Here is a 65,178-nt window from a genome sequence, read left to right on the forward strand (position 1 = left end):
CTTCTCTAATTTTTTTGTCCTTTGATAGAGTCTATGAATCCTAGGCTAAGTGTATACTCGTGACATTGTTCTTCATCTTTAATAATATTTTAGCTCTTGTTCTGTTCAATTGGTTATTTATTTAAGGGAAAAGTACAAAAATAAACCTTGTGGTTACACCTGTTTTCGAAAACACCCACGTGGTTTAAAAGTTTACAAAATGGTACCTTGAGGTTCATTCCGTTAGCAAACACATACCAAATTGACTAATGGTGTTAAAAGTCAAAGGGAAAAGAGTAAACTTGGTCCTTATATTTATTTATTTTATAAATTAAACCCCCTTATTATCTAATTATCACAAACAAACTCTAATCTAAAAACTAAACATCAATTATACCATCTTCTACCTTTCTTTTAATTTTTTTTTCTTTGTCTAATGGGTGGAGAAGATAGTTGCGGCGGCGGAGCAACGCCAATTGTAATATGATAGAAAGGATAAAATTCCCATCTAAACCAATAGCTTGGTTTCTGAACATAACCTCCTGCCTTCCCGTCGAACTTACTTCGGTAGTAACTCACCACTTGCCGGAGGCAATAGCTACAATTACTCGCCGACAAATCAAGCAAACACTGCATCAGTACATATATTTTCCGATCATCTGAATCTGAACTTGAATAATTCGCTTCCCTTGTCGCAAACTTAATCACCGTTTTCCTCGAAGCTTTTTCTGCAACTTCTTCTATCAAACCATTCCAAATTTTGTAAAACTGCGTCCTATTATCCAAATCGAGGTCCTGCAAATCCGCTGAATCTCTCGTCGGTTCTAGCTCCACAATTCCGTTAATCGGCCGATTTGCATACCGGATACCATAGATTCCGACTGCAATTGCTTCTTTCTGGTTTGGACAGCGACTATTGTAATCGCACCAATTAAATCATTCATCACCTCGTTACAACGTTGTCCTGCGAAATCAGCTTGGCAAAACGAATGACCGTATACTTGATCGGGACCTTGGCCGACGGAGGTGCTGAAGGATAAACCGGTAGCGTTTCCGGTGTTTCTAAGGATACGATAGAGGAGGCGAAATAGGTTATCAGAGTAAGTGCTATCGAAAGTGAAGTTTGCTGTGTTGTTGCATTCGTAAACTGACTGGGCACTAGCAAGCCTAATCAACAAATGGGTAGATAAGATGATTTGGGAAATTGAATTCATGTTAGCCATTTCTAATTCATGGATATAGAGGAAGAAGATGTGGTATAATTGATTTTTATTTTTTATTTTGGGTTTAGTTTGTGATAGTTAGATAATAAAGGGGGTTTAATTTATAAAATAAATAAATATAAGGACCAAATTAACTATTTTTCCTTTGACTTTTAACACCGTTAGTCAATTTGGTATGTGTTTGCTAACGGAATGAACCTCAAGGTACCATTTTGCAAACTTTTAAACCACATGGGTGTTGTTCGAAAACAGGTGTAACCACAAGGTTTATTTTTGTACTTTTCCCTTTATTTAATCTTTGTCTTACACTTTATTCGATTGGTTTAACTCATTCATAAGTCCAGAAATTAACTTGGCACATATTGCGAGCCGAATCTGACCTAGTCAGAGCCTAGGAGATTGACAACCTCTTAGTTGATGAGGCCTAAATTGCTGAGCCTTAGAGCTAGTATCGGTCTTACAAAAGAATCACGTACTATGGACGTTAGAAGGATAAGTCAGGTTAATCGCCTCGAGTATAAGTGACTAGGGTTAGGTTTTTAATCAATTGCCTTAACAATCTATCTTCATTATTATCGTATCACCCCATGCTCCTTCGGGTAAATTCATTAGTGAAAGATCAATTAGGAGTAGAGTAATGTAATTAGGAGTAGAATAACTTAGCTAGGAGTAGCGTAATTCAACTAAGAGTATATTAACTTAACAAAACAAATCAAAACCTCCCAAAGCCTAGATAACATCACCTGACCGAGTAGATTGATACTTGCAGCAGTAAATCCTGTGGATTCGATACCTAGACTTGTCCAAATTTTATTACTTGATAACGACAGGGTACCCTTATCCCTTAGTGAGCCTTCTACTGGAGGCGTATCAGCCACCCATAAAGACCACTTCCCTTTACCGTTTATTTATCAAATGTTGGAACGTCTAGTAAGACATGAGTTTTTCTACACTCTAGATGGGTTGACCGGTTATATGAAAATTCCTGTGGACCCTTTGGACCAAGAGAAAACCATATTCACTTGTCCCTATAGAACTTTTGCATATAGACAGATGCCCTTCGGACTTTGCAATAGTCCTACTACGTTCCAACATTGTATGATGGCTATTTTTTCTGACATGGTCGAAGAGTTTATGGAAATTTTCATGGACGATTTTAATGTTGTAGGACCCATATTTGACCATTGTTTTAAAAATCTGGACCGTGTCTTAGAACAGTATGAAAAAACAAATCTGGCACTTAATTGGGAAAAGTGTCAGTTTATGGTCCAAAATTGTATAGTGTTAGGACACAAGGTGTCAGGAAAAGGGATTGAGGTTGATCTGGCAAAAATTGAGGTGATAGAAAAATTGCCTCCACCCACCAATGTGAAATTGGTTAGGAGCTTTTTAGGACATGCGGGGTTTTATAGACGTTTCATAAAAGATTTTTCAAAAATCACCAAACCCCTCACCCAATTATTACTTAAGGATGCTGATTTTAATTTCAATGACAAATGTATGTATGCTTTTAAATTGTTGAAAAAGAAATTGATTGAAGCACCTATCATGGTAAGCCCGGATTGGTCCATTCCCTTTGAATTAATGTGTGATGCCAGCGACCTGGCTGTAGGAGCCTGTCTTGGGCAGAGGGTGGGTAAACTTTTCCACCCAGTCTTTTATGCTAGAAAAACCTTGACTGAAGCACAACAGAATTATTCAATAACTGAAAAGGAATTGTTAGCTGTAGTTTTCGCCTTTGACAAGTTTAGATCATATTTGGTGCTATCTAAAGTAATTGTTTTTACTGACCATGCATCCTTGAGATACTTAATGAGTAAACAAGATGCAAAACCTAGGCTGATCCGCTGGATTATGCTACTCCAGGAATTTGACATTGAGATCAGAGATAAAAAGGGAGTAGAGAACGTGATAACAGACCATCTATCCCAGTTAGAGTCAGATCAGCAATCTTTGGAACATGAGGAGATCAAGGAGGTATTTCCGGATGAAACGTTATATTCGGTAAAAACTCTCCCCTAGTTTGTAGACATCACGAACTACAAAGTCGGTAACATTCTTCCTTTTGATTTAGATGCAAACAAAAGATGTACGTTTTTGTTTGAGAGCAAACAATATTTTTGGAAAGAACCGTATTTATTTAGATCCCGCACAGATGGCATGATTAGGAGATGTATACCTGAAGAAGAGGTAGAGTCAGTGATTAATATGTGTCATTCTAGAGAACCAAGTGGCCGTTTAGGATCGCATAGGACAGTAGCAAAAATCCTTGAGAGTGGGTTTTGGTGGCCATAAATGCATGGTGATGTCAATAGCTATATTAAATATTGTGATGCATGTCAGAGAGTAGGAAATATCTCTAGGAGAAATGAGATGCTTCAACAAGGCATACTCGTCTATGAGCTATTTGATGTTTGGGGCATCGACTTTATGGGACCTTTCCCTATGTCACACAACAACCAATACATTCTTGTAGCGGTTGATTATGTCTCCAAATGGGTAGAAGTTGTAGCTCTACCCACAAATGATGCTCGGGTAGTGATGAACTTCCTGAAAAATAATATCTTTACTAGATTTGGCACCCCCTGAGCTATTATCAGTGATGGGGGGGATCCCATTTCTGCAATAGACAATTTGACACATTGCTCCAAAAGTATGGTGTAGCTCATAGGGTCGCAACACCTTACCACCCTCAAACGAGTGGACAGGTAGAAGTGTGAAATAGAGAGTTGAAACGTATTCTTAAGAAAACAATAGGGAATACTAGAAAATATTGGAGTCTTAAGCTGGATGATGCTTTTGGGCATACATGACAACTTTCAAAGCTCCCATAAGAATGTCCCCTTATCGTTTAGTTTTCGGGAAGTATTGTCACTTTCCTGTTGAATTAGAACATAAAGCCTATTGGGCACTGAAATATCTAAACTTTGATCCTAATCTTTCAGGTGATCTTCGGCTAACACAACTGCATGAACTGGATGAGCTCAGATACAACTCTTATGAGAATGCCAAGCTATACAAGGAACGAACCAAAAGGGTTCATGCCAAGAAAGTGCAAAGGAAAACCTTCTAAAAAGGCGACCAAGTGCTGCTATACAACTTTCGATTGAGATTTTTCCTCGGCAAACTCAAAAGTAGATGGTATGGGCCATTTTCAGTCACTGATGCACATCCCTCCGGTATGATTGAGATCGAAGGAAAAGATAGGATCACCCAAAAAGTAAACGGACATCGCCTTAAGCTTTATCTTGGCAAAGATAATTCGGATGTGCAAGTCCTGTGCCTGTAGGACGATTAAAAAGGGAACCCCATCAGTAAGTTATCTTCTCCACCCTAACTCCTTTCACATGTGTTTTATTGTTTTTATATGCAGTGTTGGAACTTATTGCATGATTTAAGTGTGAGGAGGGTAGACAAACTTACAAATATTGTATAAATTTTTAATTTTTGTTGCGTCGTATCTAGTTTAGTTTTGATATTTTTGGGTTTTATTTCTGTTTTTGCATGTTTTAGGGCCTAAGAACCGAAACTTCCTTCGAAGCTAAACTATAGTATTTGTTTCTAGGGACTGAGAACCGAATCTAAAATTGCATGACAACTAGTTTAGGTGTGGGACACAACCCTTGTATCTGTAAACAATGAGATAAAAATTGCATTTAGACCCTACTTTTGAAGAAATGCTAAAATCAGTACTTAGGTAGATAACTTAAGAATTGAAGGCATGTGATATTGAATTTGAGCTTGGGGAGAACTAATAAGTACACAATTGAAACCCAAAGAATTGTGAGTTGAATTTGAGCCTAATAGCGAACATCAAAAAGCTCTTTTTCGTGACATTTTTTGTGTGAATGCTTTGACTTATGAAAGATTACAGATTTTGCACCTAATACTGAGTTGAATCTGCATGCACTGATTTGAGATGGTAAACGATTAATCAGCCTCATTAGAATTAACCTTTTCTTTACCTTATTTTTTATCTTTTTCATCCACTATAGGGAGCCCCATTTGAGCCTTAATTTTTGTAGTTTGTAGTTTTTCTTTCTCTCTAACCCTTATTTTTGCAAACTATCACTTAGTTAGTTACCTAACCCAAGTTTTTTTCAAAGCTCACCTTGAGTCTTTGTTTTATTCTAGCGCTTTTTCCTTGTTTATGGCACTATAAGAGCAAGCCAAAAGGCTAAAAGGTGAACAAGCATTACTGTTAAAAGAAAAAGAAAAGAGACAAACAAAAGGGGAGAACTTCATTCCCCAGTTCTTAAAATCAAAACATCTCAAAAAGAAAAAAATAATGAATAAAAAGCTCAATCACTTCATATTGGCTTAAAGCACTATTTGGCCCCTGGCCTATCCAAAATTTATGTATTTGGCCTCTGACCTATTATTTGGTCATATTTGGCCCCTAACCTATCAAATTAGATAAAATCCAACACATATTGAATGAAAAATTAACTCTGTTGGAAAATTAACGGCAGTAACCAATACAAAAATGACACATGACACATAAATAAAATTAATTTTCACTCTATCCGAACACTAGAAAAAGTTTTTAGGATTTTTTTACTGTGTAAAATAGTTACTGTTGTCATCTCCAGTTGAAAATTAAGTTTATTTATGTGTCATGTGTCGTTTTTGTATTGGTGACTGCTGTTAATTTTCCAACAAAGTTAATTTTCCATTCAATATGGATTGAATTTTATCTAATTTGATAGGTCAGAGGCCAAACATGACCACATAATAGGTAAGGGACCAAATGCATAAATTTTGGATAGATCACGAGCCAAAAAGTGCTTTAAGCCCTTCATATTTGCTAAAGCCATTTCAACTTTGTTTTTTCTAGCGCTAGAACTTCTAACCTTTGTTGTACCTATAACCCTTTCTAACCACATTACAATCCCAATTCGAGGTTGTTTTTTATATTGTCGGAGTCATGTAGAGAACTAGATGAACTCAGATGAACGTGCAAAGTCAACGTAATCCTAAGCAAGAACATAAGCCGAGAGTAAACACTTTAGCCACTAAATATTGTGTGAATTGAGTGAACTACCTATCGTGAGGTGTTTTACTTAGCTATCCCTTTAAGCTCATTTAATTGAACATGTATCATTTTCTTAAGAATATGACCTGTGATAATTGAAATGCGGCTTTTGGATATCGTGTCTCTACTTTGTACTTCTGAATACATGTAATTACAGATGCTCGAAATTGTGTCAGGCACCTAGTAAAACCAGGAGGTTTGTCTAACTTGGTTAGTGAGTGCGGGTTTAGTTTTTAGTTTACTTGGGGACAAGTGAAGTTTTAAGTGTGAGGAGGTTTGATAGGGGCCAAAAAACTCTATCTTTAGGTACGGTTTTAGGACAGTTTAGTTTAGTTTTTCGTCAATAAGCGAGCAATTCTCGCATTTATATGCATGTGTGTGCGTTAATTAGATTTTGAATATGTTTTGTTTACTTTTGTAGTTTAAGTTCATTTTCTGATCGTTTTTGGGCAAATATTGCCAAACTAGCACGTATGTTAGCTTTCAATTATTTATCATGGCTAAATGATCCACCAAAAGCCGCATCAAATGGAGTTTTTACTCAAATCAAGCGATTGGTGGGTCAATTTAGCCTCGGAACTAATGTCATTTGGAGATTATATGCGTGTGCAGGTCAAAATAGGAACAAGTTCGGGCGAAAATCGCGTTTCGGGAACACCTGACAGTCACGCAGGGTGTTTAGACACTTACTGCTCGCCAAACTGGCCTTTTTAGGCCAACTCGGCAAGCTGGCACTGCTACGAAGCCACATTTGTTGCCCACTTCTCCCACCTGCAATAGGAAATGAATTCGGTCAGATTTGGGACTCAAACAGCAACTATAAATAGGATTTTTCACATGTAAATTAGATATCTTTCTTTTATTGTAAAAACCCTAGCTTTCCCCCCATGAATCATCCTCTCCAACTCCTTCATCCTCCATTGAAGAACATTCGAAGCTCCATTCTCCGAGGATTATTCAAAGTTCCTCCTTAAGTCCTAGGAAGACACATACAGTGGTAGACAGGTTCCCTGAAAGGGATTTTCTTACTTTTTTACAACTTGTTTATCTCTTGATACAGTCTATGAATCCTAGGCTCATTGTATCTCCGTGACAATTTTCTTCATATTTAATGTTAATATAATTCTTGTTTTGTTCAATTGATTCATCTATTTAATCTTTGTCTTACGCTTTGTTTGATTGGTTTAACTCATTCATAAATCCAAATACTTTGTTGGCACATATTGCGAGCTGAATCAGATCTAGTCAGAGCCTATAAGATTGACGACTTTATAGAAGATTAAGCCCAAATTTCTAAGCCTTAGAGCTAGTTTCGACCTTACAAGGAAGTCACGAACTAGGAACCACAGAAGGATAAGTAGGGTTAATCGCCTCGAACACAAGTGACTTAGATTAGGTTATTAATTGGTTATCTAAACAACTTATATTCATCATTATCATATCATTCCATATCCCTATGGGTAATTACATTATTGAAAGATCACTTAGGAGTAGAATAACTTAGTTAGGAGTAGTTTAACTTAATCAAAACCAAGCTTAAACCCCCCAAAGCCTAGATAACACTAGAAACTGAGTAGCTCGATACTTGCAGGAGTAAATCCTATGGATTCAATACCTGGACTTGTCCAGATTATTACTTGATAACGACGAGGTACACTTATCCCGTAGTGAGTCTTAATCGAGCAACCGCTCGGAGGCGCATAAGAAATGAATACTTCCATTTGAGCTTCATTAGTAATTTTATGGAGAACTGTACTGGTCAGTCCACTACAATATGTCTTCGCCTATTGTTTTCTTCCTAGACCTCCATCCCCATATTTTCATCTTGACCCAGGCCCTTGCATGACCCGCCCACCACTTCATTAGAGCTATCATTTAGTGTTTTGGATAAAGAATGAGACTTACTTTTGTGCACTTTGTTATGATTCTCCCTTATCCATCACTGATTAGCTTGTTTAGTGGAATTCAAATTTGACTCACTCTAATTTTGAGGAGATTGTAAATTGTCAAACTCTTCGCCATTGCTTTTACCCGACTCCCATAACCATTTTCCACCGGGCTGCTCCTTGCTCCTACGAATAGATGCCTTCAACCAATCCCCTCATTCCTCTTCAAGTTTGGTGGTCGGAAGCTGGAAAAGAAGTTCACAGAAGCGGCCAGTGTGACCAAAAACTCCATAAAATTACCCAATCTTTCATATTTGAATGACATGAAGAACCGATCGCTTTATGATCTTTTAATCTTTTTAAAACGCTTCAACGATTTGCGAGCATCAATCAAATACTCGGATGTGCATGTATAAACATTGGAAACTTGAGTTATTTAATACGTCATACTCATATACTCATATAATTATTAACATTCAACATTATATAATAGGGTTTTGCATAAATTTATGGTGGAATCTATAGTTACTTTCTTTTTGACAAAATAATCATTACTTTGTTTTTTTCACCATTGGGTGATGAGATAGAAAATTAATTCAAGGATGGAAAAAAATAAAGTCATCATCCAATGGTGAGAAGAGTAACTGTTACTTTGTTAAAGATAAGGGCTAATTACAAATCTACCCAACTAAAAGACCCCCCATTTACATATTTAACCCACCTTGCTTTCATTTTACCAAATTAGACACTCCCATTTTGGACAAAATTACCCTTAGTTGTATATAACAAAATTACCATTCTGGACGACCAGCAACCTTACATTGCAAACAAATAGATTCAGTTGGTAAACAAATACAAATAAAGCACATACACAAATCTCATTGCGCTTACGGCAAACGTTTCTCTAACTGTTTGGTGTAGGGGGGTTACTTTCTATGTCCATGCATAGGTCACATTCCACAACTCAAGAATCCAACCCTGCAAGGAAGAGGTATGCCTTGATAAGCACTAAATACATATATAGAGATAACACCTCTTTGTCGCATTTGAGTACTGAATGCGCTCAAATGTGACTCAGAGATACAAGTTTGGGGAAAGCTCACTACGCCAAAACCCTCTTCAGACGACGATTAAAAACCGTCGTCCCGCGAGATATAAATCTGTCACGGGGCTCGCTGTAGTCTATTGGTACTTCAGATGACGGTCGTGTTTTGTCATCCGTAACAGCCTCACATGACAGCGACCAAATAGCGACCTGTCATCTGACCACTAATTATATGGGTTTATCTAATAACAACTATCACCGAATATATGTTCTCATGACACCATTTTTAAATAATCTGTCAAACTATTAAGTTAAAATGAAGTTGTTGTGTTAATCTTACGACAGTTTTTGTTTTCCCGACTTTCATCGTAACGTAACTCACATGACATAATTTGTATTAAATTTTGTCGTTGGAACATAATTAGTATGACAGTTAGTTACCAGTTCTATGTCGTTAGATAGAAAGTAAAATGACATTTTCTTATAAGAATTTTGTCATTGTTTTTTTACCTCTTTCATAAACCTGTATATATAATCAAAGAAGATTGCAAATAATGTGCAAATAACCTTTATATATAACAATAAACATATACATATGTGAAGATCACAATCCTAACCAAAGGTTTCTCATTACAAAGCTAACATTTAACTATATAAAAAGCCTAAACACCTAAACCTTGAATCTGTTATGCCCATTCTTTTCAGGTTTTCTTCCATCCCTTTGCTCCCTGCAACATAAAACACACAAGTTAATTGAGTGTTTTTCTAAGGTCCTACCTGTTACTTTGCACAAAATATTTGCAAAAGAGGTCAAGATTTATGCCTTGTAAAATCTAGCTAAAAATTGAAAAATAAGATGCTAATCCATGTCCTTATCTATGATGTGGTTAATTAAGTTAAATAAACAAACTTTTATCAAAAGCAGATATTTTGAGCCTAATAAAAGTTGCTTCTCGACAACTGCAAAATACAATATAATTAGCTTTAAATATGAAAATGAAGTAGCAGAAATTCTGACCAACCTCACCAACCTAAATTTAAAAAAAATGAACAAAAATATCCCCAAATTCGGCAACAAGCGTATGGTCTATAGTGGGCAGCAAATCAAGATATCCCATCACTTATCAACATTCACATGCAGCCCCTCATTACAATCACTCTTTCATTATGTAAACTTAATAGCATCCATCATTAGTAGCATAACTGATATGTAATAGTCCAATCCTATAGCATGATTAACATATTATATATTATGATCAAAACCAAACTTAATCCTAGAGGGCATGATTAACATGTTATATATATGGTCAATTTCATCATTTCATCCATAGGACATGACAATACCAAATCAAAGGCCACTCAAAGATCATGTGAAATGATACATAAAGCAATTGGGACGCAACTAACATAAAAAAAGGTACCACAATTATCAATTAGATTAGTATGATATCCTCACACCCTGAAAAGGTGTAAGAAATGAAGTCCCCCATTGTGAATAGAAAAGCCATCATTTCCAATCTGTTAAATACAGTTAAATCTCTGCATACCCTTTGTTAAAGCTTAAGTTCCGCTTATATGAATGATACCAAAAAGGCAAATAGCATATACTGAATAAAAAGAAAGAAACATACCAAGAGACCGGTAGGGCATAGGAGCTGGTCTTCCAATTAATTGAGTATACTGATCAACAACAGCCAAAGGAGTAGACCAGAGAAGAAATACAAGTCAAAAATGTTGAAACACCTTTCCATATAATTTTGATTTGACAAAATTGTTTAAGTATAAATTAGAATACATATTCTAAACACACTAAGTTTAAATGCGTTGATTTATTCTACTAATGTGTTTGTTCAATGTTGAGTATAAATGTTATAAGTCATAAGGATTGGAAGGCCCAAGCCCAATACGGAAACCAAGGCCCAAGTTAAACAACTCAGTACACTCGGCCCGCGTATGTCAAGACGCTGCCGTTTTTGTTCAAAATGCAACTCAGCAATCAGAAGGATCTAGAAGACCTTCGGGAACAACTTCAAGATGAAGCTGCTGAGTAGTCTCGACAAAGCGTACAAGACAGCAGCTGGCAAAGGAAAACTTCCAGACAAAGTGTTTCCTCTTTTGGCAAAGTTCAGACGACACAGTATGCTGTCCAGTTGACTTTACCATAAAAGGAGAGACCATCTGCTGTGCTGGCCGAGGACAGAAGATACACGATTGTGATTGGCCAAGAGCTCTGTGCAAGTCAGGATGACAACGACACATAGCCGTTTCCCTCCAACGGTTATTTCGAAATTCGAAATGACCGAATGGCCAAACGTCTCTATAAATAGTGCCATCACAAGCTTCACTAAACACAGAACTTGATCAAGCCATTACGCTGTCCAAATCTCTACAAGTTCTGCAAGCAAGAAGCAAAGCAAAATTCTTACACTACATTTTCATATCTGTGTAAAAGTCTAGAGTGGTTGTTTTTCAATCATCTAAGGTGTTCTAGCAATTGTTGTTTAGGACAAAAATCTTTATCATTTCTAGAAGTAGAAAGGAGAGGCTGAGTACTCGGTTTTAAGTACTCAGCGGAGAGATTAGGATTGAGTAGAAGTATAGAGGAAGGTACTCTTATCATACTCAATTGCTGACATTGTAAAAGGTTTGAGGCTCTACCTTTAAAGAGCTCAGTAGAGGATTTGAAATCTCGGAGGTGTTCCGGGGACAGGACGTAGGCTTAGAAGAAGCCGAACCTGGATAAATCTGCTGAGTGAAGTATTTCTAAACCTTAACTCCTTATTCATATTGCTTGCTTAAAACAAACTAAAACTGACCAAGTAAAAGAGGTCAAGCTGAGTTGTGCGCTACAAACGAGCAGGTTCAGGAATAGACTCTAAGTGCTATTTCCTGACCTAAGCAACGAAGCTGTCCTAGTCACTAGTTGACTAAGCCAGTGTCTTGCTGAGTGTTAAGTGCCGCTGTTTTATAAACTTTTCTTAAAGAAAAGAAATCTGCCCAAATTATTTTAAAAAGGTAAAATAGTTCCTAACCCCCCCTTGGAACTATATTTGCAACCTTACAAGGGACCAACAAGTGGTATCAGAGCCTAAAAGCTCATTACTAAAGGTCTAACAACCTTGAGTTGATCCATACCATGGGCGAAAACAGCACTCGGTTTCTCCCTGGAAACCAGACAACTCAGATATTACCTGAGGGGCTGTCCATTACCAGGCCTCCCCTATTCTTCGGGTCAAACTATACCTTTTGGAAGAATAGGATGAAAAACTTCATTCAACCTACAAACATGAGTGCCTGGCTATCTATAGTCCAAGGCCCGTTTGTACCTGTGAAAGTTGTTGATGACCAGTCAGTTGTTAAAGCTGAGGTTGAATGGACAGAGGATGATCTTAAGAAGCTTCAAAACCATGCTTCGGCTATCAATATGCTTCACTGTGCGCTCGATGCTGCAGAATATAACAAAATCTCAGGTTGTGAGTCGGCACAAGAGATCTGGAAAAAGCTGGAAGTCACCTACGAGGGAACAAACAAAGTAAAAGAATCCAAGGTGAATCAGCAGATGAGACTGTACGAGCTGTTCGAGATAAACAATGATGAGGGCATTTCAGACATGAACGCAAGGTTCACCAACATCATTAATGAGCTCAAGAGACTTGGGAAAATCTTCACTGAGGAAGAACAAGTCAAAAAGATACTCAGGAGTCTTCCAAAAGACTGGCAAGCAAAGAAGACAGCAGTTGAGGAAGCTCAGGATTTAACCACCTACAAATATGACGAACTCATCGGTTCATTGCTGACCCATGAGATATCAATAAAGAACTTTGAGGTGAAGGAAAAATCTGATGACAAGAAGCAGAAGTCACTTGTCATGAAGGCTGACTCCACTGACGGGAGTTCAACTGATGATGAGGAGATGGCTATGTTCACAAGAAAGATGAAGAGGTTGTTCAGGAAGAACGACAAATATTCCAAAAAGCCTTACAAAAAGTTTGATAAGTATAAGGCTGACTCAAGCGACAGCAAATACAGAAAGGACAGCTCAAAGCCCATTACATGCTTTGAGTGCCACCAAGATGGCCATATTAAGTCAAACTGCCCCACGCTGAGGAAAGACAAGAAAAGTGGGAAGAAGGCAATGGTGGCCACTTGGAGTAACAGTGATGAATCTTCATCAACAGAAACTGAGGCCACCGAGTCAGCGAAGATATGCTTCATGGCTGACGAACTTGCTGAGCCATGCATTTCTGAGCATGCTGACCAATCTGATAAGTCAGACAATGAAGAGCAATCCAATGAGGTAATCTCACTCTCTCAACTCAGAAATGAAATGGGTAATGCCCTGAGTGATCTTTACACACTTGTCAAAAAGTGTAACAAAAAGATTAAAACACTCAGCCGGCGCTGTGATAAGGTGGAAGAGGTCAAACTGAGTGACCTCGGATACCTTCTTCAAGACAACTCAATTTTGCATGAAAATATGAAAACCATTCATCAGTCTGTAGTTGAAGTCCAGTCAGTTTCCAAGAAACTGAGGAAGGATGTCACAACCATTCAGAACCAACTAAAGGTTCCAAACAAAAATAATTTTCCTCTGAGAACTAAGTATCAAGGTACTCAGTACCAAGGTACTCAGCAGAGACGAAATCCCCAGCGAAGAGTTCAGTGTGACTTTTGTGGGAAGTTAGGACACACCACTAAGGTGTGCTGGCACGCTCAGCACTGGGGTGCTGACAAGTCAGTAAAGAGTCCTAAACAGAAAGTCAGTTGTGACTTCTGTGGAAAAAGTGGCCACACTATTAATGTATGTCGCCACAAAATAAAATATGATGCTTTACCTGTTGAACCTAACAAGTCAGGACCCAAAAAGAATTGGGTACCTAAAGGAAACTGATTACAATGAAGGTAAGCCTGAGATGTGCCGAGAAGTCAAAAATGTGGTATATTGACAACGCATGCTCAAGGCATATGACGGGTGATGAAACTCAATTCATCACGTTCGAACGTAAACGAGGAGGAAGCGTAAGTTTTGGAGACAACAAAAAGGGTAAAATAGTAGGATCAGGCACCGTTGGAGGTAATCCCACTATTGAATCTGTCTCCCTAGTCAGCGGACTCAAATATAACTTACTCAGCGTAGCTCAGCTATGTGATAATGGAAGAAAATTTATATTTGACGAAACTGGATGTAAAATATATGAGGGAAAATCAAATGAGTTGATTTTAACTGCCCCTCGGATAGACAATGTCTTTATGCTAAACCTCGAAAAGAAGTTTTCAAAAACTGTATGCTTAGTCACAAAGGAAGAAAATTCCTGGCTATGGCACAGGAGACTTGGTCATGTAAGCATGGACCTCCTGGCCAAATTAGCAAGAAAGCAATTGGTTGAGGGACTGCCTAAACTTAAATTTCAAAAAGATCAATTATGTCATGCCTGCCAAGCTGGAAAACAAACCAAGCAATCTTTTCAAAGTAAAAACATTGTCTCAACTAAGCGTCCGTTAGAAATGCTACACTTGGATCTCTTTGGTCCAGTCCAGCCGCTGAGTCTGGGTGGAAGAAGGTTTTCCTTGGTTATTGTAGATGATTTCTCTCGGTACACATGGGTTATCTTGCTGACCAGCAAGGATGAGACCTTTGAGACATTTTCAAATTTGGTTAGAAAAATTGAAAATGAAAAAGACCTAAAATTAGCTCATACCCGTAGTGATAACGGTGGAGAATTCAAAAACCAAAAGTTTGTTGAATTCTGTGAAGCCAGCGGCATTGACCACAATTTTTCTGCTCCTAGAACACCTCAGCAAAATGGGGTTGTAGAAAGGAAGAACAGAACTCTGGTTGAAATAGCCAGGACAATGCTGGATGAGCATAAGCTTCCAAAGTATTTTTGGGGTGAGGCTGTTAACACAGCATGCTACATTTTTAATAGGGCTCTAGTTAGACCTATACTCAAGAAAACCCCCTATGAACTTTGGAAAGGACGAAAGCCCAATATTGGATACTTTCGTGCCTTTGGCTGTAGATGTTTTATTTTAAATACCAAAGATAGCTTAGCAAAGTTTGATTCAAAAGCTGATGAAGCTATCTTTCTGGGCTACTCAACAAACAGCAAAGCATACAGAGTTTTTAATAAGCGAACTCAAGTTTTAGAAGAGTCAATACATGTAGAGTTCGATGAAACTGACCCTGCAGGTAGATACCAGCCGCTGACCGAAGATGATCCAAACTCAGTAACCATCGCTGACTCAGAACCAGCTACTGAGTCATTCACGAAAAGGTTGACCAAGAGTAAGAGTGAACCTAAGATTACTTTTACTGACCCATCTACTTCTGCAGAGATTGTTGAAACAGGAACAGCACAAGACATGAATCTACCCAAAGAAATAAGGATTCCTAAAGGGCACTCCGAAAGTGCAATCCTTGATTCTGCTGGGAATACCCTGATGACGAGGAATCAACTCAGGAAATACCTCAGCAATGTTGCTTTCGTCTCAATATAAGAACCGAAGAATTTCGCTGAAGCTGAGTACGATGAATTCTGGATGAACGCAATGCAAGAGGAGCTCGATCAATTTCGAAAAAATGATGTATGGGAGTTAGTGCCTCATCCAAAGAGTCAAAAGACCATCGGAACAAGATGGGTCTTCAGGAACAAGATGGACGAACAAGGAAACGTAGTCAGGAACAAAGCAAGGCTTGTAGCTCAGGGCTACAGTCAGCAAAAAGGTCTGTGGTATCCAAATACTCATGACTTTACGCTCATCGGATACACTGACGCTGACTATGGACGAGACAAGATGGAAAGAAAAAGCACCTCTGGAGGATGCCAATTCCTAGGAAGCTGTCTTGTATCTTGGTTCAGCAAGAAGCAGGCGTCAGTAGCCCTGTCCACAACTGAAGCTGAGTACATTGCTGCTGGAAGCTGAGACTGAGCAACAGCTTGAAGATTATGGTGTTCAAACAAAGACAATTGAAGTCAAATGCGACAACAAAAGTGCAATTGACCTCTCAAAGAACCCAATCCAGCACAGCAGGATGAAGCATGTCAGCATAAGACATCATTTCATCAGAGATCATGTACTTAAGAAAGAAATTAAGCTGACTTATGTCCCAACGGACGAACAGCTGGCGGATATCTTCACGAAGCCACTGGCTCGTGAGCAGTTCAGCATACTAAGAGAAGCAATTGGTATGTTTAATCCTCTTCAGTAAATTCCTGTGCTAAATGAATGTTGAATGCTGAGTGAATTACATGCTGAATGATTTATTGTTTGCTGAGTATCTCTTGAAACTGACTGAATATACAATACTGAGTAAACTTGCACACTGAGTAAATTAGTTTAGAACTTGAACTTAAAATCATCCTTAAATAATGCACTGACCTCTCAGAATATCAAACGCTTGACATTCTAAATACTGAGTGATTAATCCGTTAGCATAAATTCCAAGCACGCGTATAACCTAGGATGACGTATTCGCCGTAATGTGTCATAAATGCCAGGATCCCTGTCGGTACATGATCCCAAGGCAACTGACACATGGATTTGGTTAAGATCCACACCGTTCAACTCGTCTATAAATCATGGGCAATTCCCCATCTTTTACTCCTTACGCTCAACAAATCTTTAAGGCTACGAAATCACCCAAATTTCTTTCTCTCAAATACCTCTATTCTCTCCATCTTAGAAGCATGACTAAGCTATCCTTCAACGTCTCCGGTGCCGGCCAAAATAAGTCCAGCTCCGATGAACCTTCACGAAACCCTTCCACCTCTAGCAAGGATAAAACTGATCAAAACTCTGAAAAAGAGAAAGCTGTGAAAATACGAACCTACTCCAAAGTCTTCGAAAGTGTTCTCGAATGGAAAGTTGAGCCCTCCAGATGGGTTTCTGAGCACTTCGTCCAACATGAACAACCGTTTGCCGAATGGATTGCAAAGAACGAATGGACTGGGCTGTTCTCCGTCAGAGATGAAACGTATCCTGACTTGGTAAGGGAGTTTTACCACAATCTTATGGTTGCCAATGACTCCCCTGACTATCTAAGCACTAAAGTAAAAGGAAAGACGATCTTCATCAACCCTCTGTACTTGGGAAATCTCCTCCAACTTAAAACTGGGGGAGTGAGGCTGAGGAAGTCTGGAGATCAGGACAAGACCGACTACGTCCATACTTTCTGCAAACCTGAGGGTCACTCAGGCAAGATCTCAGCATCTTCAATGGGACAGCACCAAAAGATGGCTCACTACCTGCTGAGCTACTTCATTTACCCTAAGATAAACTGCACGACCTCAGCAACGAACTTTGAACAGTGCTTCATATGGCACATGCTGACGTACACCCCCATCAACATGCCCGTCTTCCTAGTTGCTGGGTTCCTACACAGCACGGGTACAATGAGGTTGGGATCAATCATTACCAGGATCCTCATCGACCATAAGATTGACCTTGAAGGCGAGGAATCTTTCAGAGGAACCGAAATCACAGCGGCCTCGCTGAGGGCACTGAAATATGGGCAGCCTTTGAAGAAAGTAAAAGCTGCTGCTGCTACTGGCCAAGCTGATCAGACTGAGGAGACTATAGCTGAGCCTAAGAAAGGGCAAAGAACTAAGGCCCCAGCTTCTCGCAAGAGAAAATCTGCTGAGACACCTAATGTTGTGTCTCCAGCAAAGAGGCAGAGGTCAGCTGGAAAGTCAGCTGAGAAGAGAAGCAGGCAAGATGAGCCTAACACTGAGATAGCTGCTGAGCTCCCTCAGAAGAAGCAGAAGTCTTCAACACTGGCCCCTCTGGACATCATACCGATGGATTTTATTGTACCGGGTGATTCTCACTTCACTCAATGTCAAGGCATTGATGCTGAGGGAACTGAGGTCCAGTTAGATGAACACTTCATCTCCCAAGTTGAGGAAGAACTTGATGGAGATAATACTGAGGAAGAAGAAGAAGATGATGAAACCAGCGGTCAGAATGAGGCTGAGGAGTCTGAAGAATATGCCAGCGAAATTGAAGCTGAGGACGCTGACGCTGGGTTAGCAGGTGGTGCTGTGCAGGCTGACACTGAGTTGGCTGCGGGAGTTGAACAAGTTGAAGAGCAAGCTGACCAGATTCAGACTGAGCAAAAGGAACCTTCTCCTACTCACTCAATAGAACCTGCTCATCATACCACTCCACCACGTAAAAGGCGAAAACTGGTTAAGGCCAGTGAGGTAATAGTCAGTGACCCTCCTGTGCAACCACCATCCATTCCTCAACTTGTCCTCTCCAAGACAACAAAGGATCCTTCTACCGTCCAATTAAAATTTTTCAAACGGCCCTCAACTTCCTCTACTACAACGCCGTTGGAAAAACAAGCCTATGTTTCTTCTCAACAGGAACATGCCGAGCATAACACTTCAACCACTTCTACAAGTCAGGTTGAACCAAGCACTGCCCATGCTGTTTCCTCAAGCATAATGCTGACTCCTCATCCCTCTGCCGTCAGCACAGACAGTGTTCGGGTTATGACCTCCATCATCAACAACCTCTCTGCTGATCAATCAAACTTACCTCCAACTCAAGTGCAGATTGAGCCAAGTCATCCAGTCACTGACCAGGGTATTCCTTTCACCCCACTTTCTTCTGGTCATACTGATGTACATCGGGATACCACTGAGTCCGGCAAAAAGCTCCTTGACTTAGTGCAAGCACTCATCCACGATCTTCAACATTCTGCTTCGCCTGCTGCTGGATCTTCAATTCCTGCCGCAACTCAGCTCTCTCAAGTCACTCTACTTCTCAACGAAGTCAAGGGACTCAAGGATTTGCTGAATGTCGTCCTGTCATTACAAGCCCAGCAAGCTAAGCAGGATTCCATTGCTAAGTTGGCAGAGATACAGCTGTCAACAATTCAATATCTGAACTCCCTCCATCAGCAAGTTCAGAAATTATCTGCTGTGAACACTGACTATGCCACTTCCTCAGAACTCAAGATGCTCTTTGCTCAGCTTCATACTGAGCAACTTAAGACAAATGAGCAAATGGTATCCTATAGTCAGTGCTCAGTCGAGCAAATTGGTGAGGCCATTCGGCTCCTTAATCTCAACAAGCAAGAGATGGATACTGACGCGTTGAAGCAGAATGAATTGCTATCCCTCGCACAACAATCCTTCACCCATATCCGTCATAATAATATTCAACGTCATCATTATGACTCAACACTCTTAAAAACCTTCCACCAAGTCTTTGTTGGTCTCACTGAAGCTCTCATTTGGCAAGCCAAAGTACAAGCCTTCAGTGTGAATATGCTCAGTGCTGCTGATCTTCATATACCAGTCGAAGTATCCGCTGATGGCGTTGGCATTTTTGATGGGGTAAATGAAAGTGTTGACAAACTCAAAGAGCTTTCACAAGAACTGACTCGCGCTGTCTTAACCGATGCGTTTAAGCTCCCTGAAGTTGACAAAACGGGGGAGAAAGCGCAAGCTGCTAGAGCTGAGCATGAGCAACGTCAGTACAAGAGAAGTCAGTCACAGGGCAAGAAAAAGAAATAGTTAGGCTAATTTTTGCTAATTTATTTCTTTTGCTGTGCAACTGCTGACTTCTATCAATATATCATACTTCCTTCTCTTATTCAAATACTGAGTTATGATATATGCTATTAAGTACTGAGTTATTATGTATCTTCGTTATATCAGCTATGCTTAACACTTATAATATTTATTGACTAAATGATATGCTGATAACATGTTTGACATCATACTATGATCTTATGATACATTCTGATAAAAAAACTCATTGAACAATAATTTGCTCAGCACGCTCTGTCACTATACATTACTTCCGCTGAATTCTGAGTAAAATAGAATATGACCCATAAGCTGACCTATACCTGAAATCTGATCTTAGACTTATTCAGTTAAACCTTAGAATGTTTAGAATAAAACTAAGTCAGTAGTTCAGTCCTTACGGGGGAGTTCACTTAATTAAAAAGGTCAACTATCATGGGGGAGCTCATACTGAGTTCCTTGCTGAACAGTTTTGCCAACATCAAAATGGGGGAGTTTGTTGAAACACCTTTCCACATAATTTTGATTTGACAAAATTGTTTAAGTATAAATTAGAATACATATTCTAAACACACTAAGTTTAAATGCGTTGATTTATTCTACTAATGTGTTTGTTCAATGTTGAGTATAAATGTTATAAGTCATAAGGATTGGAAGGCCCAAGCCCAATACGGAAACCAATGCCCAAGTTAAACAACTCAGTACACTCAGCCCGCGTATGTCAAGACGCTGCCGTTTTTGTTCAAAACGCAACTCAGCAATCTGAAGGATCTAGAAGACCTTCGGGAACAACTTCAAGATGAAGCTGCTGAGTAGTCTCGACAAAGCGTACAAGACAGCAGCTGGCAAAGGAAAACTTCCAGACAAAGTGTTTCCTCTTTTGGCAAAGTTCAGACGACACAGTATGCTGTCCAGTTGACTTTACCATAAAAGGAGAGACCATCTGCTGTGCTGACTGATAGGGGTCAAAAACCCCTATCTTTGGGTACGGTTTTAGGACGGTTTTTAGGTTTATTTGGCTAATAAGCGAGCAATTCTCGCATTTAAATGCTTTTGTGTGAGTTAGTTAGAAATTGGAAGCATTCTATTTACTTTTCGTCGTTTAGGCTCGTATTGTGATCAATTTAGGCAAATACGGCCGAAATAACACGCATAATAGAATTCCGTTATCTTTTGAAGCTAATTGGTCCATCAAAAGTCGCACCAAACGAAGCGTTTGCTCAAAATAAGCGATTGACGGATCAATTCGGCTTTTGGACTAATGTTTTCTGGAGTTTTTATGCGTGTGCAGGTGTAAGTTCGGACGAAAAAGGGTTTGGAAGTCATCCGGTACGGATCGAGCGCGCTTCGGGCGAAAACGCTCGGCGAGCAGGGCCCCCCGGGCCATTTCTGCTCGCCGAGCAGGGCGCCAGGCGCCTGCTCGGCGAGCAAGGGCTGCTCGTCGCAATCCTGCTCGGCGAGCAGCCTTTCCTGCTCGGCGAGCAGACTTGCGGGAATTGGTCAAAAAGACCAATTCCGCCCCCACGAAGCCACGTTCGGCCCCACGTCTTCCTACACCAACAAGGACACGAAATTAGGTCAAAACGAGACCCGAGACGCGGCTATAAATAGGAATTTCCAATTGTAAATTAGATATCTTTTGTTTTTGTAATTTTCTTATCTTCCACCTCGAGAAATCCTCTCCACCTCCTCCAAAAACCTTCAAACCTCCATTGAAGACGCCTCCGAAGCTCCATTCACCGAGGATTGCTCGAGCTCCATCCTTAAGTCCTAGGAAGACGCCTGCATTGGTTGACAGGTTCCCTGAAAGGGATTTTTCTTCTTTTATAACTTGTTTATCCTATGATACATGCTATGAATCTTAGGCTTATTGTAACTTCGTGACAATGTTCTCCATCTTTGATTAATATAATAGTTTTGTTTCTTCAATTGTTTTAATGTTTTGAATCTTTGTCTTACGCTTTGTTTGATTGGTTTAACTCATTCGATAATCCCAAAATCAAGTTGGCATATATTGCGAGCTGAATCTGACCTAGTCAGTGCCTATAGGATTGACGACCCTATAGAAGATTAAGCCCAAATTACTGAGCCTTAGAGCTAGTTTCGGCCTTACAAGGGAATCACGAACTAGGAACTTTAGGAGGATAGGTCGGGTTAATCGCCTCGAACACAAGTGACTTAGATTTTAATTCAATTGTTTAAACAATCTATTTCCATTATCATCGTATCCCTCCATGATCCTTTAGATGATTGCATTGACAAAAGATCACTTAGGAGTAGTTTAACTTAATTAGGGGTAGAGTAATTTAGTTAGGGTTAGAATAACTTAGTCAGAATTAGATAATCTAGTTAGGATTAGTGCAAACCAACCTAGGAGTAGATTAATTAAACAAAACCAACTCAAACCCCTTAAGCCTAGATAACATCCGAGACTTAGTAATTCGGTACTTGCAGAAATAAATCCTGTGGACGATAACCTGGACTTAAACCCAGAAATTTATTACTTGATAACGACGGGGTACACTTATCCCTCAGATCGGGTTCTTCACAGAATCCGCATCAAGTTTTTGGCGCCGTTGCCAGGGAATAGTAGATTAATTCTATAAATACCCGACAACCGCCAATAATCAAGTTTTTGGCGCCGTTGCCGGGCATTGTAGATTAATTCTATAAATACCCGACAACCGCCAATAATCAAGTTTTTGGCGCCGTTGCCGGGGAATAGTAGATTAATTCTATAAATACCCGACAACCGCCAATAATCAAGTTTTTGGCGCCGTTGCCGGGGATTTATTTCTTCTGCAATATCGAACCAAAGGTTGATTTGTTAGTTTAGGCATTCATTGTGAATATCTTTGTTTATATCGTTTATACTTGTTGATATATGATTTCTTTATACGTTTCTATACTTGTTCATATCTGTATACTGTTACTTATCAACTTTTGTGCTAGAACTTCACTTTTTCTCAGCATTCTCTGATCAATGAATTGGCAAGAAAAAGTCGAGTGGCAAGCTCAAAAGTTTACTATCCCATCAAGACAATACATTCATACCCTGGAGAATGAGGCTCCCAATCCCTCCATGGCCGACTTAAATGAGAAAATGGATATCTTGATGGCAAATCTGAGCCTCAACACCAATGAAAGTGTAAGTTTTGTGGGTAATCACCAAAGGTTTGTTAATGAGCACAGGGAAAACGAATTGGGAATGTTCCCTTACGAACAAGCAAGCCAAGTTCCTCCACAACCCTCTAGCTCACGAGATGAGGTGCTGTCCCTTTTGAAAGGAATATCAGCCCGACTTACAATCAACGAGGAGGTTTGCAAGGACTTGAGCAACCAATTGGCTCAAATAAACCATGAGATGCAAGAGCAATCCCGAGATGCTCTCCCATGCATAAAGGAAAACATAGAAATCCCACAAAGGGAATCAGCTCAAGCCATCTCCTTGAGGAATGACAAAAAGGTAGAACCAAGTCCACTATCACATGCATCACTCGAGGTAAGTGAGGAACCGGAAGCGGTAAGCAACCCCGGTTCAAAATCTGAATTTCTAAATCATGTGATAGAGATAAAAGATCAAATCAAAACTTGTGTATCTCAACTACCTCTTCCTCAAAAATTAGAAAAGTTTAGGTTTGCTTCATGCTCAGAAGTTTTCATTCTCTTCGACCTACCAAGAGAATCCAAAAGGGAGCAAACCAAACTTTTTCATAATATGTTTAAATTCGGCCTCCTGCTTTCATTAAACTTATTAGAGGCTCTTAATCCATTTTGTAGGTACGGATTATTTATTCAGGAATTTGAATTCCTAACACGAGTAGAAGCATACACCTAGGCGGGAATTCTATGTCGAGCTCACCGACTATAACGTAGCGCTTCTTGGGAGGCAACCCAAGTTTTAATAAAACTTTTCAGGTTTGTTTTATTTAGATTATACATTGATCTCTTAGTTTAGTTTTTTTAGTTTTCTTTTACGTTTTTTTTAAGTGTTCGTTTAAAATAATAATAATAATAATAAATAAATAAATATTTTTTTTAGTTGTTTAGTTTTCTTTTATTTTCTTTTATTTTTATTTTTATTTTTATTTTTTTTAAGTTTTCAGGTTTAAAAAAAAAAAAAAAAAAATTGGCCCCAGGAGGCCCAGCTCGCCGAGCTGGGCACTGCCGCCCAGCTCGGCGAGCAGGGCCCTGCTCGCCGCGCGCTGGGGGCTGGCGCCCAGCACGCCGCTGGGCACTGTGCCCAGCCTGCCGCTGGGCGCTGGCGCCCAGCACGCCGCTGGGCACTGCGCCCAGCCCGCCGCTGGGCACTGCTGCCCAGCGGCGGTGCTCGGCCGCGATAAGGAATTTTTTTTTTCGAGATTTTTTTTTTAAAATCCCGAACGAAGCTGAAATAAATAAATAAATAAATAAATAAATTGCCACCGCAAATCGTCAAACTTTTGCGATTGCGATAAAATCCGTAAGTTTTCTTCTCCACCCTAACTTTTTACACTCGTACTTCATGATTTATGATGCAATGTTGGAACTTATTGCATAATTTTAGTGTGAGGAGGAGGGGTAGACAAACTTACAAAAATTGTATAAATTTTTAAATTTTTGTTGCGTCGTGTCTAGTTTAGGTTTGCGTTTTGGTGTTTTATTTCTGCTTTACTTATGTTTTTGCATGTTTAGGACCTAAAACCGTGAACCTCCTTCGAATCTAAACTTCGTTATTTGTCTTTGAGGGCTGAAAACCGAATCTAAAATTGCATGACAACTAGTTTAGGCGTAGGACACAACTCTTGTATCTGTAAAAGCATGAGCTACAGTTTGCATTTAGACCCTACTTTTGAAGAAATGCTAAAATCATTACTTAGGTAGATAACTTAAGAATTGAAGGCATGTGATATTAAACTTGAGTTTGGGGAAAACTAGTAAACACAAAATTGAAACCCAAAGAATTGTGAGTTGAATTTGAGCCTAAGAGCGAACATCAAAAAGCTCTTTTTCTTGACATTTTTGTGTGAATGCTTTGACTTGTGGAAGATTACAGATTTTGCACCTAATACTGTGTTGAACCTACATACAATGATTTGAGAGGATAAACGATGAATCAGCCTCATTAGAATTAACCCTTTTCTTTACCTTGTTTTTCTTTTTCATCCACTCTAGGAAGCCCCTCTGAGCCGACATTTTTGTAGTTTATAGATTTTTCTTTCGTTCTAACCCGTTTTTGCGAACCACAATTTGGTTCGCTACTTAACCTTTGTTTTTGCAAAGCTCGAACTGAGCCTTTGTTTTCTTCTAGCGTTTTATCGTTGTTTATGGCATTATAGTAGCAAGCCAAAAGGCTAAGGAGTGAATGAGCATCACTATCCCAAAAGAAAAAAAAAAGAAAGGAAAAACAGAAAAAGAAAAAAAAAAGGGAGAAAAGAAAAGAAAAGAGACGAACAAAAGGGAAGAACTTCATTCCCCAGTTCCTGAAAATAAAAACATCTCAAAAAGAAATCCAAAATAAGGGATGAATAAAAAGCTCAGTCACTTCATATTTGCTAAAGCCATTTAAACTCTGTTTTTATAACGCTAGAACGTTTTAACCATTATTGTACCTTTAACCCTCTAACCACATTACAACCCCAATTAGAGGCTGTTTTTGATATCATCAGAGTCATATAGCATAGTAGAGGAACTCGGATGAACGTGCAAAATCAACGTAGTCCTAAGCAAGAATACAAGCCGAGAGTAAACACCTTAGCCACCAAAAATTGTGTGAATGAGTGAACTACCTATGGTGAGGTGTTTTACTTAGCGATCCCCTCAAGCTCGTTTAATTGAACATGTGTCCCTTTACTTAAAACTATGACCTATTATAATTGAAATGCGGCTTTTGGATATCGTGTCTCTACTTTGTATTTCCGAATGCATGTAATTACAGATGCTCGAAATTGTGTCAAGCACCTAGTCAAACTGGGAAGTTTTCTAGCTTGCTTGTGATGGCGGGTTTAGTTTTTTTAGTTTACTTGGGGACAAGTAAAGTTTTAAGTGCGAGGAGGTTTGATAGGGGTCAAAAACCCCTATCTTTGGGTACGGTTTTAGGACGGTTTTTAGGTTTATTTGGCTAATAAGCGAGCAATTCTCGCATTTAAATGCTTTTGTGTGAGTTAGTTAGAAATTGGAAGCATTCTATTTACTTTTCGTCGTTTAGGCTCGTTTTGTGATCAATTTAGGCAAATACGGCCGAAATAACACGCATAATAGAATTCCGTTATCTTTTGAAGCTAATTGGTCCGTCAAAAGTCGCACCAAACGAAGCGTTTGCTCAAAATAAGCGATTGACGGATCAATTCGGCTTTTGGACTAATGTTTTCTGGAGTTTTTATGCGTGTGCAGGTGTAAGTTCGGACGAAAAAGGGTTTGGAAGTCATCCGGTACGGATCGAGCGCGCTTCGGGCGAAAACGCTCGGCGAGCAGGGCCCCCCGGGCCATTTCTGCTCGCCGAGCAGGGCGCCAGGCGCCTGCTCGGCGAGCAGGGGCTGCTCGCCGAGCAGGGCGCCAGGCGCCTGCTCGGCGAGCAGGGGCTGCTCGTCGCAATCCTGCTCGGCGAGCAGCCTTTCCTGCTCAGCGAGCAGACTTGCGGGAATTGGTCAAAAAGACCAATTCCGCCCCCACGAAGCCACGTTCGGCCCCACGTCTTCCTACACCAACAAGGACACGAAATTAGGTCAAAACGAGACCCGAGACGCGGCTATAAATAGGAATTTCCAATTGTAAATTAGATATCTTTTGTTTTTGTAATTTTCTTATCTTCCACCTCGAGAAATCCTCTCCACCTCCTCCAAAAACCTTCAAACCTCCATTGAAGACGCCTCCGAAGCTCCATTCACCGAGGATTGCTCGAGCTCCATCCTTAAGTCCTAGGAAGACGCCTGCATTGGTTGACAGGTTCCCTGAAAGGGATTTTTCTTCTTTTATAACTTGTTTATCCTATGATACATGCTATGAATCTTAGGCTTATTGTAACTTCGTGACAATGTTCTCCATCTTTGATTAATATAATAGTTTTGTTTCTTCAATTGTTTTAATGCTTTGAATCTTTGTCTTACGCTTTGTTTGATTGGTTTAACTCATTCGATAATCCCAAAATCAAGTTGGCACATATTGCGAGCTGAATCTGACCTAGTCAGTGCCTATAGGATTGACGACCCTATAGAAGATTAAGCCCAAATTACTGAGCCTTAGAGCTAGTTTCGGCCTTACAAGGGAATCACGAACTAGGAACTTTAGGAGGATAGGTCGGGTTAATCGCCTCGAACACAAGTGACTTAGATTTTAATTCAATTGTTTAAACAATCTATTTCCATTATCATCGTATCCCTCCATGATCCTTTAGATGATTGCATTGACAAAAGATCACTTAGGAGTAGTTTAACTTAATTAGGGGTAGAGTAATTTAGTTAGGGTTAGAATAACTTAGTCAGAATTAGATAATCTAGTTAGGATTAGTGCAAACCAACCTAGGAGTAGATTAATTAAACAAAACCAACTCAAACCCCTTAAGCCTAGATAACATCCGAGACTTAGTAATTCGGTACTTGCAGAAATAAATCCTGTGGACGATAACCTGGACTTAAACCCAGAAATTTATTACTTGATAACGACGGGGTACACTTATCCCTCAGATCGGGTTCTTCACGGAATCCGCATCACTGACCGAGGACAGAAGATACACGATTGTGATTGGCCAAGAGCTCTGTGCAAGTCAGGATGACAACGACACATAGCCGTTTCCCTCCAACGATTATTTCGAAATTCGAAATGACCGAATGGCCAGACGTCTCTATAAATAGTGTCATCACAAGCTTCACTAAACACAGAACTTGATCAAGCCATTACGCTGTCCAAATCTCTACAAGTTCTGCAAGCAAGAAGCAAAGCAAAATTCTTACACTACATTTTCATATCTGTGTAAAAGTCTAGAGTGGTTGTTTTTCAATCATCTAAGGTGTTCTAGCAATTGTTGTTTAGGACAAAAATCTTTATCATTTCTAGAAGTAGAAAGGAGAGGCTGAGTACTCGGTTTTAAGTACTCAGCGGAGAGATTAGGATTGAGTAGAAGTATAGAGGAAGGTACTCTTGTCATACTCAATTGCTGACATTGTAAAAGGTTTGAGGCTCTACCTTTAAAGAGCTCAGTAGAGGATTTGAAATCTCGGAGGTGTTCCGGGGATAGGACGTAGGCTTAGAAGAAGCCGAACCTGGATAAATCTGCTGAGTGAAGTATTTCTAAACCTTAACTCCTTATTCATATTGCTTGCTTAAAACAAACTAAAACTGACCAAGTAAAAGAGGTCAAGCTGAGTTGTGCGCTACAACGAGCAGGTTCAGGAATAGACTCTAAGTGCTATTTCCTGACCTAAGCAACGAAGCTGTCCTAGTCACTAGTTGACTAAGTCAGTGTCTTGCTGAGTGTTAAGTGCCGCTGTTTTATAAACTTTTCTTAAAGAAAAGAAATCTGCCCAAATTATTTTAAAAAGGTAAAATAGTTCCTAACCCCCCCTTGGAACTATATTTGCAACCTTACAAGGGACCAACAAAAAAACACCTCCAATAATCTTGTATGTAAGGGAAGTTCCTCTGTAGAACACATCCATACTGTTACTGTTCAACAATAGTACCGAATGAGCATATGCCTGCCCATTCACATTCCTTAGATCCATGTACACTGGATGAGACCCATATAGATCAGCATTAAGATTAATTGCTGAAATATAAGCAACCGGTGAAATGAATACAAAGTCGTGATACTAAATGCAAAAACATGAGTCATTAAGAGCATGCATCTTACCTGATAGTTCCCAATTGATAAAAACATGCAAAGCGTGCCCAGTTGATAGAACAGTTAGTACGGGATACTTTCCACTCTTCAGAAAGTCCTCATTGGAGTCAATATTAACACTGAGAAAGCAGAAGAGCATATTAAAGATTGCAAGCAATTACCATAAACTGAAATGAAAACAAACCAGGAGAATGGCTTTGTCAGTTAGGTAAAGTTACTGCTGAAACCATACCACAGCAGCTAAGGCAAACGCAAGGGGGAATGCACAGGCAAACATCATGATCATCCCAAACTGCAATGCTAACTGCAGAAAATCTGCAAAAGAACTCTTTTACAAATCAGCACGGAAAAAATGGTCTGGAATTTCCATCATTATAGCATATAAGCTTTCACCTAGATTTGAAATCCATCCAATTTTCTTATAATTTCAAGTATGGCTCAACTACATGACTTTACTTCCAGAGATCCTACTGACAGAGAGAATACCTCATGTTAACTATGAGTCTATATTACACATTCATGTGCAGTCCTCTCTACCTACTCTTAAGACTTTCCGGAAATCAGCTATTTCCAGTACTATGTTAATAGATGAATTGTTTAAAATATTATTCATTGGAAATTTAATTTTTTCATTACTTGGTAAACATAGTGCATTACCGTCAAAAAGTCCGTCTTCTAGTTCTTCACCAATGCTTGCAGAATATGTGGGCTTTAAGTACTCTTTCTCCACCTTGGAATATTTACATTGAACCTTTCTATTCGATGGTTCATTCTCTTGTTTTTTCTTGTCTCTTCTAATAGAAAGAAGGTAAACAGTTACAATTATATTCTTAATTTAAAACAAAGTTAAACTGAATTCCACATGTTCAGGAGATAGAAGATTCATGAAAAGTGCCTAACTCACAGCCCTAAATTTTTTGTAGCTGTACTTGAGATAAGGTAGTGATTTCTCTAACAGGTTTCCCCCCTTGCGTTTGCCTTAGCTGCTGTGGTATGGTTTCAGCAGTAACACACTAACAGAGGGACTGAATACCTGAAAACAAAATCAAATGGCCAGAATGCATGAATCTTGTAGTCCCAACATGATTAGTAACGAGAATATAGACACATTTCAACTGTTATAAATAAAGCCATGTGTAGAAAAAGAAAAAGAAACACACAAAAAAAAAATACCACATACAAAGTAAAATGGTATGGGTCATGTAAGCCATGGTCATATTAAGCTTCCCATCATTACTCTTCGCTCTTGTCTAAGGCTTGGCAAGCATATTCTATGTCATGGAAGCAAGTGACTGGCTCTTTGTTGACTGTTCATGTATGGTTTATATGCTCTTCTTTCTCATAGTTGCAGAAAACAAATATATTTTCCATTCCAATGGGATAACCTTTCAAATATCATCAAGAGTTTTTTCATAATCCTCATTCAGCAACTTGTCAACAATAAATATACCTATGAGATTTTCTGCAGCAAACTTTAGGCAAACAGATTTCAAGTCCACAACATTAAAACTATCAGCCAAGACAAGAATTTTGGCCACAGAATTTACTGATATATCATTGCAGAGTACAGATTCACACATTAATCTGAGTTTAGGTAAGTCATATTTGTCTGTTGCAGCCAACAAGACGTACAAACTCTAATTCAAACATCAAAACTTTCATCATACACAATTGAGGCAAAGTAGCAATAAACGATAAAAAAAGCTCATTTGAAAGCACCAATACCAGCTAGTCTACAGAACAGATGTAAAATATAAAATTCTCTAGGGCCATTAAGAGGATATGACAACAAATACACAAGTATTTCAACTAGCCTAAAGAAAATCATCACATTAAATAGATACTACATGAAATTAAATACCGTATAGGAACAACCAGAAGACTCTTTACCCCTTTTTCTCTAAGCTCGATGTTTGTATCATCGTCATAAGGCTTTAACCATTCCACAGGTCAAACTCTGCTCTGTAAAAAAATTCGAACAATTGAAATAGAAACTAAAAAACATAGATAACTGAAGATAAATCCATTATCGAAACAAAATTAAGCATGTGAGTAGAATATAGAGAGATTAGGAGGCTAAATTTATTACTTATAACAAATATTGATGATACTACTACAAAATCCTTTTTTCTCTTTACTCTTTGTGCAGAACCCTTTGAGGCAGAAACCCTAAAAATTAGATATAACACGAATAAGAAAAAGGAAGGTGAATCATATACAGTTGTGAGGCATAAGAAAGATGAGTTTCACAAAGTGAAGAGAAAACCCTAAACTTATGGAATTATTAAGATAAAAAAGATAAAACCTAACGATACTTACGAGATGGAGTTGAGAATGGTCGGACAAGAAAACATCTTAAGATGCTAGAAACAATTCCAGATTCTAGAGATGGAGATGGAGGGAGCAAGATGAGATGCATTTTTAGGAGGGAGATCGATATCAGAAATTGGGAAAGCATAATAAATTAGAAAAGAGAGAAGGGGGGGAATCGATTTTGGGTTTTGAGTTTTGAGCGCGTTAAATTTTTTGCTCTTTTTTGCTCCGCGCGCCTAAGTATAAAATTTTGGATTTTTTGGTTTTCGTATAACAATGACAGTCATTTATTCATAGTGTCGTTTGATGGTTAAATGACTTTTTCATCAAAATCGTGTTCTTTTGAGATGACAGAAGACTGTAATCGTAACGTCATCTGAGAATTTTTAATTACGCCTTCAGATGACATAAAGTTAAAATATTATCACGAAAAATATTCAGACGACACGAAAACAAATGTCTATCATGTATCTTGTGTCATGTGAAAGGGAAAATGGCATAGTGGCTTGTCGCATTTGAGCGTATTCATGCTCAAATGCGACAAGGTACAAGTGTAATCCTTGTCGCATTTGAGCGTATTCATGCTCAAATGCGACCCAAAGGTACACATAAATGTAGCATTCGAGCGCATTTGTGTTAAACAACCACTTATACTTTATAAATAAATACCATACATATCATATATCATATACCAAATCAGTAACATATACCAAATCAATAACATATATAAAAACATACCTGGAATACGTGTGAAAATTCTATGAGTTGATATGGAACTCGTCCCCTATCTCCTGCTACATTTGCAACACAAACATTTATTCTTTTCTTAATGGCCCAATCTAAGGTCTTATATGTTTCCTCCCAAGCCAATGTACCCCATGGGAACTCATTAAACAGTTTTGGATAATCTGCAAGATCCAGTATCCAATTCTTTGCATGCCAATCGTTAGCATTATCCAAAACATTGCCATGCACAAAATACAGCATGGCAATCATAACCGCATCTTGGTTAAATCTGTCAGTCACATCCTTCTTCTTCCAGTCTATATTTTTCAAAATTTCCGTGAAATGATTTGTCCTTATTGACTTATATAGCTTAAAGTACTTCTTTCACAACCTTTGCGACATCTCTAATTCGTTCATCATTTCCATGAATGCTCTTGTTGCTCCAAACCTTAAACCACTAATCAGTCCAAACTCCCAATCTTCAAACCTCATATAAACTCCTCTCACCCTGAACCACATCTCTTTGTGTTTACTTTCTTTATGGTAAATCTCCCACGCTAGTACATGATGAACTATGGCAGAAGAGAAACTAGCAATCTTCATGTCCAAGAATTGTCCAAAACATGTTTTGCTGAAGACTGCTAACTGCTTTTCACTCAATCTCTTCTTTATCAAAGCCACAACATCCAAATTAAACCTCACTGTTATTTGAGCGTCTGACTCAAAAGCCTCAAGATATTTGTAGATGGAGCTCTTCTTGCTCTTTTTTGCTTCCCTAGGATCATTCTGCAACACAACGCAATGAACAAACATACACAAATATTAATAAATGCGACCAATTCTATGTACAATACTTGTCGCATTCGAGCGCATTCTCTAAAATGCAACAAGGTTATATGTAAAACCTTGTCGCAGAATGCGATAAGGTCTTACATATAACCTTGTCGGATTCAAGCGCATTTATATAACAAATGCGACAAGGTTTATGTACATAAAGCTTGTCGTATTTGAGCGCATTTGATGTAGAATGCGACAGGAATTCCACAATATCCATTAACGTCCAATTCCGTCGCATTCAAGCTTCCTATGTCGGAAAATAACGAAGAAGAAGACGAAGGAGACCACTAACCTTATGTTTAATCCGTTCTTCTTCCTCATTTGCGGCCGCCGTCTTCCTTTTTCTGGCCATGTCAAACTCACCGCCGGTTGGAGAAGAAAATACGACGGATGGATGGATATGAAACTAACTTCAAAATGCAGAACAGAGTATGGCCGAATATATATAGAGATGGAAGTTAAACGTATAATGAAGTTGAAACAAGCTGAAACTGAAGAAGATGAACCACAAAGAAGTTGAATGGAAGAGGTCAGGTGAGGAAGTCGAAGTAGAAGCAGCAGGAGGTAGGAGATGAACCTTGAGACTAGAATAAAGGGTAATTTTGTCCAAAATAAGTAAAATTGTCTAATTTGGTAAAATGGAAGCAATGTGGGTTAGATATGTAAAAGGATTTTTTAGTTGAGTCAGATTTGTAATTAGCCTTAAAGATAAAGTAATACATTAGAGCATCTCCAACAGTCTCTTAAGTTGGCTCTTAAGTTAAAATTTGAGGAGGGAGAATGAAAAATCAGATCCAACAGCCTCTTAGTGGCTCCTCAAATCACTAAGAGCCTCTCCATCCTCTCTATTAATAGAGAGCCTCTCTCCACCTCTTAATGCTTCTTAACTTTATTTTTTATTAATAATTTATTATTGAGGAGTCTCTATCCTCACACTATTGGTAAATATGTATAACAACAATTAATAATTTTAATAATAAAATAATAAATAAAGAGAGAATCTAAGGAGTATTGTTGGAGATGATATGTCTTAATCACTCTTAAATCACTAAGAGTCAATTATTTATAGGAAAATTACAAAACTAGGTCAAATGGGAGGCTCATTTACATATTTAACTCATTTACTCAACCTACTACATATCTAGACTGATTTTGTGTGACTTTCCCATAATACCCCTAACCTTTCCCCTTCCCACAACGTGAACGGCCGCTCCCCTCCTTCTCCTTGGTTACGGAAAAAGTTGGCTCCTCCATTAATGATTTGAAGACTTTTGATCTTCCTATCTTACTTTAAATTGCACGAAATCTGCACCATTTCGCCAAATCACAATGAATTTCTCTTTTTCCTCTCTTCATCTGTTAATTCTGCAACTTCCTAATCCTAGAAAATGAAGCCATGGTTCTTCATCTTCCTGTTCCTGCTCGTTACTTGGTTTTTTTCTTCTTGTTACCATCAAAGAAATGGTTATTCTACGTTATTTCCATCGTTTTCCCCAGTTTATCATATTGTTATTATCGCTTTTAAGGGTGAAAGGCGCAAAAAATGTAAGTATATGCTGTTTTTTCTGCGTTTTTTCATGAATACACTTCGTGTAGTCGATGATTTCGCGAAGATCTGCGAAGAGAAAGAGCCTGAAACGTGACGATCTACTTCGTGAATCGATTAGTTCACGAAATCTGCGAGTAGAAAAGTTCATGATTTGACTCGCAAACTTCGCGAAAGCATCGATATGCGACGTAGATCGTCACGTTTCAGACCTCGCATACCACGCGAAAACATCGATTAGCGAAGTAAAATCACCTCTTTCCCTGCACATTTACATTCGCATGCTTCGCTAATCCTCATTTCGTGAAGCCAAAATCGTCTTTTTCCATACATAACACGATTAATTTTTTCTGAAGGTGGTTGATTACATAACATCTCTTTCTAGAAGGCGGCATCCTCGGATGCAGGAGAGATAACTTTCCTTCATGTAAAGAGAGAAATTTCCCTCAAGATTGGCACATTCACTCCTAAAATTGTTGGTTAGGAGAGATTGTGCCAATCTTGGTGTGCACCATGGAACACGTCCATCCCAAAAGGTCTGGACTTCCATTTCTCATCCCAAAAGGTCTAGACTTCCTGTAGAGAGAGAAATTACTCATCCGCTTCAAAATTGGTACCCGATTAGTTAGGTTCACTTTGTTAAGAGTTTTTTTTATGGCAATCTTGTTGTAAATTTTGATAATGTTATGATTTTAATGTTGTTATTGTGGCAATCTTGTTGTAAATTCTGATAATGTTATGATTTTAATGTTAGAATCCGTTATTGTTTGACATTTTTTTGTTATATACTACTTCGCGAATTAGCTTCAAAACACATCCAGGCTTCACATATGCTAATTAAATTCATCAAGTAAACCCAAACATTAGCTTCACATGCTTCACATATACTAATTAAATTCATCAAGTAAACCCAAACATTAGTTTCGCAGGCTTCACATAATATCGAATCTGCGAAGTCAGATGGGAGGGGACGAGACGCGCGTAAATATTGAGGGTATTATGAAAAAGTCACACAAAATCAGTCTAGATATATAGTAGGTTAAGTAAATGGGTTAAATATGTAAATGAGCCTCCCATTTGACCAATTTTTGTAATTAACCCTTATTTATATTATTTTTAGAGAGTGCACTAAGCCCTTGTTTGGGAGGAGGTTAATGAGAGTAAATGGAAGTAATGGAAGGTTAAGTATTAAGTTAACCCTGTTTGAGAGTTATTTTTTGAGAGTAAATAGAGGTTAATGGGGTAAAATGTTTACTTCCTCTAACCTCCAAACTCTAACCTCCAAATTGGGGGTTCATGGAAATAACGTAAACTTTTTTAAAATTTATTGTCTCTGGAAAGTAGATTTAACAGTCCTTCCCTTCCAGATTTAAACTTCAAAATAAAGTTAAACATTTAACCTCATTTACATCATATAAACTCTCAAATAAAGTTAATTTTTAACTTTCCTCTCCATTACCTCATTTAACTCTCACCTCCATTAACCTCCAAACTCTCCAATAAAAGAGTCTTAACGGCTAGACAAAAGATCCCTAAAAAAACAAAACCCGGCCTATATATAACAAGGGTAAGTTTATTTGTACCGTACCCCTATTTTCCTAATCTCTGTTTTTTTCTGGTCCAATTAAATTTCGATTCCCTACCGTTTGAACCTCTTGTCTATTTGGGGTTTTTGCCGGCTCCGGATTTCATAAACAGGTACCCAGAAAACACAGAGGACCCCGACCGACCAACCAACGAGGCGTTTAACACCGACCAGCCCTTGAAAGAAACAAAGCCACCAGCGGCATCCAGCATCAGAGAGAGAGAGAGATTCACGCGAGGGATAGACCAAGAAATGCAAAACTGAACAAGGAGTGAAGAACCCAGGCTGAAAAATTCCACCGGTTCCGCCAGAATAGAAAACGACAGCAACTCCTGTTCGCCGTACTCCGGTTTTCCTCAAATCCTATAGTTGAGTATTCTGTATTCTGTATATTTTCTATATATAGAAAGTACAATTACATGGTTATAAATGCATAACTTGACCTACCTCGCTTACTTATACAAGTCTTTCAAAATCTATCTATGGAACTTAATTTATCTATTTTCAGCTCATTCTCATTAAAATGGCTACCAATGAACTTTGAGCTTAATCTTCACTTCTAATTAATCTATTACATTGTATGATGCAGAAAAAATGGGGGATCTCAAAACTTGGGTGTCAGATAAGCTGATGTCACTCCTGGGGTATTCACAGGCCACTGTTGTTCAATATGTCATTGGCTTATGTGAGTTACCTTTTCATTATTTATTTGCAAGCTTTTGTACTTGCATTTTTTCTTGCTTGCAGTTGGACACTTGCATTATACAAGAGTGTATGTGTATCTCGATTTTGCTTGTACATGTTTGTGTATATGTATAAATATGTGTTCATAAGTGCATATGCCATTCTAGACCAGTCTTAACATATCTGGATTGAAAAAATTAAGCCACTTTATGGAAGTGTTATTTAGTTTGCTAGTTATGATCTGATGAGTTGAATTCCTTATTGCAGCTAAACAAGCTGATTCCCCAGCTGATGTGCTGACAAAGTTGGCAGAATTTGGGTTTTCTTCATCAACTGAAACCCGTTCTTTTGCCCAAGAACTTTTTTCTAGAGTACCCCGTAAACAAACTGGTTTAAATGTGAGTTCTGACTTGAACCTACGAGTTTGGTTTATTTCCCATACATTAACTATGTTTTTGTGGTGCAGCTTTATCAAAAACAAGAAAGGGAAGCTGCTATGTTGGCAAGGAAGCAAAAGTCTTATGCAATTCTGGATGCTGATGATGCTGATGATGATGACAATATTGGTAGTGCTTCTAACAGAAAATCATTTGATTCAGCTGACTCTGAACCTAGGAGATCCAGTGCACACCAAAAGCGGTTCAGAAAGAAGACAGAATTTGAGGAGGATGGAGACAATGAGGTAGGATGTTTATATTTTTCTTATAGAACAATCCTTTGCAATTACCAGCTGCTGATGCCATTTCTAGTGATACATATCTTATTTTTTGAACTTTTAAAATGTAAAATGCAACATTGCAGGTGGTCTCTCAAGCATTAGAAAAAAGAAGAGTAAAACAGCGGATTTCCCAGGATGAAGAGGATGGTTCTGAGGTATGCTGTTGTCACAGTGGGTTATCTTTGTATCATACTGATAACTTGAATTAAGTAATAAAGAAATTTACTGTTCTGTGCTATACTTTGCTTTGCTTCATAATATTTTCTTTGAAGTCTAAATATGGCATCTATGTCTTCTGGCTTGTAGTCAGAGGAAGAAAGATCGCGCGATCAAAGAGAAAGGGAGGAGTTGGAGCAGAAACTGAGAGAACGTGATGCTGCTGGGACCCGGAAGGTACATTTTTATGAGTAACAAACTGAATTGGTAGTTCATTAACATTTATGGTGTTACTGGGATTTGCTACAATTTTTGTATGCTTTGCTGGAACATGCTGCAAGGGCAACCTATATATATTTTTATTCTATATTTCTTACATTAGTAAGCATTCACTTGATAGCTGGCCCATCAGATTCAAAGGAAAATACTTGGATATCTGGGTTGTTTAATGGCTTGTGCCTTATTCATAATTCATGCTTGCATGATGACTTCCTTTATTTTGCATTCAAATTATTTGATGATGATGGTTTTGGTCTATTTGCAACAGCTAGCGGAGCCAAAGTTAACAAAAAAGGAGGCAGGTATGTCATTTAAGAGTTTTAAAACTAAATGCTTGAGAACCTGTTGTTTTTCATTTGAGTTGTATTATTTCATCTCCGATGCCCCTGTTTTTTTCTTTTGCCTTTTCTATCTCATCTCTGATTCCCTTGTTCTCTTCTTTTGGCTTTTTGGCGCAACAGAAGAGATAGAGCGAAGATCCAATGTTTTGGAGGAAAATGGAATTGACACTTTGAGGTTTGTACTTTTTCAATGTTGCTTATGATATTTGTATTTATTGGCCACCAAGCATGACAAATCCTTGTATTCTGTATCTGATTCAGAAAATTTTCAAGACAAGAGTACCTGAAGAAAAGGGAGCAAAAGAAAGTGGATGAACTCAGGTATCTTAGCTTACATGTGGCTGTTACCAAAATCTCATATTGTTCACTTGTTTTAGGCATTCCAAATATGATTTGTTTTAGCCTCAACATGAGAAAAGCACATGCCTGGATGATTATTTGCAAAGTTGCAAAAGGTGCTAGGGGTTGCAGGGTCCTTAACAGTCCTAGTAGGTTCCAATTTTGGCTTATGACAGCTATGAACTCGTCCTGAAGCCATTATTTAATAAAAAAATAATTTCTGTCAAAAAAATAGTATTAAAAAATGAATACTCAAGTAAAAGGAAATTGATTCTATCACTGATTGACTGTATAAAGTTCCATTGAAAAATTTTAAGGAAAATTAATTGTACAAAGGGTTAATGAACTGATTTATCAAAATGATTGGTTGTAGAAAGATTTAACTATGATATCAAAAAGCTAATTATTTTGATTTATTAAAGAAATACTTGATTAGAGGAAATTTAATCCATAGTTAAAAATTAGTATTTTTTTCTTATTTCTGGTGGTTCCAGTTTTTGGGAGGGGGGGGGGGGGGATACAACTTAACAGCACTTACGTTTCTAGGCCGGTTCTGGTCTATGGACTGTTGACTAGTTCCATTTATGGATTTGATTAGTCTGTTTTCTGTTCAGAATTTCGCTTGGTCTACAATGCAATACTATATGCCTGTGGGATATAAGATTGCATTTGGTAAAAATTGTAGAAGACCTAATTCAATATTTTGAAAATGCAAGTAATTGAAAATACAAAAGTCCAATATTTTGTGATGCAGCATTGCTCATGCTGAAAAGAAGAATACCACCTAGACTAAATCAATATTATTCATCTATAAACAAGAATGTGAAAACATACAAGTAACATTTTCAATGCATATTTCAAAAAAAAAAAACATTTCCAATGCATCTCTCTTCCATAAAAAGGAAAATCACAAAGATAAAGTATTCATGATGAGACTGAGAAGCGCAGAAATAGGGGGGCTGAAGGATAAAAATCTAATAAGATGGGGACAGCAGATCATGCTAGGTGGAGGAGATAGCTGAATAAATCTAGAGTATGAAAGATGGGAAGGAAAAAAAGAAGATGAAAATGAAAATGATAACTGCAGAAGAATTACTTGAGTCGATGGCATGTTTTTCAGATCATGCAGGTCAAAGGCATAGAATGGTAGAAGTAGCAAGATTAGCAGCAGGCAGGGACTACTCTATAAATCTAAATAATGGATACATTACTAAAAAAGGGAACTCATGTTGTAAAAATGATGTATAAATTATATTTATATTATTATTATTATTAGTATTTTTTTTTTTTTGTTCTTTTAAAAGAAAACACTTGGGCCCTAAAGCTAATGCCTCAGCATGCCACTTCTAACCAGTGCATCCCTTTAGCATGTCTTTATCAACTGTGCTGCAAATTGTACTTGTTCTTTTGCTTCTTTTTTTTCCCTCCCTTGGTAATTTTTTTTCCATGTCTGTTTCAGAGATGAAATAGAAGATGAACAATACCTTTTTAATGATGTGAAGCTCACTGAAGCAGAGTATCGAGAAATGAGGTATTTGAGTTGTTTCATTAACTATGGTCATCAATACTTTTTAAATCTCTCTCCTTTTGTTTACCAGTATAATAGTATGGTTCAGAAAGTAATAAGTTTTTGATAGGTATGCTACAGCAGTTATAAGAAATTCTGTTGCTATTTGAGGTGTTGAGACTTCAACCATTTTATATGAATGGATAATGGTCAACTCTAATGTACAATTCTTATCTTTAACGTTTTTCCTGTTCTCTTTGTATATTGAGCTACATTTTGAGTTCAAAACCCTTATTTTCTCACACTATAAACTACAAATCAACTAATTATCAGCCTATGTTAGCAAATACTTCGTGATACTACTAGAATGGGCTTGGTTCAAATTTGTAATTGGGGGGTGCCTATTATGTGAAAAACTCACATTTGCACATGCTTGAAGAAACACTTTCCATCAATGTGTAACGAATCAATCAACATATAAATGACCACATGAATGAATAAGTAGATTGATGTATGCAATTGCATGCATGCATGTGATATTGATGGAGTTTTATTCAACTTATAAAACATAGTGGCAAATAAGAGAAAGGAATTAATCTGGCAGATTCTAGATGCAATATCGTTGCGACATTAATTGCTTTGTGATGCCAATTTAGATTTATTGTTCTAAGGATGCACATTTTTGTTTTCATATATTATAGCTTGCAAGGATAAGGTTGGCTGCTATAGTATTTAGTACAATATGCATCACAAATATCTTATTATGGCAGATACAAGCAAGAACTTCTAGAACTTGTAACAAAGAGAACAAAAGAGGAGGATGAGACTAATGAGGTAATTTCTCTTCAATTAGGAGTTTGTTTCTTTTGGATTTGGACTGCATAATTCCTTTTATTATCTTGAACATTTATTTTTGTGGTAATGTGTGCTTTGGCATTTGATTTTAAAATAAGATTCTTAGTTCAGGGATTTTCCCTACGCATAGTACATTGGCTTTTGCTATACACATTCATAAGTTTGTCATTATTGTATATGACAATGTTAAATCTAAGGAAAAGGTTTTGTGGTTTTTGATATCATTCAAGTACTAAACTCTTGCAATAAATATTAGGCCAATAGTTCTCCAAATTTAAATTGGAGGTCATCATTTGATAACATCTAGCATCTAGATTATTGTATCTATACAATCTTAAATACTTTCTTCCCTTACAAATTTTTGTCATGGAATAACTATTCAAGGTCATATCACTTGTGTTGTGGCATAGCCATATATAGGCATATAACCTTGGCAGTGCTAGGAGATATGCATGCTTGTTGTTATGTAGTTCTTTACCTCTTCTGATTCTAAACGGCATTTTTGGTAGTCCAGCTCTGAGGTTTAATTAATTGCTAAAGTTGATATGGCAGTAGTTAAAGTTGTCTAGATTTTGTTAAACATATAAATAAGAAGATTATATTTAAGGTTATGTCTGTTTGCCTGCATTTCAAATGATGTTTCAGAAAGGGTTTCTTGAAGCAAAAGTATGTGTACTAAGGATGATCTTGGTTTTAGTGGAAGGTGTTTATTGTTCGACTGAGTGAAATTTAGAAGTCCGGTGTCATATGAAAACAGGAGATAAGTGGAGGAGAGATGAGTGAAATGAAAGTTCTAACTCTAGGGACTCTTTCATGTTTACCTACTTGTTAGCAAATTTGTGGTGGAATGAGGTTAGCTATGCTGGTTCTGTTCATCTTCCAAGGCAATCATCTTAACTTTATTATCAAGGAATGAGATCATTGCAATAACATGATTATTATTGTTCTTTCATCACCTGTCTACAAGTTTTAGTTATTAGCTAAGGCTGATGACAATTATATTGAGACTGCAATTTCTGCTTGCTCTCATAAATTGTAGTCATTGTTGGTAACTCACCAGGGAAGAAAAAAATGATTGTCTTATCAAGTATTTTATCTTCTTTTGTGCACCTACTGTCTTGTCATTATTTGATGATATTGCTTCTATTTGCATGATATTTTATGCTACGTTTTTATGAAGTGCAGTACAGAATGCCAGATGCGTATGATGAAGAAGGAGGTGTTAATCAAGAGAAGAGATTTTCTGTGGCTATGCAGCGGTATAGGTCAGTTTGAGAACAAATTCTCCCCTTGATTAAGATCTCCTGTTCGACATATTACTTTGACGTTTTATTTTCCCTGGAACCTAGCAACTAGCCTTTTGTTTTGACTGGTTGATTTCTCTTACTGGGACTATATTTCAACTGTTTTTGTAGGGATTCTGGCGCTGGGGAGAAAATGAACCCATTTGCAGAACAGGAGGCTTGGGAAGAATATCAAATTGGTAAAGCTTTTGTCAAGGCCTTAGTGCTCTTTTCTCCCTCGGACCTTTATAATGTTTAGAAAGGTCTAGGTTTAGAACTAATCCTAAATTCCTCATTGTCTACTAGGGAAAGCAACACTGAAGTTTGGTTCAAAGCATAAGCAAAAAATATCTGATGATTATCAGTAAGTCTAAATAACCCAGAACTTTCAAAAAATTCAATGAAATTTTTGACAAAGCATTTATGTTATTTTGTCTTTTTATAATTTCCTAAGTATTTCTTGCCTTGATCTCAGTTTTCTTATTTGTTTTCTTTCTTTCTTAGATGTAATGTTCCCTTTCGTTTTTGTTAATTTTATTTTACATGATACATGATTACCCGTACCTCAATATGTTTAGGTTTGTGTTTGAGGACCAGATTGACTTTATTAAGGCATCAGTGATTGATGGCGACAAGGTAGATCATTTCGCAAGTAACAGAATGATTTTGATCATTTGTTATAAAATTCACATATAATCATATGTTTCTCTTTTGCAGTTTGATGAAAATTTGCCTGCTGATTCTCTGGATGACTCGATAGCAAAATCAGCTTTTGAGAAGATTCAGGTGTGCATTATATTTTCTTCTGATTTCCCCTTTCTTTTTTCCTTAATTGGGTTTGCCCTGATATCTCCTCTCTATCTAGTTTCTTGAAAGTTGGGTTCTGCTCCAGAAAAACTATATGGTTTACATTAGGTGCTTGAATTTTGGTGCTCAACTTTAACTCTCCTTGCTGAAAACAAAGAAAATGAAAAAGAAACTCACGTTAAAATTATGTTGACTTAAGTCACATAGACTGCAGCTATTAAAAAAATAAATTATTTTGGTATTTACTATTAAGTATGGACATAAGCAATCAGAACTTAGACCAAATTAGGGTCCGTTTAGCCCACTATAACTATGACGATGATATTCACAAATAATGTAATACAACCATTGAGGAAATTTGGTAATTTTAATCCATACATTTATTTACTTACTTTTTTCTCTAATGGATGTCTTACATGTCATAGTTGTTAAAGGCGCAAGGCGCCCTAAGGCAAGGTGTCCTGGAGCCTAGGCTTAAGGCTCAAGGCGAGGCGCGCGCCTTAGAAACACGAGGCGCATAAAATAAAATATATATATATATATATATATATATATATATACTCTTTTACTAGTTAAGCATAAACCAAAAAAACACACTAGTTAAGCATAAACCAAAAAAACACACTTACGACCGCACAAACAAAACAAAACTCATAAAAACATAATACTAAATCATAAATGTCAAAAACACCAAATTAAGTTCATACTTCATAGAGACACTAACATATACTTAACATCTTAACCTAAAATACCTAACTATAGCTAATGCTACTGAATTAATGACATGCATTGTCAATCAAAAAGAACACACACAACAAAAACTAATAATCATCATCATCAAGATCATCACTCTGTTTCTTCTTCACTCTGTGTCTACAAGTGGAGGGAGACTTCTTTCTTTACGTGACTTCTTCTCCTAATCTTTCTCTACTTTTTATATATTTAATTATGACTGACACTCTTGATATTCTTATTTAAATTAAGGTTTAAGATTAATCTTATTTAAGTTAGATTAGTGGTTGAGATTAATCAAACGGTTATTTTAGAGAAAACTGTAAAAATAAAAAATAAAAATAACTAAAACCCCCCAGGCTCCCAGGCGTGAGCTAGGCGAGAGCCTTTTGTACAGAGCCTCATTTTCTGGGTTTAAGGCTCAAGACCCTGAGCTTTGAGTGAGGCGCGCCCGAGGCGAGCCTTTAAAAACTATGTTACATGTCTATATTCTATATATATTGTAGAGAATATAGATAGATTAATGACTTACCAATACCAACTTTTTTTTTTTTGATCTAGTTAAAGCAAATTTAATCTAATCCTTGTGATCAAGGAATCTAATCCCTATGATTATGAGAGAGAATTTTAAACTAGGAAAGAGATAAATCAAATTTAATCTAATCCTTATGATCAAGGAATCTAATCCCTGTTATCAAGGTATATACAACACTGACACTCTCCTCAAGCTGGAGCATAAATATTAATAGCTTGGTACAGTTATATCATATCGTTGATCTTTTCTCTGGCAATACTTTGGTGAACACATCTGTTAACTGGCTCCCTATTTTGACATGTGGTGGAGTTGTGATTGTACCATCTTCTAGCTTTTTTCCGAGTGAACTGTCTGCTTGGTTCTTTCATTTAACACAAGATTATTGGCAGTATAAAGATATGCTTCATTGTCACACAACCACTTCATTGGTTTCATCCGAGCGAACCCAATCTCACCAAGTAAATGATGTAGCCGTAAAAGTTTACATGTAGTTTGTGCCCCTGTATACAGATTTTGACACTTTGCTTCTTACTTTCCAAGATACAAGATTGTTTCTAACAAATACACAATGACCAGTGGTAGGACGCCTATCTTGAAGACCTCTCGCATAATCTGCATTTGTGAAACCTTCTACCGTGTGATGACCATGGTTTTGGTGTAGATACCCCATCCCGTGGCACCTTTTAAATATCTTAGATATGACTAACAACATCCCAAGGTGAAGTCCTGGGAGAGGACATAACTTGGCTTATAACATTTACTAGAAAGGCAATATCAGGATAGGGGATTGAAAGATAGTTTAACTTCCAAAAGATTCTTCTATACTTTTCAGGATTTTTAGACTAAATCATCATTTTCAGCTTTCAACTTCGCATTTGGTATCATAGGCACATCACAAGTCTTTGGCTCAACCAAACCAGCATCCTTTTAATAAGTCTAGGTAATATTTCCTTTGAGTTGGACAAATTTCCTTATGGTTGTGGGGAACTTCAATTCCCAAGACTCGTAAGTAACAAAACTCCCAAATAATAAACTCATAACAATAAGACTCCTAAACAGTGAAACTTCTTAAATAATAAAACTCCTGAATAATGGAAATCCCTAAATAACAGAAATCCTAAACAATAGAATATTAAATAATTAAACTTTCTAAATAAGATCCAAACCCTATCCATAATAGTTGTGATATCATGTCTTCTTAATGTATTGTGCCTATTATCCTTCCAACACAAATGCTTCCCAAATACCTGAAAGCTTACTGTTGTTAATGCAGGAGGATCGGAAAACCTTACCAATCTACAAATATCGAGATGAACTACTTGATGCCATTGAGAAATTTCAGGTGTGCACTCTTTGCTTATCATATTTTTACGGTTTCGGAGGACATGAATGTCTTCACACATGCTATGCACATCCACCCCTTTGGATGTGTTTCATTTTGCATTATATATATGTATCGTTATATGTGCTTGGAAGCATTTATTTGTCTACTGGCTATTTTGATTAATTTCTTTTGCAGGTTCTTGTTATTGTAGGAGAAACAGGTTCTGGAAAGACCACTCAGATACCCCAGTATCTTCATGAAGCTGGTTATACCAAACGTGGGAAGGTATAGTGTTATTGCTGATGTTATTTTTGATGGTTGCTTTTATTAGTGGATCTTTTTTCTGTTACAGTCAGATACTGCTACCTTGATTTAAATTATCAATCATTTGTCAAAATGGTTTTGTTTCATTTTTATGGCTGTGATAGATGTATTTGCTACCTGCCTACTGATGCTTTAATGGTTGGGAAATGCTTTAATAGTAATTAAATGAAAATAAAATTTTCAAGGTGAAGGTTGACAAAAGGAAAGAATACGTTAGGGGCGATTAACTTGACAAAAGGAAAGAATTCAGTTTCTTTGAGTAGCATTTTAGCACTCAAGCAAGCTGCAGTTTCCTGAGAAAGAGGGAAAGAAGGAAAAAGAGATCTCTAGTCTTTTAAGTCTTTCCATAAAAAGATAATAGTTCTGTTTGTAAAGTCTAAGAGAACAAGTGCAAATGTAATATGTATAGTTTGACTAATTTTGCTAATAGGAAGTCCCTAGTTGAAACTCATGAACACATATTTCCTAAACTGTAAATTATAAAAAATTTCTAGTTTTCGCAATTAGTCACTGAAACCAAGCCAAGCCAAGGAGAGTCAAGTACCAAGCATCCTTCGACGTGAACGCCGTTAAAATGTTCCCAAATTTTTCTGCTTCCTTGACTGCATCTCCTTTAAAGTTTAAAGGTGATTGGTAGTTGTTATTCCTACTAGTGTTACTTCCTTCCTTTTACAGGTGGTTTTGGGTTTGGTTTACTTAGATTATGGGCATGTTTATGACCAGTTGGTTGGCTTTGAACTTGTCTTGGAATTTTTAAAATAATTTTGAATCTTTTCCTCAATTTCCCATTTTCTTTAAGGGTCTAGAGGAGAGGGGATGCAGTGGTTGCATTCTTTTTGGCTAATTTTAAAAATTCGCTGTTGAGAATACTATATTCTCGAGTTTCGTGGGTTCAAATGTATTTGGCTAATTTCATTTTATTTTTGTTCAGGTTAAGTTTGATAGTTTTGTCTTGATGAGTTGGTTTGCATTTCCTATGGTGCTAAAAAATGGTACATCTGAACTCGCACATCAACGTATTCACAAATTTGAGCCACTTTATCTAGAAATAAAGTGAACATTTGGGAAATTGACTGACCACAATGTCTAGGTTGTGATATTCTGTCACCTATTATAAGTTTATGGATCCTTACACTTTAAATTCTTCATTGTTCTTCTACCTCAACTGCACATAATACATAAGTACTATAAGGGTTCTTATGACTTAGGTACAGAATGGACCTTTCAAAATCAATGCAAATTTGTCTTGGGAGAGATTTGAATAATTGGATTACAAAATCAGTTCAGCAGATTGTCATTTGCACAGTTCTGTAGTAGTAGTCAAATGTGATTCCAACGTTTATATTTCAAAGAAGTAGAGGGTGAGGCGTGGATTGTTGGAAGTTGCTGCACCTCTTCATTAGAGTAATAGAAGAGCTAGAGTTTTTGCGACTGTCATAAAAAAAGAAATATAGTAGTAGCTTTAGCAAATAAAACTTTTTTTTTTGAATGGAAGACATGTAAGCCTGAGCCAGCAATATAGTCGGATGGATGTTTCCCTTCTGATAAATTGTAGTACATTATGATATAATGTTGACTAGTTAATGATTCAATTATATAATAAATTAGATGTCAAGAACTGTTTTTTTTCTCCCCCGTATGTAAGTATATAGAGAGTAATTATGCTTTGTGGTACCTTGTGTTTAAGTAATAGAGTGTGCTCTTTAAGTATTTTCTCTGCTTAATTGAGTTCACTTTGCTTTGAAATTTATGTTTTTTTCTTGTTTTTTTTTTTTATATTTTGAGTACTCTTTTTCGATTCCTGTTTGGTGAAGTCATGTTTGTGTAGACACTAAAATGCAAATTTTGTTTGTTATTCTTTAGTCTACATCTGGACGATGTTATCCTTTGTTCTTTAATCTATATTTGACTATTTAGTCATGTCATGTTTTTAACTGCAATATTTTTATGATATTGAAGATGGAAATTTTTAACTGCAATCATTTGGATTACCAATTTGTACTAAAATATTGTCTCTTTTGCAAGATAAATGGATAGTTATGTGGAAAAACAATTAAGTACCAATAACAACTTAGTGTCAAACTGCACTTTGATTTGTTTGATCAATTTGTAAATAGAAGATTGATGATCATGCAGGAAATATATGAACTTGTCTTTTGTTTCACAGATTGGTTGTACACAGCCAAGACGAGTTGCTGCAATGAGTGTTGCCGCAAGGGTTTCTCAAGAAATGGGAGTCAAACTTGGCCATGAGGTTTGCAACTTGTCTTGTTTTTTTTTTTTCTTTTTCACTTTTGACCGCTTTGTGTGTTATTTCATTTTATTCTTCAATGGAGCTATACCGTATGATTTAGATGTGTTAGCTGCTTGCTTTTGCTTGTATAGCTTTAAGTTTGAGCTTCATAGATAAATACTAGTGTTCTGATAAACAAAGTGCTGAATCTAGTAAATTTTACTGGGTTCGTTGGGGTGAATTACAAATTAATCTGTGCGCTTGGAAAGAATCAAAACTCATCTTAAGCTCTTAACCCCAAATCTAAAGTTAAATTTCAATCTCCATTCTTCCTTCTGTTCTCCTTCAATTTAATTTAATGTTTTTATTTTGATGAAATTGTTTACTGTTTTGAATACCAAAAGAGAATCTTCTTTCATTTTATTTTTATTTTTACTTTTTAAAATATAATTGGAAATGAAATTGAAGGGGCTGGGGTTTGAAACTGAGACATTATTGAAGTGGAAAAATTTGTGTTAAAGATCTTAGATAAGTTTTAAGTCTTAATACTAAAAAAAAGGTCAGATTTCTATTTACTGACAACCCTATTCTTCAAAATGTTATTATAATTGATCAAGTTAATCTAGTTTTCAGCTGGTCGTCTTTTGTTCCTTTTCAAATAACTTTTGCAGTTAAGTATTACTAATGGAAGTTATTTGGGTATGATTTTCCGTACTGAAAGCTCTGGTCAATTTTCAAATTCTCCAAAAAATTGAGCTCTTTCCTTGCTAGTAAGCCAAGTTTAGACTAACAATTGAACTGTTTTTGCTATAATTACTTTTCAAGTGTTGTTGTCTCCAAAGTTTACTATATGGCTTTGTGGTTTCAATTGACTTTAATAGCTGTATACAAGTATGTTTCTGCCGCTAAATGCGCAACATTAAATCTTTTTCATTGTATTCTCAGGTTGGCTATTCCATTCGTTTTGAAGACTGCACATCCGATAAAACCATTCTGAAATATATGACTGATGGAATGCTCTTACGAGAATTCCTTGGTGAGCCAGATTTAGCCAGCTACAGGTGAGCATGCTTTATTGGCTTGTTAATGGTCGTGTTCTCTATGTTTCAGTGGGTCACTTACTCTATCCTGTAATTTATTAGTGTAGTAATGGTGGATGAGGCCCATGAAAGAACGTTGTCAACGGACATACTATTTGGACTAGTAAAGGCAAGTGCATCTTTCGACTTTATGATCATATTGCAAGCATATGAAGAATTCAAAATTCGTTTTTGAATGCATTTGTATCTTATACAAGTGCTTACATGTTTAGCCGTATATTCAGTAACCTTTTTTTTTCTTTCTCTTTTTCAAATGAATTTTTATGGCTCAAACCCTTAAGAATTTTATTTTGATCTGGAAATCAGAGACAAACATTATCACATCTATTAATTTTGTAATTTATTATATTGTGCTTGTACATGATAGGATATTGCTCGATTCCGTCCAGACTTGAAGTTGCTTATCTCAAGTGCAACACTTGATGCTGCAAAATTTAGTGATTACTTTGATTCAGCTCCAATTTTCAAAATTCCTGGACGGAGGTTTCCTGTTGAAATACACTACACAAAAGCACCAGAAGCTGATTATCTAGATGCAGCAATTGTAACTGCTCTTCAAATCCATGTTACCGAACCTGCAGGAGATATTTTAGTTTTTTTCACTGGTCAGGAGGAAATTGAGACAGCTGAGGAAATTCTGAAGCATAGGACAAGAGGTTTGGGAACAAAGATCGCAGAGCTTATAATATGTCCAATATATGCAAATTTACCAACTGAGCTTCAAGCTAAGATATTTGAGCCTACTCCAGAGGGTGCACGGAAGGTTATTCTCGCAACAAATATTGCTGAAACATCTTTGACAATTGATGGGATCAAGTATGTCATTGATCCTGGCTTTTGCAAGATGAAATCATATAATCCAAGAACTGGGATGGAATCTTTGCTTGTAACTCCAATTTCAAAAGCTTCTGCCATGCAACGTGCTGGTCGGTCTGGGCGAACAGGTCCAGGGAAGTGCTTCCGCTTGTACACTGCCTATAATTACAACCACGACTTGGATGACAATACTGTGCCAGAAATCCAAAGGACAAATTTGGCTAATGTTGTGCTCTCTTTGAAGAGTCTTGGCATTCACGATTTGCTGAATTTTGATTTTATGGACCCTCCACCTTCTGAGGCATTACTAAAAGCACTGGAACTTCTGTTTGCACTTAGTGCACTCAACAAACATGGTGAGCTGACAAAAGTTGGTAGAAGGATGGCCGAGTTCCCACTCGATCCCATGCTCTCAAAGACGATTGTTGCTTCTGACAAGTACAAATGCTCAGATGAGATAATTTCTATTGCTGCAATGCTGTCTATCGGAAACTCAATATTTTATCGTCCAAAGGACAAACAGGTTCATGCTGACAATGCCAGATTGAATTTCCACACAGGAAATGTTGGGGACCATGTAGCTCTTCTGAAGGTTAGTACTTATATGCTACATGGTGTTAATGTTGCATTCACAAGTAAATATATGCATACATAATACATAGGCATGGTTATCTGTTGATTGGATAGTTATTTTTTCAATCTAAATGTTGAATCAACTATTGCCACTCTACAATACAAATAGAGAAATTGACAAATAAACACAAAATAGAGAGGAAATTGTTTTGGAAAGATCTAAATGGTCATGTACTGTGTTTCTGATCTTTATAGGTTTATAATTCATGGCGAGAAACAAACTACTCAACACAATGGTGCTATGAAAATTATATTCAGGTATGACCCAATGTTTTTGCACTACATCATAATTGTTATTCTGGTTTTTGCTATACTATCATGCTTTTTTTGGGTACTCTATATTTATCAGTTGGCTTTATGTGCACATAACAAGAAGCTTTTGGTTTATAGGAAAGAAATTCATAATTGTTTTATGGGTATAGAGCTCAAGTGCTTCTCTTTCCTTTTTCTACTCCTTGATTATCAAGGAGTAGGATAGGAGAAAAGAAAGTGCTAGATATTTTAGGGTATTGTACCCAGGAACTATTGGGAAAGAAGGATCCATATAGCCTATCTCAACTAGTTGGGTTTAAGGCTTGATTGTTGTTGTTGTTTGATGTACGAAAACAACTTCAACTTATGGCTTATGTGGAATAAGCTAGTAAAAATATGGGTACGGAGATCCAATTCTTCTTTTCCTTTTTCTACTCCTTGATGTAGAAGAGTAGTAGAGTATGAAAAAGAATGGAGAAGAGAAGGAACAAGAGAAAATTATGGCGAGAATAGAAGAATTTACTAGGAGAAACGGAGAGAGAACATGAAAATCAAATATTGGATAGGAAATAGGAAAGGAGAAACTGGGATAAGAGAATGATTTTGAGAAAGAGAGAGACTGGAGAGGCAGGGAGAGGGAGAGAAAATGTTGGACAGGGAACTAAATGTCTCCTCTTTCTCTCAACTCCTATATGATCGCACTTGCCAGAAACACTCAATAAATTGAGGTTACTTGCAGTGAATGAGATTTTAATTCATTAAAAAATTGCTTTGCCTGCAATTAAATTTCTGAGTGAGTTTCGGCATTTCTATTTGTAGATGCAAGATCTTACTTCATCTTGAGAGGCAGCAGAGTGAGGCTACATTTGAAATGTGGGCTGACTGTTGTATTATTGTGTTGTGTTGTATAAATTGCTAAATTTGTCTGAGATACTTTTAATAGATGCAATTCTTTAGCCTCCCAGAGACTGCTGGATTGTGCTAATCTGCACTTTTGGTGATGTGGATTTACTTTAACAATTGATATTGCTTATTAGATGTTGGAGTCATTCTTGTTTAGATGTAGTGTTTTCTCATATTTTAAAATAGAGCGCTGTAAATCAAATTCATCTTGTATTGAATCATTCATTTGCTAGACTTGTTAGATTCTTACATTCATGCTTTTGCCTTCCATATTCAAGGTCAGGAGTATGAAACGGGCTCGAGATATACGAGATCAATTAGAGGGCCTTTTGGAAAGGGTTGAAATTGAGATAACATCCAATGCCAGTGATTTAGATCCCATAAAAAAGTCCATAACATCTGGTAAAATTTATAATTAATTAAAATATTAGTAGTTTCCTGAAAAGCAGTAGTTCCTTTAGATTTTCAACAATCTAGTTTTCTAATATATATACCTTTCCAGGTTATTTTCCTCATTCTGCAAAGCTACAAAAGAATGGATCCTACAGAACAGTGAAACATCCACAAACAGTTCATATACACCCCAGCTCAGGGTTGTCTCAGGTAACTATCTAGCATTAACTGTTTTTTATGATTAGCTTGGTAGTAGAACCATACACATTTCAGAAAGGGTATGTTGTGTCGGCTGTTTATGGAACCATATGCATTTGATTTCCCACCATAGCTATTCAAACTTATGGGATAAATCACGAATGCACAATGAACAGGTGTTACAGCCATTGAGTCAATATAATCGATGCTTACTCTCCTCTCCCTGTTCTCTAGTATTTTTTCTTTGTTTAATTTTCTAACAAAACCTCCATTTTTCAAGTTTGTGACCTTTTAATCAAATAAAAAAAAAATTGATAAAAAAATCAAACAAAATTTCACTTTATTTCGATTATAAGAAAGTCGAGATATTTCTGTTATTAATAAGAATTCACAGATTTTTTACCTAATATCCTATATTTATAATTTATTGTTTCATCAAGTATGGGTGGGAATCTCTAGAACGAACACAATAATATCATGTGTAGAGTTCTAATGACATCCTTTATGGTTTCTATCAGATACAATTTTCTGTTTATTGAAATGTTATATTTTGTTGTGGAGATATGATGTACCTTACCTATTTTATATAGACGTATGATTGAATTTCAGAATCTGTTCAAAATCTCTCAACTCATTTCCCTTTCCTCAATCTCAAGTTACAAAATGACAGTATCGTCAATTGAATATTAATCTGATAAAGACATTCATCCGGAGTTTTTTTCCTAGTATACAATTTTTTTTTTTTACTCACGGCAAAAGATAAGTTGGATGGTTTTCATCTTTGTATTTTTTTTTCTTCTCAAGTTGAGGTTTAAGTTACTATCTAGGGGAAGCAAAATGTACCGATAACTTGTCATGTCTTTTGCAGCTAGTGGGGGTAATTTAGAAAGATTGATACCGGTTTACTTTACTAGACCTTAGATTTGCTAATACTTAGACTTCCATTTTATGTATTTGATCAAGTTATTATTTAATAATGTGAGCAAAAACTTTTTGTTTGTTTGTTTTTTCTCTGGGGAAGACAACTATTTAATTTTGCTTGCATCATTTTTCATTTAGCTGTAAAATGCCGACTCGGCCTTGTATTCTTCTCACTACTCAAAATTGATGGTAACATGAGATACATTGTTCCATATAGAGAAAACTCACCGCTGGTTGCACTCTTATTTACTGTGAGATCCATGTGTATGTATGCGGAAGTATGATAGTTATGTAAGGAAGACAACCAAAACACAATATGTTTAAAACACTTGTATTTTGAAATGATCACACTGAAGATTGTAGAATTTAGATTCATGCATTCATTTAATTGCTTTCAGGTGCTCCCAAGATGGGTCATATACCATGAGTTGGTTCTTACAAGCAAGGAGTACATGAGGCAGGCAAGTTAATGTAGTATATTTCATTTATTTTTCTCCTCCTGCGGGCAGCTGCTTTATGAACTTGAGAAATTGAATATGCAGGTGTCTGAGCTAAAGCCAGAGTGGCTAGTAGAAATAGCCCCCCATTATTACCAGCTCAAGGATGTTGAAGATGGTAATCTCTCTCTCTAATTTGAGCTATGAGTTGGTGTTATTTTGGGTTAACATTTTTAGAAAACAAAGTGAAAGTAGACAGCTTTACAAAATCTGACTTTGTTTGGATGGTTGGTACTGTGCAGCGGCGTCAAAGAAAATGCCACGAGGTGAAGGGCGTGCATCAGAAATACAGTCTGACCCGATGAGGCGAAGTCAAGTATGATGGTTGGGGTCGCAGGAGTAAGACTAGAAGAATGTATATACAGTTTTGTAAATGGATAGAGGGTGAAAACAAACACTTGGGCAGATATCATTTTTTTGGGGGGTATTTGCAATTTTATAGGAGGCAGAATGAATGATATGTAGGTAAAGAGGTTTCTGTAATTGTATTATTAACCATGTAAATCGTAATCTAACTTGGTAAAAATGTTTTGATATCGCAAGTGAATAATTCTGGCTTGAGCCTTGTAAAAAGAGTTCATTATTGAGTAAATTCCAAACAGCCAACTTTCACCCAAATGGGCCTTCTCATCTCTCGCAATATTATTTGCTAAACATGGTGCAGAATCTTGTAATTTTATGAATATGACGCAAATTCTTTGTAATTTTTCCAATAAGTTAAGATCTTCACGAGGGCCCAAGAATTTGGGTCCGAAATCATAGATTGAAATTGAACATGGTCATCTGGTAAGGGCTTTGATATCCTACAATGCAAGGAATGAATCTTCTATGGAGGAATGCGTTGCGGGTCTGTTCATTGAAGAAGCCGATGGAGAGGTTGTTTTTGAGGAAATTGGTACGGAGTACTCTTAGTTGGGGATGACCGTGAGTACGGGTTTTATGAGTATGAATTCCGTGTAAAAAGATATGAGATACAAAAACAAATCACTCGTGATGGCTACGGGACAAGTATGAGATTGCATTTCAGGGTATACCTGATACCCGCATATGTATTTGGAACATAAATTTTATTCTCTAGAAAGTTAATGAATGTGTACGCCCAATGAAGATTATCATTGTATCAAAATGTGTTTTTCATTTTTATTTTTATTGCGTTTGAATTTCTTAATAAATGATTTAGAATGTTCGCTAAATTTGTGTACGTTCTATTAAATTTATGTTTTGTGTAAATTGTAATTTATTTATTTTATGTGTTGATTAACGAATAAAGGTACTTGCGATTTAAATGAGACAATATGAGATTCAAGAAGTATATCTATTAAGGTAATGAGGTGGGTATGAATAGTTCAAAATAAACAGGATAAAAATTTAAGATTGACATTATACATCTATCTTTTCAGTGTGCTTGTTGGGGGTATTTTTTGATTGAAAAAAGCATCCATTTTTCCTCCATGCAAATAATGATGGCTTCACCTTGGAGGCCCGTGATCAATTGGTATCTGCAATTTATCATCGTTCACACTTTAGACTCTAACTCTTAACTAGTCATAACTCACAAGACGGGTACAAAACACTTAAATGCTTTAGACATTTGTCTACTCTAAAAATTAAGAATTTAAAGTTTAAAATACAAATCCTAAATACTAGTTAGCTTCTACCTTCAAGTTTTTTCTTTATTTTTTCATCCGTATTAGTAGTACTAACAACAACTGTACGACCATTTGTGATATATGAGTTTATCATCTCCGACCACTAATAGCAGCTATTATTCTTGAAGATTGGTCATGATAGATAATTGTTTTTTTTTTTTAATCTTTTAAACTCATGTAAAATATTGTTGTATGATAATTTTTTTTTGTTTATCTTGTAGTATGCATGTTTAATGAATTGAGTTCTTTGATCAAAGTTTAGCTCTAGACAGGCTACCTGAGTTCAATATGGGTTCCGCTAATTAACACTTGTTTTTGTATTTTGCCCAAATTATGATAACACCTACCTACTTACAACTACAAATTGCTAAATACACCAAATCCTGAACACATCTTCCGCTTGCCTCCTATTCTCCGCCATGGAAGCTCCAGTCAGGATCTTCAATCTCCAATTTCTTGCTAAATCAACACAAACACAATCAAATTTCCCTCGCTTTTGTTATCGCTCAATAACCCATCAACCCCATCGCTACACCCACATCGTTTCAACGGCTAACCCCCGTTGTTCGCTTTCTCGCTTTCACTCTTCAATTTCTTTACCCATTAAGTTTTTCACATCTCTTTCTTCCTCTCATCCTTTGAACCCCTCCATCCCCATTAATACTTCCAATTTCACTTCCAAATCCCCTCAAGGAAACCCCATTTTCACTTGGAATCGAGCTGCCATCAGTAGAGATGCGGGTTTTTTGGGTGCCAAAGACCCCGTTGTGACTGTAGTGTTGCTCGGTTGGCTCGGGGCGAAGCAAAAACATTTGAGAAAATACGTCGAGTGGTACAATTCGAAAGGAATTCACGCTATTACATTCGTTGTTGATGCGGGAGATTTGCTTTGGTTCGATTTAGGGGAAAGAGTTGAGCAAAAGGTCACAGCTTTAGCAAAGGAGCTGATTTCATGGGTTTCAGAGAGCGAGAAAGATGGGAGAGAAAGACGTTTGCTTTTTCACACTTTTAGCAACACGGGTTGGTTTGAGTAGGTTGATTGATTTCATTGTTCTACTTGTGCAATTTTTCTATTTGGTTTTTCCATTTATATGACTGTAAAAAATGGCTATCTGTTCTTCCTTGCATTGCAGATATGGATATATTCTTGATGTAATGCGAGATAGAGAAGACCTAATGGAGAAAATTAGAGGATGTGTTATTGATTCAGGAGGAGGCGAGCCCTTTAATCCTAAGGTTTGCCGCTATAATGACTCTGATAATTTGGTTTGCATAGTTGTGCAGTGTTTGTAGAAACATGGATGAATTCTTATATTTTGGTTACTGCTAGTTTTACTTTCTGATTGTTGATATATAGATATTTGTGTTTTTATCATTTCTCAGTTGATTGGTTGGTTATGGAGCATTGAATTTATTTCCAATCCAGATCTTTTAAGTTATGTATGTCTTTCCAGCCACCAGTGCACTTAAATTAGTTTTTGGAATGTGATATTAATTTATATTTTGAAGTGCTAGCTAGTTGTTTAAGCTAGGTCTTAGAATTCAATTACAATTGTGTGTACGCAGAAGATCTTAATTTGGGGAGGGGTCACCTAGGTGTTTGATCAATCTTGATATTAATTTATATCTTAAAGTGCTATTTGCTTAAGCTAGGTCTTAGAGTTCGATTACTAGTGTATGCAACATATCTTAATTTGGGGAGGAGGGGTCACCTAGGTGTATGCAACATATCTTGAACCGATTGATTATTGGATCTACCTACCTCCCACACCCCAAAAAAATGAAGCACCTCCTCGAAAGATTAATCTTCGTAAAAATGCAACAATGTCAGCTGTCACTTTCTTGGTTCTCCATTTTTAATTCTCTTGTTTATTTGATTTGTTAAATAGTGTTGATTTCCTTGCTTAATTCATGTTCTAACTCTTCCTTACTGTTCAAGCACCTGTTTATTGCATGTCTAAACTTCAACATTTGTATAGCTGCTTTCTTGTTTCAACACTTCAATTGATTTTCTATGAAGAATACCCTTTTCATGAATATAAATTTATTCATCTAACTAGAATGTCATGACGACGAAGAAAATTTAGATGTCATTAAAACCGGGTTAACTATTGCCAGGCCATGACTGGAAGTACATTGTTTATTTGTTGCTTAAAGACCTCAGGATGAACTTAGGTTCTGGTCAGAATACTGAATTTGTATGAGTGAAGTATCCTATTACGTATTTTCACTAAAGTTGCACCTGTCTCAACAGAATAACCCGAGCTCGTTGTTTTCGAGACAACCATTTTAGTCTTGTAATTCACTGAAAATCTCTTGCAACTTGATTGGGATGTGTTTGGTACAGAGCAAGAATCTTGAAAACATTTAGGAAACCAGATTTTCTGCTAGAAAAGAAAAGACTTCAGCTTCTTTGTTGTTGAACAGTTGAAGTGTCTTAATTTTGTTGGTGCTTTGTTTATTTAACTTTTAAAACTTTTTATGGGTTGTCATGGGAAATAGGGATTCTTGTTGGCATTGAAAATGTTGATGGAATTTTGGAAAATCAGATTCACAAAACACGGTGGCTAATTAACCATATATAAAGGACTTTCATATAATCTGGTCATCCCGTGTAAGCTTGACTTGAGTGAAATGTTTGCATGCTTAGGGAGTTTGCAGTAGGATGTGTTAGTTCCGGTCTCAATAAGATCATTTTTTTATGCCTGCGGGTTAGCATTACACTCCTATGTCAGTCAATCATGAACAATGGACTACCATGTGATTTCCTTCCATGTTTGCAGGTATGGGCTGCTGGATTTTCTGCTGCTATATTGAAGAAACGCAACTCAGTGACAAACACTTTAGTTTCTGACGAAACAACAGACTCAAAACGTGAAGCCAATGCTTCTAAGATACAGGAAAACATGGCACTCTCAGTTGAATGTGTGGTGCTATCTGTGTTGGAGAAACTGTTCTCCACATTGCTCAAGTTGCCTGATGTGGATCAGTAAGTATTCTGTTCTTGTGCTGCTCCATTAGAAAAGTGCATTTCAGAAAATGGCTAGATTACATTTTAGCTTTCTATAACTTGAAAATTGCAATTCATGTTTCTTTCGAATGGTTGCAGGCGGTTAAAGAAGGTTGTCTGCGTGCTGTCGAAGAACCAGCCCTCTTGTCCTCAGCTTTACCTGTATAGCACAGCTGACAAAGTTGTTCCATACGAATCAATAGAGTCGGTATTTGAGGAGCAGAAGAAGTTAGGAAAGGAAGTAATATCACATAATTTCGTGTCATCGCCTCATGTGGATCACTACAGAACATTTCCAGACATATATCTATCGGTACTTAATAAGTTCTTGAAAGAGTGTTTTGCAGGAGTTAAGCAGACATAAGTTGTGCAGTCTATAGTAGTAGAACGCCATAGGAAAACTAACAAGGGCTTGTTCTTTCAAGTCCTTATAATCCTTGTAACTTCTGTTTATTGATCAGCTACAACCTCACTGTCCTTTTCCTTTTAAATAATCATTCAGTTTGATGACCAAAAAACCCTTCAAGTCCGCTGCTGTTTTCAAATTTTATCAGGTCTAGTTTGAACTGTATCATTTGATAGCAATTTTTTTTTTTTTTGAAAGAATAAAGAATTATATTAACTTGAATCAAAGAATAAAACATCGATGAGGAAAGGTGTGGACATTTGAAAGAGATCGAGAACTAACAGCTTTTGCTAAAGAATGAGCTGTCAGATTCGCTGATCGTTTTATGAAAGAGATCGAAACAGAGTTCAGATCTAGAAGAATAGAACAACAATCTTGTATAACATCAGATAAGTAAGAAAAATTGAAATCTTTGGATTGAATTGCTTTTACCACGTTGAGACAATCGGATTGAACTTCTACCTGGGATAGATTAAGAGCTTTTAGCCAACTAAGTGCCTCCCGTATTGCCATTGCTTCAGCCAAACTCGGATCTGTTAAATCAGCTAAACCTGCTTTCTTGGCATGAGTGCACTCTCCAAGGTGATTTCGTATTAACATTCCAGCGGAACAGAAAGATGAATCAGCTTTAATTCCCGCATCGACATTACATACCAGGAAGCCTGGGTTCGGTTTTTGCCATTTGACTGGTCTGATGGGGTTGGTGGAGCTGCTGTTTGGTGCGCGAGACTGAGCTTCCTTCCAAGCCATCTCTTCCGTCTTAGCAGCCAATAAAATCGAACCGGGTAAGCTGTATTTTTTATTCCACACAACCTGATTCCGGTATTTCCAGATATTCCACAATAATACTGCTGTTGATTCCGCCACCTGTAGGGATGAGTTTAACAGACTTCCAAACCAGCAAAAAACATCAGCAATGTATTCCATACGATTATCAGAAAAGAACAGGCCACATAGTTGTTTCGCAAAGACACAAGAGATGAAGATATGAGTTTCGTCTTCCCCGACTAGATTACATATGGGACAGCGATTTGGTAGTGAGCTATGGCGCTTTTCCAGATTTGACATGGTCGGTAAACAACGTGCAAATAATCTCCACAAGCAATTCTTAACTTTCGGTGCCACATGCAAATTCCAAATTAGTTTCCAATTGATACTGTTCGACGATGATGAGATTTCAACTTCCTTTGTTACGGCTGCCCAATATCCGCTCCTTACGGTATAGAAATTTGATGGAGTAAATTGCCAAAACCATAAGTCATCCTTACCATGATTCCGTTCAGGTATAGAAAAAATCAGCTTGCGATCACGATCGTTGAGAAGTGAAGTGATTCTGTCAACATCCCAGTTTCCATCCGGATTTTTTAATTGGAGAACCATCTCAGTGTTGCTGTTTGTAGGCTTTGGGGAGGAGACGAAAGGATTCAGCGCATCCGGGAGCCATGGATCCTCCCAAATCCGAATTGAGTCGCCTCTTCCGACCTTCCGCCTTAATCCGTCACGAAGGAGAGAGCTACCTGCAATGATACTCCTCCAAAGATATGAAGGATTGTGCCCCAGACCTGCATCAAGAAAATCACCGTTAGGAAAATAACGAGCTTTGAGGATTTTTGCCATCAGTGATTCAGGGTCCTGTATAATTCGCCAACTTTGTTTAGCTAGGAGAGCCAAATTAAAGAGGTGAATATTTCTGAATCCCATGCCACCTTCAGATTTAGGAACGCACAAATCTTCCCACCGTTTCCAATGAATCCCTGATGGATTAGTCCCTGATGATTTCCACCAGAACCTGTTAAGCAATTTATTAACTTCATCACAGAAATCCATATGCATAAGAAATAAACCCATCAAATATGTAGGGATAGATTGCAGAACTGCTTTGATAAGTATTTCCTTGCCAGCTCGTGACAGAAATTTCTCCTTCCAGTTATTTATCCGGTTCCAAATTCTGTCTTTGAGGAAACCAAAAACTCTAGATTTACTTCTTCCAATGTCAATAGGGGCTCCAAGATAATTATCCAGAGCTGATACTTCACCGACTCCCACCTCACTAACTACTTCACTTCTTGCTTGAATCAGAGTATTAGTGCTAAAGAACAAAGATGATTTTTGAAAATTAATGCATTGCCCTGAAGCTTTCTCATAACTTGACAAACAATCTCGAATGCAACTAGCCTCAGTCTTATTGGCCCGGAAAAATAGAAGACTGTCATCAGCGAAGAATAGATGTGAGATTGTAGGCGCACCTCTTGCAATTTTAAATCCATGCAATTTCCCTTCCCGTTCCCTAGCAGTTAATAAAGCCGTGAGGCCTTCAGCACAGATCAGAAAAAGGAAAGGGGACAGCGGATCACCCTGCCGTAAACCTCTTTGTGGAATAATTGGCCCAAGCTCCCTGTTGTCTTGAATGATCTTATACGACACTGTTGTGACACATAACATGATCCAGTTGACCCAATTTGGTGGAAAGCCCAGCTTTTGGAGCATATTTTTCAGAAATTGCCATTCAATACGATCATAAGCCTTACTCATGTCTAATTTGAGTGCCGAACATCCCACTTTGCCTTGTCTGAGATTTTTCATCTTGTGCACAAACTCATACGCCACCACTATATTGTCATTAATTAGTCGTCCGGGGATGAATGCACTTTGGCTAGGTGAAATTATGTCAGGGAGAACTCGTTTGAATCGGTTTGCCAACATCTTAGAAAGAATCTTGAATAACACATTGCATAAGGCTATAGGTCTAAGATCAGACACAACTTCCACATTTTTCTTTTTTGGAATTAGTACGATAAGAGTATCATTAAGCTGCGGAGGTATTTGAGTTTCCCTTAGAATTGACAGACACATTTTGCTAACATCTGACCCCACAATTTCCCAAAAATGCTGAAAAAACGCAGGGTTGAGCCCGTCAGGTCCCGGGCTTTTTTCAGGTTGCATAGAAAAACACGCCTTTTTGACATCATCGGCAGTGAATGGTTCAGATAGAAGAGTAGAATGGATTTCTGTAATTTTAGAACTGACCTGTGCAAGGATCTCAGAATCTTCAACTCCTGTGCTGGTAAATATATTCTCAAAATAACCTGTGAGCTGCTCTTCCAAACCATTTCCCCATGTTACCCTATTCCATGCACCATCCAATAATGATGAAAAACTATTCCTCTGTTTCCTTTCAGTGGCATAAGAATGAAAATATCTCGAATTTGAGTCCCCTTCTTTTAACCAGAACAACTTTGCACGCTGCTTCTAGAAATCCTCCCGTTGCTTCAGAATTTTTGTATAAGCAGAAGAAGCTTTGAAAAATTGCTCAATACCATACTCATCTTTGTTGCTCATGTACCTCTCCATCATGATTCGCATAGCACTGAGTGACTTCCTGAAATTACTTTCCAAATTAGAGCTCCATCCTTGTAAAGCCGATGAGCATCTTTCAATTTTTTCAGAAATTGGACAGCTATCAGCCATACGCCATGAATTGGCAACTACTGAAGCACACTGATCTTCCCTAACCCACACATTCTCGAACCGAAACCGTCGTACCTATGGTTTACGGATCCATGCTTGAATTTCGAGCAGTAGAGCTGAGTGATCGGAGGCCACTGTTAGTAAATTATGAAGTTTGGATGTAGCGAAAGTTGATTTCCATACCGTGTTAACCAAAGCTCTATCAAGTCGTTCCTCTATCCAGTGATCAGTCCCGCGTCCTACTTCCCAGGTGTATGGATGTCCAGACATGTCGACATTAAATAAATCGCTATCCTCTACAGCTGACTTAAAACCATTCAGTAACCAATCCGGTTGTCTTCTACCTCCAACTTTTTCATTAACATTGAGGATATCATTAAAGTCACCTATACAGCACCACGCCAACCCATCTTGTTCCTTGAGGGATCGCAGCAAGTCCCAAGATGCTCGGCGTCTAATTCTTTCCGGATAACCATAGAAACCAGTGACCCTGCAAGAACTGAAATTAGAAAACGAAATTTTAGAGTCAATGAAATTTGGTGAAGATGATATGATTTCCACTTTGATTGATTCCTTCCAGCACATAACAAGGCCACCTCCGTGCCCGCTTCCATCAACAATATGAGTCCCTGAGAATCCCAGTTGCTTACAAATCTTCCGAACTCTCTCTTCTTTGATCATTGTCTCCATCAAGAATAGAACCATGGGCTTGTGAATCCTGATTATGTCCAGGAGAACATTAACTGTGCGTGAGTTGCCCAACCCACGACAGTTCCAGCTTAGGATACTCATTGGTTCAGGCTGGCCTGAATCCCAGGTCCCGCCCCTTCTTCGTTTTTTGAGTAACCATTGATTTCCATATCCATCTCCCTCTCCTCCCTTCTCGGTCTTTTTGGATCATGAATAAAACCCGATGCTTCTTCAGAATTTCCTTGTGCCTTGTCGAGAGGTTGCACTTGGATTTGCACCCCCTCAGCCACAATCTTACTTCCTCCTACTTCTGATACTGGTGATTCCCACAACCATTCCCTCCCAACCTGACTGCCCCCACGACGTGGAAGTGCCCTTAGAAAACTGCCAAATTGTCTCTCAGCTGGAGGATTAGGATCATCGTATAAAGAGACACAGAATTTGTCCGAGTGTCCTATAACCCCGTAGTAGAAACAGAAACTAGGAAGACGTTCGTATCTGAAGTTAATACATAACCAATCCCCACCACTTCTTTTCATCTTTTGTCCCCTTTTGATTGGCTTCCGAATGTCCATTGTCACTTTTATGCGTAAGAAACTGCGTCTTAGGCCCGAGAAGTTCTGGGGGTCTGCTTCAATGAACTCCCCTATGTAATTCCCTAAAATACGGCATACCGTTTCCGTTTGGAAACCTACAGGAAGATCGGCTATCTGAACCCAAATTAAGAGACTAAAAAGTTCCACTTGAAGTGCCTGCTCTGTTACCTCCAATCTCTTAATGATTAGAACGTTTTGATTAAACGTCCAGGGACCGTCATTCAACACCCTTGCAATATCCATCTCGTGATAGAATTGGAACAAGTACCTTCCTTCTCTGTCAGTTTCGGTAATTGTGACGCCCTTTACCGATCGCCAGATGGCTGCTAACGTACACTTCATACTGTCAAAGTGGACGGGCTTTGGTGATAAAAATTGACCGATTATGAAAAGAGAGGGCTGCAAGTCGTCCACTGGAGCTTCTTCCGCTGATAGAATAACCCCCTCCTCATCTTCATCAGCTAGCCTTAATCTTGCATAAGCCTCAAGAACCCCTTTTCCTTTATCCATCTGCAAAAAAATCGAAGAAACCCGAAAGAAAAAACCTGAATCGCAGCGAAGCCAACGAAATCGCCGATAATAGGAAACCAGTTTAAATTGACTTTAGGAGAGAGACCAGTATCCGATGTCGGGAAAACCCCTAATTTTTTAGGAATACTCTTGATGAGGAGGAGGAGCCGTCAAGAAGAAGAGCGTTGGCGGCGGTGACACAAAGAAAAACCGTATAAGAGAAACCAAGAACTAATGCTGAAAAAAACCCCAATTTTAAAGGTTTGTTGATAATGGGAAGATGGAGCCGTAATAGAATGAAAACACTGGCGGCGGAACAAGGAAGCCTAATGAATAGGAAAGAAAAACTTCTCACAGGAGAAGACGTAAAACTTCTCAACAGAGAAGACCCAGGTTAAGTAATTATTGTTATTTGATAGCAATTTAAATGAGAGTGAATCCGTAGTTTAAATTAGATATTCAATTGTTTTTTGAAGTAGGTTTGTTGGTTCAAATTTACTACATAATTCGAATTTGTGCTGCCATGAAAAAAAGTTCAATTTACATGAAATATATAATCTAATACTTTTTGGACACTATGCTATGTATACTTGTGTTTAAAAAATATGGCTTCCTTTCAATTTTTCAATGTAAGCGCAATTAAAAATGTTGAAAGGTAAATGATTTTAATTAAAAATACAATGTTCCACACGATTCCGATGCTATTTTTCAAAGCAAAAGAACAGTCCGTAAAATATGTATACTTGCCCAATAATCACATATCCAATATATATATTAATTAAAGCATATAAAAATTCAATATCTTCATATGTGCATACTGTTCAATTTTTCAATGTAAGCGCAATTAAAAATTTTCTTTTCCTAATTTCGAATTTTTTTTTATGCCAATGGCAAAATTGTCCAATGGATCCGGTGATAAGCAATTTTGTTGCGGTATTTAGCAATACCCTTTGGATTTGATGGAACCATTCCTTAAATAGATAGTTTATTATTTATTTTAACTTAATCACCTCAGCAAGTTAAGAGAGAATAAAGTTTATCACTTCCTATATATCTGTACCGCTCTCTCTTTTTCTTTCACGTGCAATTGTTCTTAGTTCATGGGTTTATTAACTTTGGTGTAGTCAAAGTGGGATTGATAATACGAAGATTGTGATTATCCGTTTTTCCGCTGCTAATCACATCAAAGATTATCCGCATTTCAAGAGATAATCCGACTTGATTATGTGATATTTTCCTCAATTGGTATCAAAGCTACAGATCTCGTATTCTGTCTTTTGATCCGCAGATATGAAGATATTGAATTTTTATATGCTTTAATTAATATATATATTGGATATGTGATTATTGGGCAAGTATACATATTTTACGGACTGTTCTTTTGCTTTGAAAAATAGCATCGGAATCGTGTGGAACATTGTATTTTTGCGATTTAGGAATTCTGATTTGAAATAGTGCAAATTCCAGTCTCAACAGAGAGTGCAT

At 37.4% G+C, this 65,178-nt stretch overlaps 2 protein-coding genes and 1 long non-coding RNA gene across 6 annotated transcripts; 2 read left to right on the forward strand and 1 right to left on the reverse strand.

The window, feature by feature from the left end:
• Positions 1 to 9,725: 9,725 nt before the first annotated feature.
• On the reverse strand, positions 9,726 to 30,960 carry LOC136204434 (uncharacterized). Of its 4 annotated transcripts, XR_010675291.1 has the most exons (9): positions 30,847 to 30,960; positions 30,617 to 30,696; positions 30,418 to 30,489; positions 29,432 to 29,560; positions 29,185 to 29,321; positions 28,760 to 28,842; positions 28,537 to 28,646; positions 10,800 to 10,848; positions 9,726 to 9,896 (listed from the first exon to the last, which is right to left on the reverse strand). It is a non-coding gene; the product is annotated as an uncharacterized lncRNA (long non-coding RNA). The 4 variants fall into 4 exon arrangements; XR_010675297.1 differs by lacking the exons at positions 9,726 to 9,896; positions 10,800 to 10,848 and adding an exon at positions 27,064 to 27,606; XR_010675279.1 differs by lacking the exons at positions 9,726 to 9,896; positions 10,800 to 10,848 and adding an exon at positions 27,064 to 28,452.
• A 4,573-nt stretch (positions 30,961 to 35,533) lies between these two features.
• Positions 35,534 to 53,898, forward strand: LOC136204460 (pre-mRNA-splicing factor ATP-dependent RNA helicase DEAH1-like). The gene is made up of 28 exons (XM_065995519.1): positions 35,534 to 35,902; positions 36,124 to 36,219; positions 36,486 to 36,616; positions 36,685 to 36,900; positions 37,020 to 37,091; positions 37,243 to 37,329; positions 37,640 to 37,673; positions 37,833 to 37,887; positions 37,974 to 38,033; positions 39,511 to 39,582; positions 40,329 to 40,392; positions 41,599 to 41,678; positions 41,829 to 41,896; positions 42,003 to 42,060; positions 42,275 to 42,332; positions 42,414 to 42,482; positions 45,044 to 45,112; positions 45,290 to 45,379; positions 47,586 to 47,672; positions 48,597 to 48,712; positions 48,794 to 48,860; positions 49,119 to 50,159; positions 50,396 to 50,458; positions 51,634 to 51,757; positions 51,858 to 51,958; positions 53,266 to 53,328; positions 53,410 to 53,482; positions 53,607 to 53,898. Exons 2-28 carry the CDS (start codon positions 36,129 to 36,131, stop codon positions 53,684 to 53,686), a joined length of 3,189 nt encoding a protein of 1,062 aa, XP_065851591.1. The 5' UTR covers positions 35,534 to 35,902; positions 36,124 to 36,128; the 3' UTR covers positions 53,687 to 53,898.
• Positions 53,899 to 55,287: 1,389 nt separating this feature from the next.
• LOC136204476 (uncharacterized) lies at positions 55,288 to 58,552 on the forward strand. The gene is made up of 4 exons (XM_065995520.1): positions 55,288 to 56,043; positions 56,147 to 56,249; positions 57,797 to 58,002; positions 58,123 to 58,552. Exons 1-4 carry the CDS (start codon positions 55,433 to 55,435, stop codon positions 58,385 to 58,387), a joined length of 1,185 nt encoding a protein of 394 aa, XP_065851592.1. The 5' UTR covers positions 55,288 to 55,432; the 3' UTR covers positions 58,388 to 58,552.
• The last annotated feature ends 6,626 nt before the right edge of the window (positions 58,553 to 65,178 follow it).

Source organism: Euphorbia lathyris, chromosome 1 (assembly GCF_963576675.1).
Source record: "Euphorbia lathyris chromosome 1, ddEupLath1.1, whole genome shotgun sequence".
Classification (NCBI taxonomy): Eukaryota; Viridiplantae; Streptophyta; class Magnoliopsida; order Malpighiales; family Euphorbiaceae; genus Euphorbia; species Euphorbia lathyris.

Bases quoted from the DNA above. Each gene is read 5' to 3' on its own strand.
- LOC136204460 (XM_065995519.1), top strand. From the start codon at position 36,129: ATGGGGGATCTCAAAACTTGGGTGTCAGATAAGCTGATGTCACTCCTG. The intron at 36,220-36,485 runs GTGAGTTACCTT...TCCTTATTGCAG, and splicing joins TCAATATGTCATTGGCTTAT to CTAAACAAGCTGATTCCCCA. The intron at 36,617-36,684 runs GTGAGTTCTGAC...TTTGTGGTGCAG, and splicing joins GTAAACAAACTGGTTTAAAT to CTTTATCAAAAACAAGAAAG.
- LOC136204476 (XM_065995520.1), top strand. From the start codon at position 55,433: ATGGAAGCTCCAGTCAGGATCTTCAATCTCCAATTTCTTGCTAAATCA. The intron at 56,044-56,146 runs GTAGGTTGATTG...CTTGCATTGCAG, and splicing joins AGCAACACGGGTTGGTTTGA to ATATGGATATATTCTTGATG. The intron at 58,003-58,122 runs GTAAGTATTCTG...GAATGGTTGCAG, and splicing joins AAGTTGCCTGATGTGGATCA to GCGGTTAAAGAAGGTTGTCT.